Genomic DNA, 61246 nt, shown 5'->3' on the forward strand with positions numbered 1-61246 from the left:
AAACAAAGAACTCTATGGGAGCGGTGTGCCGTGGTGGTTGCCCTTACGCCCTTTTCGGGGATCAAGCCATCGTAGTTCTTCTAAAATATAGCACATCAACGTTATAACTCAACAAACCCACGAACAAATCAACAGGTTTTGTATTATATCTTAACAGATTCGATATAATAACTTCGAATATCGAAACTTCGACAGATAAACCATCTTTCATAAAATGAATTACAACTCATATTGCACAGCACTCACAATAACATTCAGTGACTGAATACCAAATCATTTAGGTTAAGACATTATTGTTTAAAAGGACGATACCGAGACCAAACTGGTACGTATTAATCGGCTAATTTGCACAGTTATTTACTTTACTAAAGAGAATACTTGTTACCTTTTGAAAGCCGATAGAGTTTGGGGAAGAGTTTCTGGCCCATAAATGAGAGACCGAGCGAAATAATCACTCCCAAATCCAAGCTTATTTCATAATCACTCTCAAGGACAGGGACGGGGAAAGTTCAAGTTTGCCCTTGAATACGTGTACACAAGCAAAAACCCCCGCAATAAGAGAACAAATTTGTCGACAGACGTGTAAAATATGTCCACAAGACAGCAGCACCCAATTGGTTCACCTCAGTAACTTAGACAACTTAGCTTTGTGTCCCACTCAAACTAAAACTAGTATACTGCTATGCAGTGGGGGCGTGAGCGGAGAGAGAGATGGAGGAGTGGAAAGGGAGAGATTGAGAGGGCGTGGACTCGTAGAGGCACGAAGAGAAGAGAAGAGATGAGGAATGTGGACAGACAGAAACCAACAAAATGACTTTTTGTCCACATACCTGTCACACCCCGAATTTCGACAGAATTCGGAAAAACAATATTTGTTCCCAACTCTTCGATTTTCGAGGTGTGATGCACTCTCTACTCCCAAAAACCCATAATCAGTTTAAATACGCGGATAATTAAAAACCAATAAAAATTTCAAATAACAAAAGTCCTCTTCAGTACAAAAATTCACAAAACTGATTAAGTTATAAATCTCTTTTCAATAACTCTTTATTTAAAATTACAAATGAAAATACAAATAACATTGTCTCAACTGAAAATTCTATAGCACCTCAAGGGAAAACAAAACCTATCTTGAAATGCGACGCTAACGCAAACCACAAGCAGTAACCAACCTTCTTCAACACTAAACCTGTCAAGACTTATCAACTATGTTCAATTAATGAACACACCCGATAAGCAAACATGCAAATCGGGTCAGCATTATAAAAATGCTGGTGTGAGTAGCTCTAAAATACAAATTATACTTATACATATATATACACAATCCATAAGGCAGTTAGTTCCTCCACCGAGGCGCCTTAACTTCCAACAACTAATACGACATTCTGAAGTACCCTAATTAAGGCAGGTAGTTCCTCCACTGAGGCGCCTTAGCTTCCCAATAATAATACAAAGGCATTTAGTTCCTCCACCGAGGCGCCTTAGGTTCTAACTAAACTAATAACCAGCCAAGCATATTATATACTTACCGCATTTCATGCTCAATTACAGAGTGGGTCGTCTCTGCCCAAGTAATTAGTTTGACCCACACTTCTGCAAAACCATATACAATCATCTATCTAAAGATACATCATTAACCAACACATTACCATAATTATATTAATTAAGGCTTTCTTTGTGTGTCCCTAAAATCATGTCGTAACTATGTCTTACCTAGTTTCCCTGGCTACCACAATCGCTTCCCAACGCCGAACATGTACATCCACATGCCTCCCCTTACATAATGAACCACTCCGTGCGTAACTACCCTGAGCGGGATGCTGCATACCAGGTAACCTTCACACGAAAGCCATTATGTAAGTACTGCCACTATTCGGTATAAATATCGCGCGTCTCGTTCTAATTTTGCGAACGGAATAATCAAGCCACTATTTGGCTACGCTAGAAGGGCCATTCAGATTCACTAAAACGCCAGAAGGGCCAATCAAATTACTTACGCCTATAGGGCCATTCAGATTCACTGAAACGCCAGAAGGGCCAATCATATCACATACGCCCATCACAAGGGCTAAATCACATGAGTTGTGGTAGCTAGGTTCTAGGATTTTCGTTACGAAATTTATTCAAGTGTCATACATACATATCTCAGAATAATTCTTATTCTATCCCATGCCAGTATACTTAATTGTACTGAAGCTCAACGTTTCTTGTTATAATACAATCCACATTATCACTATATCACGTGCATGTCAAATATATTATTGCACTAAGCCAAATATATGTAGAATTATTTCAATACATCTCATAACAGCTTTCATTTTTTCACGTGCCAATATATTATTGCACTAAGCCACAATCCCGTGGGAAATTTCCACAAATACTATACTACCTCCTAGTAGCATCTCACAGATAAAATAATGGAGCGTTTATACATTTATTTCTCCAAAAATTGCATTTAATATATATATATATCCCAACATATTATATAGTGTCACAATTGCTTCAAACATATCGCATAACATTTTTATAGCGTTTTAGGAATATTATATCTCCTAAAGTTTCTATCTCGTCACGTGTCAAAAATACACAACCTTAACGTCAAATCTTTCTTAGATAATGACTAACCAATTATGCAGGCTTTCGCACCATTTTAACATTTGATTTGTCCATACAATTTAATATATAAAAATGTAGCATAATTATACAGTCAAAAGTCCATAATCAAAGCTCGAAACCAAAACCCAAAAGTCTAAATATTTAAAGACCCCATTAGATCTATTTTAAGTTATATGGACTAGCCCAAAGCCAAATTAGAAACTGGCTTAAAACACAAATGGGTTCGGCCCAAAGAATTAAACTGAAACCGGCCCAAAACTTAAACTAAAACTGGTCCAAAACAAAAGATTTAATCCGGCCCAACAACTAACTAGTGTTTAGGCCCAAAACTTAAATCAAAACCGGCCCAACCAATACAAAATAAAATCGTCCCAACCAAAACAAAACCAAAAAGGCTTTGGGCCCAAAGCCCAAGCCCAGCCGGTCATCTTCTCCCTCCAGCAGCCACCAAATCGGCCACCACCAGTTCCGATCGCCACCATCCAAAAACCAACCGAAATTAACCAGATTCAAAACCCCTACAACTTTAATAAAAGCTAAAACCTCAAATCCTTAAATCCAAACTTCACCAAAACTAGATCTGGAAATAATTCCCGCCGCTATTAACGCTTATACAACCTCCGACAGCCCCCCACCAAATTCCAACATTCAAACATACATCAACAACCAACAATTTAACATCACAGTATAAAAAAAAGAGTTCAAACAAATCCATCAGGACGATTCGTTCGTGGCTTGGCTTAATTTCATTAACGCCTTTCCAAAGCTTCAAAGCTTCGTCACCGCCAACCTCCAATACTTAACCCCCCGACCTCCATCAACCAAATTATATCCGACTAATCCACCATATATATAACCCAATACAAGTTTAAAAGGAAACAGAGACGATCTCTCTATCTTTGCGCCGCCATCAACGCTCATCGAAGCTTCGACAGTTTAATAATGAAGCAAACACTATACTAACATTAGCCCATGTAACACTTCGACATTATAGCAGAATAACTACAGAAAATGAACGAGACCTTAGACTCGACATTATAACAGAATAACTACAGAAAAAATGAATGAAACCTTAGTAAAATTTGTCTGTATACCCGGAAAACTATAAATCCGGTGAAATAGCAAAAATAGCTACTCACTTGTATTAATGCTCCCTCTTAATTCCTCCTAGTCCGAAGTCGCCGCAAGGCTCAAACACTCGAGCAAACAAGCCGCCTCCATTTTTATTATTTCATTATCTCCGAACCTTATTCTCCAGAACAATACGAATATATACTTGGGTTTGAAACCCAAGCCCAACACAGACTCGGGCTCAGAAACCAGGCCCACATATCCTAAATCCAAATCCAACAAATTTTAAATAAATAAATAAATAAATTAATAAATAGATAAATACGTATTTTAAATATGGGCGTTACAATACCCCCCTCGGCCCATAACGTATGCTCCGCTCACTTAATCAAGAAATACTTACTAACAAAAACATCAAACAATCCATTGTATGAGCAGTTAAGTAGAAGATGGACGGACTACCGATAGAAATCATCACTGACATCCTTGCAAGGCTCCCAATTAGTTCTCTATCTCCATGCAGGTACGTTTGCCAAACATAGTGAAACATAATCTCTAATCCTTTATTAATAGATAACAACAAAGCCCAATACTTTATTCTTGTGCTGCACTGGTCATACACATGTGGAGAAAGACTTTGTTTATTGCAATTATGCTACCAATTAGAAGAGCATGTTCAGATTAGTAGAAGACAATGTGGATGAGGTATGCGTATATCCCATCACCGGGGTAAAAAAATTTGAATCTCTATTTTTAAGCATGGATTCTTCAAACACAGATGTTCTTGTGGGATCGTGCAATGGTCCTGTGTGTTTATCATTAACGCTTGCTTTTTTTCAACAACGACCGCCCTTCATTTATTCAATAGATATAATAGGATTACAACTACTGACAAATGATGGGATGAGCTCCTCCAAGTGGTTTGTAGCCCACTTAGCAAGTTGATGTGCCTGAGTGTTTTTATCTCTCTTAATCCAAACAAAGTTACATGAAACTAATCCTGAAACACAATTTATAACAAAATCTCTAAGATTGGATAAGTGCCAACTTAAGCTTGAAGTGAACTCTGCTAGTGCATTCATAACAGCTTGATTATCTCCTATGACTTCCACTTTTCTCACTCCCATTCTCCTTATGAGTATTACTGCAACTTCAGCAGCTTTGAGCTTTGCCTCCTCCACATCTCTAGCTTTAGATCTTCTATGAGCTGCTCCTATAATTTCTCTTTCATGATTCCAAAAGATTGCACCTGCTGCCCCTTGTCCTGTAGACCTGTCAAATGTAGCATTAAAGCATACATAAGCACCTCCAAAATCATTAACATTTGCTGCTCCCATGGATAATGGTTTTCGGGAACCTGTTTACATACTTAACCCCTTAGCAGGAGAACACAAAGGACTTCTGTAAATGTTCATTCTACGATAGTTTTTTCTGGATTTGGTTTCAATATCTATACACAAGAATTCAAGATTATGTTTGTGGAATTTTATGGTAGTGTGAAAAATAAAGTGGTAGTTCACACACCTGGTAGTAATACATGAGAAAAAATGCCCAAAATATTCTAATTACCGCGTTTGAAGAGGTCTTGTTGGCATTCATCAATGATTCCTTTCATTGGATAACAAGGGAACCAATAAAACACACTAGTCATCAATCTTCCAGTTTCAAGCTGCTCATTTTAGCATGGCATTTGGGGGCCGAAGAGTTCAAAGAATATTCCAAGACTGAAATAATCGCTATCTTGAATACTAATTTTAGATGTTGTTCAAATACTACATACTCTGGGTGCTTGAGGGGCTCTGCCATTGGTAAACTGCTATTCTGAACAAGTTGTTGACATATGGTTGATTAAAAATTATAAAGTAAAGGAGTCTTGGGCTAACCAGTTTACTATATTGAAAGAACAAATATTGCAGTCATGTTACACGATTTCACCTATGATAATTCGAACGAACAGAGAGATCATACTACTATGTGATGACAGGTATCTGGTTTCATATAACACCGAAACTGACAAGCAAACTATGAAAGTTATTTCCAACAAAAAAAGCAGGAACCAAGTTCATGTATTTCCAATTGATGGTAACTTTTTATCAATAATATCAGCTTATGGAGCAGAGAATAACATCGAGAAGAACTTTTAGAGGAAGATTAAAAGAAAGCCGGCTTATGGAGCAGAGAATAAAACTGAGAAGAACTTTTTTTGGAAGATAAAAAGAAAATGACTGCCATAACAAAGTTCTGTTTAATATTAGCAAGTGATATCCTCTACTGATGACTAACCTATACAGGTTTGTCATGACTTTTTCCTTGGCTACCGGCCTTGCATATGGGTTTTGGGGAAGTCCGGAAGACCTATGTGGGTAACCTTTTGGGTGATGGAATAGTGATGCTTGATTAACCTTTGTATTCATCGTCATTCCCCATTTAACTAGGTGCACTACATTTTCAAAAGCTTCCTGTCGAACCGGCTCTTATTTCAATCCGTGCTGGACCGATCTTGGTGGTCTTCTTTGTTAAGGAAATGGCTTTAAGTGTTTCATGCTTTCATCTATGCAGATACTTCAGGATTAGTAAGACTTCTGTTCACGTGATTGGGCTGATGGAATTCTTGAAGTCTCTAGGAGACTTTAATTGGACCGTCCCAAAAACAAAACTAGACGCCTACAATGAGAAAAATATCTACATAGATCAAACACCTTACCTGAGTAGTATTAGTGCACTGACGGACGAGAGTATAAAATAAACCTTTTCTTTTTCCTTTGGTCAAAATCCAGAGGGTTAATATAGTGTCAAAGAAGTAATCAGTTTTACATAACAAACTCTTTTTAGCTCCCCGCCCCCCACGACCCCACCCCAAATAATAATAATAATAATAATAATAGTAAATATATAAATAAAACAATAAAGAAAAAATACAGAAAAAAATTCAACCTACTTTAAGGTAGGAACTTACAGAATATAATTCTATTTAGACTCCTCAGTCTTGGACAATATAATTTATTACCAATTTCTAATGGAAAATCATTTCTAGAAGGCAACTTTCGCTAATTAAGAGGTTATCTTAGATTTGAACTTGTGAGAGACTAGGAAGAGTAGGTACCACACTGTTCACTACTCATCAATTTTTATCTTCTAACATTTGCCCCAAACTGCATTTGCTCATTTGTTCGCCATATATTTGAGAACACTACCCTCTTGTAATGCACATAGCCAATCATTTGAGATGGCTTAGGTAGGTTTTTAAACCAATTCAATCTTGCTTCCACTTTCACAAACGCCAGTCCCTCCTAAAGTTCCAGTTCTTACGAAAAATTCATATCATATTCAAAAACAGCATTCAAATTTTACACTTTAAAGGATAATGTTCTAAATAATATAATTTGTAAGAAAATAACATGAAAGGTTTTTCTTGTCTTTTAATGTAGAAAACTGTACAAGCAGTTCACTGGAAGACGGAAAAGCAGAGAATGAACAAAATGAGTCCAAGAAAGATACGATAGTCTACTTGAAACAACATTACCAGGTAATACTTGTTGAGATTATGAAGCCTTGCCATCAAATATATAAAGAAATCTACTAATCATAGAAAACCTATAAGCATACCTAGTGTTTTGAGATCAGCCACTCTTGATATGAGATAATTAATCAGAGCACCGTCTTCAAATTTAGCAATATGGTAACCTTTGAAAATGCTTTTTGCAGTAACTGTATCTTCTTATTAAGTTCGTCCAGCTCTTTCTCCTTGCCACTCAGTTTAATAGTCAAGGTAATGCCAACTTTCTTCAACACCAAAGCACTTTTTAGTAAAAACTCGAGAAACTTGAATTCATTTTCAGACCCTTCAAAATTTTGCATCTCAATACACTTTAGTTGAATTTAAGCTTGCAAGTAAATGATAACTCTGCATCCCAATCTCCTCTCTCATCTTCAGGATCGATAATTCTTTGATATAAAACAATTGGTAAAGCAACAGTAAAATTTGTGTTTCTACAATTTGTTTCTTTTAATTTTCTACTGTTACTACTTTTTCCCCTTGTTCCAATAATTAGCAACATATACAAAAGAGGCAAACAGAACAGATGTAATAGGCATTCCTAGTGAGACTTTTATTTATTTTTTTATATTTTAAGTAGAAATGTTGGCATGTATAATAAAACCCCAGTTAGAGTGGTTTAGAGTTCTAGTTATTAAGTGGTAGAGTTATTATACATAGGTTTTGTAGCCTTCTTTGTCAATGGGTTATTAGAAAAAAAATTATTATTTTTGAAAGATCATGATAGTGAATATTAAATTAAGTTGAAACCCTAGTTGTTAATTTTTATATATATTATTCCGCTGCGTTTGATGAACTTAGTAGTTGGTAACTTTAAGCTGTAACTGTATAACTACAAGATAAGAGTTGAAAAAACCTGAAATATGATATAGTAATCAACCAATACCTTGGTTCTTTCCAAGACAAGAGTTTCTAAAAGTGGGAAAACCTCTAACAGTTTTGCCAATGAATAGATGTAAGATTTGTCACACCATTCTGTAAGCTTCAGATACTTCAAACTTTGGACTGAAACTGGCACCTGACATTTGCTCCTTTTGTGTATGTAGATGGTATATGGATGATGTAGATAGATGATGGTCATTGAACAAAATAGAAGTGTATCAAAACCTAATTATCCCTCAATAAGTAAAAGATGAGTAGGGTATTGTTCCACTTTTAAGTGTATGTTTATATAAAAGACAGGACTGGAAAAGGGGTTTGAGGGATTAAAAACTATGATTATAGATATTGTAGATTCTAATGCTAAACTAAACTAAACTAACTAAACTATTGAGAATTTATAAGATAGGGAATTCAAGAGATTAGAATCCACCAATACTTTTGATCTGTGACCTTATGCTTCATGGTTGTTCTCACAAGTAGACTACAATTAGGCAATCGAGCGAGTGCCGATGCCCTCTTGGACGAAACATCGTTAACGAATAACTATACTCAAGGTTGTTCCTAAGTTTATGTTACTAGTATCTTCTTTTCTTTTATGCGAGCTTGGGCAGCTATTCAATGAATCACCATCTAAGGTAAACACAAGGAATACTTCCCTTACTCTAAAACACTACACAACTAGAAGAAAAGTAGAGAATAATAGTGTAATATTCAATTACAATAAATAAAACCCTATTCTAGCATTATATTCAATTGCAATAAATAAAAGCATGTCACTAGCAAATATTAAATTGCAATAAATAAAACCCTAAACTAGCATGATATTCGATTGCAATAAATAAAAACCTTAATCTATACTTCCATCCCTTGGTCTGGGCAATGGAACTAATAACTAAAAACATGAAGAACTAACCTGATTGAAGAACACCATGAACCAGAAAAATCAACGAACCCTAAGCACCGGCTTCATCTTCTCTCTTGAAGGAAAAGATTAGCCTTCCATAAAGAAGGAAGAACACGAAGAACAAGAAGAAGAAGGGTCGAAGAACATAAGACTAGAAAGACTAACTTATTAAGACTCAGCTAGTTAAAACCGAATATTTTATTATTAATCTCTCTCTGCCTCAAGTTCTGGAGACAAGAGTATAAGTGAATTGGCAAATTACATGAAGCACTTAGGTCCTCTATTTATAGGGGTTACAATGAGTTCTAGAAGCATTCCAAACCGCCATTTGTTTCCTAATACAAATCAACTTCTTTCAGAGTCCAACTCCGTCTCTCCAAAACTGAGAAGGAAGTAGCTACAGTGTCGTTTCATGCATCTAGACGCACGATCCATGCATCCCAGACGCGGAAGTCTATTTTCCCTTTTTTGCTCTATCCTTCTATCCTCTTTTGCGAGCTTTGGTCCAAGCAACGAATCCTTTTGCCTTGGGCTTCCAAATAGGCTTTAAAATAGGTCCAAGTCGCATCTTTAATAACTTCAATTCCTTGGCCTTCTCTATGATTGTTCACGGGATTCCCATGTGATCTTTAATGCTCCGAATTGCTCTGTTTTACCCCTTTTTCTCTAATATTCCACAACACTCTCTTTTTCACCTGTAGAATCATAAAACATAACTTACAAACATTATTAGTCCACTAAAATGGCTAAACAAGAGGCATAATCGTGGGTTAAATTGCACTTTTTGAGCACTTATCAGCACCCCTTCCAACATATTCGGCAATTCTTCGAAAGCCTGACAATGAAAAAGAGAGCAATCTAGAAACAACTACTTCACAGGTAAAATTTTGACAGTGAGGAAGTGCTTGACAAAAGGTGTTTTTCCCATAAGCTACAACTGAATTATTCGAGGAGAGCATCTATATATCAACCATTTACAACCTAGCAAAGTTACAAACCATTGGAATTCGATACCATAGCTTTAATCAGTAGAGGGGTATTCCTCGGAGAAAGGTACCTTAGAGTATAGAGATTGTCTAAATTAGCATTTAAGTTTGTAGTCAACAAATCTGTTATGTCACCCGACATACTTATTTAAAACAGTGTTAGTTCAAATTAATGTGTTCCAAACTTCTTGACCAAAAATAGAAAAGAAAAGAAACCGTAAAGCACATTTGTTTTCCCAATGTTCTGAAAGCTTTATACAATTGAAATAATTAAGTTCTCACTAATAAAAAAAACGTACACAATGCTAGCTGAAGCCATTTTCACAATAGAGAAATATGAAAGAAAACATACTTGAAAGCCATGTCCTGATAGAGTATGCGACTTTGCATTAGTGATTCCTTTTAGGATGCTACTCAAACATCTACCAAATGAAATATTGAGGGTTGCCACGTAATACACATATGTCTCAATCTCAGCAATAACTAGAGCTGAAAGATTCTCTAAGGTGTAGTCTTCATAGGTATAGCCAATGAATTTGAGTGATGCGAGACTGGGCATTGCAGATATCTTAATCGAGGTTTTATAATTAATTCCTGGAAAAATATTCTCCAGCTGCAAGTACTTAAGTTTAGGACCAGATATTGCAAGCCTTCTAACCGCAATATGGTGACAATAATCAATAATAAAACTTTCCACAATTGGCAAGTCCAAAACTAAATCCCCATGACCATTGCTTTGAAGACAGATCCCAAATAATTCCAAAGCTTTAACGTTGCCAGATAAACAGACTGTTTTAAATGACAAAATAGATACACCAAGTCTAAGCACTTGAACTCGTCATTTTTTAGCATAAGTAACCCATCTATCAATCTGTCTAGAATCATCATATGCGGCAGAGAGGAAATACAGATCGAACTTGTCTATATTAGATCCATCTCGGAGAAATAAAACCGTGTCTACAAAAAGCTTGAACTTGCTTTTCTTCAGTTTGAGATTACGTCGAGTCGTCTAGGAATCTTCATGAAACTTAGGAGTTCGGACTGATCACCATAGGTTTGTCCATCTTTTGGAAAGAAAGCTTGTTTGGAGAACTTCTTTCATGTCCATGAAAGAGGGGATGTGATGAATAAGTGGTTCATTTAAGCCACTGATTCTGTCTTCATTGTTCATATTCATTAACTTCTTGTTGGCAGCAGTGGAACTTGATGAAGATGAATTCTTTTTAGCTTTCATCTCAATATTTTCAAACCAAATCCTCCAAAGGTAGATGAACTCTGAAACAAAACACATTACCATATTACACTAGATAACTGCAAGCAGTGGGGGCATGAGCAGAGGTGGAGAAGAGAGAGGGAGAGGAAAGGAGAAATATATTTTGAAAAGATTTAGTATACCTCGTCAAACTTAATGGTGCCCCTAAATAAAATAGGACGCAAATGACATACCTCACCAACCATAGCAAGTTAGTGAAAAAGAAAAGAAAAGAAAAATAAAAGTAGGAGAAAGTAGCCATTAGAGTGAATCATACCTAATAGAGAGAGAGAGAGAGGCAGCAGATCTGATCTCAGTGGAGAATGAAGGAAATTTCTCTCTTTATCCTAAACTAGGGAAAAGAGATACAATGTAACCATTTGCAACGTAGAGATGCAGCACACTACTTTAGCTCACTTTAAAATGCCATGTCACAACTTGAGAAATGATATATGAGCCGCAAGATGAAGGCCCTACTGGCCCACACCATTCCTTTTTACTATAATCACTGCATAGCAGTGGGGAAGTGAGAGTAGCAAGGGTAGGAAATGAGAGGAGCAAGGAGATGAAGAGAAGGGCGGAGAACAAAGAGAGTGAGAAGAGGAAGATGAATTAGGTATTTCCGTATAGATGTATAGGAAGCAAACAGTAAAAAATTTAAAAAACAGCAATAGGTATTTCTGTATTTGTAATATTCGCATTGACACGAGGATAAATTTTAGTTGTCACTGTAACAACGAATTTTTGGAAGTTCGACAAGATGAATGAATGCAAAACTGTTTACATGTCACCAAACAGTATGTAATCAAAAGTTCAGGAACATAGGATGGTAAATAGAATTCACCTCTTAGGCTTATAATCAAACATGTCCTAGGGAGCTTCTAAAAATGCTCTAACTAATATACAATTTTCTAACACACAAAGAAAAAAAATTCATCGGAAACAGATTGGAAATAACATATAACAATGCTTCAAACATCAAACTTATGAATAAGACATGACCCACAATATAAAACAAATACGTATAGAAAAATAAAATAGATGGAACAAATCATTCAATATACAACAGTGATTACACATTTAGAACCTAAGACTATCTCAAATAGTGGTGAAATAAAAAAAAAATCATGGCCCACTTCTTTGCAAGGGAAAATTTTCATTCTAAAATTCCCATACAAATAATGAGAGTGAAAAAAAATTCATTGGAAAATCTGCAATTAATTGGCGAAACTTTAGTATTAATTGATGATAACCATAAAGTTGAAGGGAAATTAAAACCATATAGGACATCACAAACTTAGAATTTTGAAGAGGAGTAAAAGAAAGGATTGTACCTTCGATTGTTGCTTTTAATCACCGTTGGCTCTAAAATCGCACTGTGTCTGGTGACGGTTATATCAAAATTACCAAGGGTATGTAGGAGATGGGAAGAGGAAAAAGACGAAGGAGGGAGATGAAGAGAAGGGCGGAGAATAAAGAGAGTGAGAAGAGGAAGATGAAAATAAAATAGAATGAGAATAAGAGAGAAACTATAAGGGGGGCAGAAAGACAGCAGACAAAAGACATTTTAGACCCTCTCACCAAACCCAACTCAAGAACGTTCGCATACGCTCACTTGATAATAATAATAATAATAAAATTAAAAAAGGAAAGGAAATAAAATGAAGAAAATATAAGATAAAATCCCCATTCTAACCTTCTTCTTCACAAAAGAACAGAATAACGCTGGTTGTTCACCAAACCCATCTTTTTTTAGACTCCAACACAAATTCCGGCATGAACTCCGATGGTATTCTGTTAAATGGGGTAGATCTATAACTGAAGTTTCAATAATTGGTTACAAATGCAAGCCCAAACTCTTGCAAATATGTACATAAAGTCATTTTTATTTCTTCTTATTTTCAATTTCAATCTCAAATCACTATGATTCAACAACTTTAGCCCAACATATTAGAACCGCTTAGAAATTAGAGTGAAATTTCGAAACCAACAACCGGATTTTTAAACTTACATTCATTAAAATGGAGTTAGAGGAAGTTTATGTGGGTATTTGTTACTGATATAAATTTGGAAGCTCAAAGACAATTGAAGAAAGATGAGATGGAATCTGAAAAACTTCAGTTGAAGAAAAATGCGATGGATTGGAAGCTCGAAATCCAAAAAGAAAAACTTCAATTGAAGAAAGATGCGCTCTGAGTTCGAGAAGATGAAAATAATGCTAAAATACTAGGAATGAAATTAGAAGGATTACTCGAAGATGAGCGCGAAATTGGCAACTCAAAAAGGCAGAAATTTTACAAAAAATGAAGAATCGAGTTGGCAATATCACTGGTAGTACTCAAAGTAATGCATTTTATAGGGTGATTTAGCTTTAGGTCCTCCTAAAAATAGGGCTTTTTGCATTGGGTCCAACTTTTATCGTTTATTAGCTTTAGGTTCTCCCTACCGTCAGTTGACCGCATTGACCGTCATTAACCATGTCTGGCCGTCCATCGTTGTGTGTCTGACATTGTGAATTTTCATAATGGCCAAAGTACCCCTCGCACGCTTCGCACATGCCCACACCAAAAACCTCGAAATCGAATTTGAAATTTCATCGACACGAGTTCGAATCATAGCTCCCCAATCCAACGGCTTATCCAGATGTTAATTACTCGACACGTGTTGACATCCTGGCTACCCAATCCAATGGCTACTGTAAGATAGCCATTGAGCACCCATTCCCAATGGTCATATGCTGCTTCTATAAAAATGCATTCGATTTCTCCATTTATACACACAAGTTTTGTTAAATTTATTTCTTTTGAGCATCAACATGGGTGGAAGTGAAACTCTTATCGTTACTGCACCAAAGGTGTTGTTTATGAAGTTTTCATATTTCTTTCATTAATGGCAGTAGAAGGACCTATTGCAAAACTAATGCGTATATGGAAGGACCATATGCTAATTTCTTTCAATTATATTTGGTTTTGTTTTTCAGATTTGATTTGGTTTTGACCTTTTGTTTTTCTTTCATTAATTACAGGTTTGTCAACTTTGCTACGACGAAGATCACTATGCTTCAACATGTCCATATCTTGGCGTGCACTGCCCTCGTTCTTGGTGTTGTGGATTTATGAGAGTAGTACTAGGTCATATGAAAGGTGGCACTTTGTAGTTCAAGTTCCTTAAGTGTTCTAGGGAAGGTTGTAGTGCAGTGGAATGGATTTACTTTGACAAGAAGGTTGACTCAGAAGTGTGTAACCTGTGTAAGGAAGAAGATGAACTTTGTGAAGTCTGCAAGTTATGTAAGGGTTGTCATGTCCTTAATTCTTGTATTTCTTGTATAAAGAGCAACTGAGGTGCTATGTATGGAGTTTAGTATGGAGTGCTATGTATGGAGTGCTATGTATGGAGTTTAGTTCTCTAATGTCAGTTATCTAGTGATGAATAAAATGTTATGGATAAACAATAAACAAGGGTAAACAACATGTGCACTTTCACTGACCAAACTAACATATTCATGGTTCAAATTAGAGTCATACCTACATAGTCATTCCCATTGTCAACTACACAGCACAAAATAGAAAAGTAACCTAACACAAAATGGTAAACAAAACACAGAATGACATCTGACATCCCAGAAGATCTCTGACATCCCATAACAATACAAAAACATAGCACTCGTTCTCAGAGTACATCCTAGAAGATCTCTGACATCCCATAACAACACAAAAACATAGCACTCATTCTCAGAGTACATCCCAGAAGATCTCTGTCATCCCATAGCAACACAAAACATAGCAAAAGCAGCATACATAAAGAAGACAGATACATCCCAGCAAAAATAGCATCCTAAAAGATCTCTGTCACAGGTTCATTGCTGAAACAAGCAAAATTATGACATTAATTGATAGGAACTTAGCAAGATAAATGAAGACAAATACATAAAGAAAAGAAAATCCAAAGAAATAAGACCAACATCATTTTTTTTCTTATTCATTGAATTCTTGAAATCTTCATATCTCTGAGGACACATCAAAGCTTGCACCACCAGTCTAGGTTGAGTTGAACATTGGTTTCCCTCCCCCCTTTCCTGACCAACATAAGCTCTTTCCCTAGCTAACCTAGCTTGTTCAAATTCCCAACACTCCTGCATAAGCTGCTCCTCTTCAATTTCTTCTGGATATGTAGTAGGAAGTCCCCTAGCCACCAAAGAAGCATCTTTTGCATCTCTCCACTTCATCACATGAGTAAGTACTTCATCATGTGAATTTTCATCACCATGCTCATCAACATAGGCTCTAGCAGCCATCACTTCTTCCCAAGCCATATTGTTATATCCAAATCTCATACAAGACATTAGATGATTTGGATATTCCTCACCCCTTCTAGAATCACTTATAGAATTCTCACCTTTGTTCACTTGCTTCTTACCATTACCTTTGTTCTTCCCCATTTGAGATTGTGAGAGAGAGAGAGATGTCAAAAAGACCCTTTTATAATAGGGTATAATAAGTCAGTTTCTTGAAAAGGTAAATTTTGATATGCCAAATTGTGTCCCAATACATTCTGTACGTATTGGGAAGGGAAGTTCATACCTAACTTTGACCAGTTACAGAAGACTCATTTATGGCTCTTGAAGTAGGCTGATGTGTATATGAAGTTGGATTCTCAAAATAGCTGTACATGCGTCCTCTGCTTTGACCACCTCTAGAGCCTCTACTACCTCTACCCCTTGTAGGTGGTCTTGCAGATGCTTGACTTTCATTCAATGGTCCTTGAGTTGCTGGACTTGCATTGACTTGTTGAGAAGCTCGGCTTTCACTCATTTCTGCTGATCCACCTCTACTGCCCCTGCCACCTCTACTACCCCTTCCACCTTCACTAGCAGCTTGAGGTGACACTTGGCCTTCAGGTACGTGCTTGAGGTGGTTGCACTTGGCCTTCAGCCATTTGACCTTCATTCTCAGCTACATCCCTTACAATACAACAATTAAGATAATAAAATTAAATTCATTAAACATGACTAAAACAATAAATAGTACCTGTATTTCTTGATTTTGATTTCCTTTTCCTCTTCTTGCTCTGTTTGTTAGGTCTCTCAGGGCAAGTTATCTAATTATGTCCTAGGTTATTACACAATTTGCATTTCCTTGTGCTACTAGCTCTCTCCTCATCTTTATCTCTGATTCTCTGTTTTTTTGGTCTCCTAGCTTTTCTTTCAACAGGTGGTGGTAGATATTGGTCTTCATAATTTAACTATAACAAAAAAACATGATCACATAAGTGTCACACTAAAATATAATCCAACAGAACATAATACAATATCATTAACCTTTCCCCAGTCTTCCTCATTATCAAAGGGATAGATACTACCAGCATAAGTGCCTTTGAATGCCTCAACATGAAAGTAAGGGCTGCACCATCTATATACCCAAACATATATTGCAAAATGAGTTAAATACACATCTATAAACCCAAACATATAAACTTAAGTATTAAAGTTGTACTTACTTGCTCCAAGATTCTCTACTTGGCCTCAGAGGTCTGATGACTGCAATAGCATGAACACATGGTATGCCACCCAACTGCCATACCATACAAGAGCATGTCTTGGCAATTAAATCAACTACAAAATGTTTCCCAGATTTTGGATCGGTTGCACAATATTTGTCATTATCAAAGCCATCAACCTTATATCTATTATGCTTCTTCTCTAGCTTGGTAATAATCTCTATATCAGATGTTACAAGGTCACCCTCTTTCATCTCCTTGAAAAGTAACCTTCTCTCATGTATAAGAGACATCACAGCTTTGATATACTTATCTATAAAGTGTAAGAGTGGCTTGTCTCTAATTTTCAATATCCATGCATTGAATGATTCACTGAAGTTGTTAGTAACTACATCACACTTTGAAGTGAGGTCAAAATGTGACCTTGCCAAAGTTCTCCTAGGCTATCTCTAACTAGTCCACAACATCCTTCTCAACAGTTAACAATGCCTCCATGAATTGCTCATGCTCACTAACTTTGTATGCTTTTGAAGCCCCCCCAACTAAGCTGCATCAAGTGCTTACCCTTAAATTCCTTAAAATTCTTGTACATATGTCTAAAATAAAACCTATGAAAAACACAAACAATACATGTCAATATAAAGTAAATTAGGGAAATTAGAGAAATTAGTTAATACACAAACAACTTATACCTGTGGTTGGCATCTGGAAATCTAGTCTCCACAGCATGAATAAGTCCTTTTTGTCTATCAGATATGAAAGTGAGTTGTTCTGGGTGCTTGTTAAGGTATGGTTGAAGCAGTCCTAACATCATGCACCAAGTTTTTGTGTTCTCACCCCTGCACACATAGATTGCAAGTGGAAACAGTCCATTCATTGCATCTAATCCCACAACACTTAAAACACAACCACCATACTTACCCTTCAGAAAATCCCCATCTAAACCCACAACAGGCCTACACCCATTAACAAAACCATGTAAAGAAGCTTTATAAGCAAGGAAGAATCCTTTGAATTGAAACTTTTTGTCCCCAACACATTTGACTATACTCCCTTCATTTCTTTTCAAAATTTGTCTTTTTAACTCCTTCACAATGTTGTAGTTATGCTTATAATTGCCATTAATTCTCTCTAACAGCCTCATCTTTGATTTCCAAGCAGTGATAAATCTCATTGTAGATATCAACAGGCTTGATGTTTAGATGATCTCTAACATATTCTTCCAGCTCATCAACAACCCAAGGAGCTCTAGCCTGCCTATACTTATCATCTTTGTCAGCTTCACAAGTGTGAGTGTCATTGAACTTCCTCAACTTCACAGTGTGCTGATCATTTGTAGCATTACACTAAGCATGCCAACCACATGTACCAAACCGACACTCCTCTCCTATTGTTCCTTCATTACAACAACAAATTATGTACCTCTTTTTGTCATTCTTGTTATGCTTAAAACTGAATGTATTATCAATTCCATATGATTTGAAGAACTTCCTACACTCTTCCATGGTTCTCCACTCCATTCCTTTCACCAGCTGCCCAACTTTGGGAATATTAACTCTCTCTTGATTTTGTTCCTTTTGAAACAAATTTGAACCTATTTTCCCCAAACTCTCCGCAGTAGATTGGACAATTGGATTGGGGTTATCATGTTTATTGGACATGGCTTGAACAGGTACATTGGATATGGGCTCAACATGTACATTGGATATGAACTCAACATGTACATTGGAAGTGGACTCAGTAGGTATATTGGACTTGTACTGAACACCCAAAATTGACCTAAAGGAGGGCTCATATTTTCTTTGGTTTACCCCTATCACACTTGGGTTCTCCTCCCAGTTTTGAGTTAGGCCCACAACATCATCATAAGCTACAAACAAATGATATTTGTAGTCATTTTCTACCATGATGCTTTCCCACATATGCATGAGTTGTTTGTCAGTCCCAAGTGGGCACAAAAATCCTGCCAAGATACAAGTCACAGATGACACTTTCTTCCTTCTAGGCATGAAGTCCTGAATATTCTTCATAAAATCCATATACATCAACTTATCTCCATCTAATGTTAAATTTCTCCTCCTACCACCACTATGATCATTCGCAGTTATTGCACCAGGATTGACCTCACCCCAAACACCACCCAAATGAACTATAAATGTTCTTTTGCCCCACCACATGACTGTATATTTCACATAAACCAACCAACTAAACAAACAAAACACCATATGAATGACACATCATTTTCAGCACTTAAACATGAGTACAATTAAAGTACATCACAAAAATCCAACAAACAATGGCCCATATGATCAAAGTGATAAGAGCCCAAAACTATAGTTTTAACCCCTTAACAATAATACTTTTAGACCAATTATGCGAGTAATAAATAAGAGTTAATGCTGATTACGTGCTTTTATGTATTTCAGGTATTGAAGTCAATTATGTGCAGAAATGTGCCACTTTGGCGAGATAAAGGAGTAAGGGTTGGTTGCTAAGAAGTTCTATGATTAAAGGCCAAGATTCAAGGAGAAAAAGCCTTTGTAAAACCCGGTCAAAAGCAGAAAAGTCAAAATCAACGCGGGCAGAAACAACACACAAAAGTTAGCAGAATTTTTGAAGACCGTATCTTTGGACCCAGGCCTCGGAATTGAGCCTACCTTATGTCAAAACGACCGGATTGGAAAGAGCTTTCCAATGGTCTAAACTTTGACCCAATCAGAGAAGCAGAAGTAGACGAAAAATCTGTTGAAGTCAAAGCCAGCTGAAAAAGGCTCTGTGGACTGAAGAAATTGGGCTTTGGGCTCGATTTTCTGGCCCAAAACATGGCTCCTCAGCCCATGCACAAAAATGTGGATCTGGTCTCCTCCATTTCCACACACAAGACTTAACTCCTAAGAATCAATTAGGTTAGGTAGCAAGTAGCCATTAGAGATAGGATTCTAGATCTAGTTTTGAGTTTTGATTTCCATTAATTAGTTTTCATACCTTATTTTAATCTAGGCTATTGAATCATTGTTATTCCTTGTTAGAGTAATAAAATAATTAGTTTCATACCTTGTTTTAATTTAGTATTTTGAATCAATTGTTATTTATTCATTAGATCAATAAAGTAATTTAGTTATTGATAATACAGTTTCATTTCATTAATCATTGTAGTTTCGATTCCTAAATTTAGTTATTATCATTGTTAGTTTCAATCGATTCTTGCATAATTAGATTTCCATTTGAATTGAAATAAGTAAATTTACAATCTTTTATTGATGTCTTGTTTAATTTCATTGGGAAATGATAGCATAATGATTCTAGGCTAAACCTCCATTAGAGGGGGTTGAAGAAGCCTTGATGAAGCTTGATCTTTGTTTACTTAGAAATCGTCATGATAATCTATTCAATTCTAGAAAGTAATTAGTTCACCATAAGAATGGGTTTGGTTGTTTCACATACTAGTTATTAATTGGTAGAGATTACCATGTATAATTAGGGATTAGAAATACCATTTTGATATGTGAAAGCATTGAAATTTGGATCACAACGAATCTTTGTTAGTTGATTAAGTCGAGTTAAGGTGAAATCAATCCCCCCTAATTCTTTATCATATAGTAAATTTAGAAATTCCATAGTTTGAATTAGCGCATCTTGTTATTTGAATTCACATCGTAGTATAATTACACACCATTACTCTTATTAACTTTGGATAGACCGATAGTCGTAGAAAACTTTGGATGCTAAAGAACTAGGAGTCGAATGAATCTTGTACTCCACTATATTTCGATAAATTCGAGAGTAGAAATCTTTGATAACATAAATTAGTCTTCGTAAAGTTTTAGTTTTACTTATGAATCTAATATTCATCATTTATTCGTGAGTAAACTATCATTTTTACGTTTATCAAATGGCGCCGCTGCCATCTTAGTTCCCTTTAGTATTGTGTTTCTTTAGAATTGTTAGTCTTCCAAAGTCCTAAAACCCACCCACCCTTGTTTGATTCTAACTGTGGTTGTCCGTTTCAACATTGAAATTTTCCCTTGAGAATTACACGGAGGCCGACCGGCGCCACCATGAGCCTAAATTGAGCCGCCACCCGCCTTAAACGCGCTGGAACTCCAGCTTTTAGCTGAGCACGACCCGCGCCTTGCGAAGGCAAAACTCGAGCGCCCCCCGCACCCAAACGCCTGGAACTCTAGCTTGACCTGAGTGCGACCCATGCCCTACCTAGGCCTATTATGAGCGCGACCCGCGCCCTCTACTGAAACTGCCCGATTTCCACAGGTTTGTTTAAAACTTCCATTTCTTCAAGGTTTTCAGTGTTCTAACTTGTTATATACAATGAGCACGCGTATACAAGACGATATTCATAAGCGAAGCAAGGAGGCATTCAGGTACTTCTTTTTGCAAACACCTCACATCTCCTGTTAGAGGTTCATACTAGCATATCAGGATTGTTTGGAGTGTTGTCATGTTTAGTTAAGATTGGTTTTAGCCTTGCAAGAGATTAAGGTCAGGCCGAAGAAAAATGCCTAACGTAATCAACCGGTAACGTTAACAAACACGCCTTTCTAGTATACCACTCACTACACCTCTAGCTAATATACCACACACCACACCTGAAACAATGGCTGAAGAAAGAGAGTCTCATCTCTCTGACTTCTACAAAGCCTTGAACGATAGCCCCAAATCTTGCATCGTTCTATCAAACCCAGTGGGGGATTTCCAAATCCCCCCAAATATATTTAATTTGTTACCCGTTTTTCATGGGTTAGACCATGAAAAGCCTTATCAGCACATGCGTAGGATTGACCAAGTCCTTACTACATTCCATCATCCTACGGTTGGTGCTGAACAAATTAAACAGAGGGTATTTCCCTTCACTTTAGCCGACAAGGCGGCGTCTTGGTTAACTGCCCAAGCGCCTAATTCTGTGGACTCGTGGGCCAAACTTGTTCAACTATTTATGGAACATTTTTACCCACAACTGAAGACCGATGAAATGCTTTTCAAGATTAATTTCTTTTGATAGAATCCTCATGAATCATTTTTAGAGGCTTGGAATCGTTTCACCGATCTTCTTATAGAGTGTCCACACCATAACCTTGCGAAAGACATGTTAGTTCGTGCCTTTTTCAAAGGACTTCTACATCACCATAAATAAGTCCTTGACATAATAAATGGGGGTAGTTTCCTAAGTAAGGGAGCCTTAGAGGCTTATAAATTTTTAGAAGATCAAACTAAGCGTAATAATAACTGGGGGGTAGTGATGATATCTCCTGTTCTGCTAGTTGTTCTACAACAGTTAAAGCCGCTGGTATGTTTGAGATAAAACCCAATCCTGAACTTAAAAATTTAATCGAATCTCTCACTAAAAAGGTAGAGGCTATTTCTGTTCAACAAAAGCCTATTCCCATCATGAATGTCAACACCAATCCATATAATTTCTGTTTGAGTCCAGAGCATCCCGACTCCTATTGTCCTCTCGCTTATGAACAACAATAATCATAACAAGTTAATATTTGTTCCATTAATAGCGAACCTAACGCAGCTTGGTAACAAAACCCCAACTTCGGTTGGCGAAATAATCAACAACCTCCAAGGTTGTTTAACCCAAATGTTAGGCCAACAAACAATTACAACCAAGCTCCACCAAGGCAAGGACAATGTCAGGGAAATTATAATTATAACAACCAAGCTCAACCACGACAAGGACAAGGTCAGGGTAATTATAATAATTATAACAATAATAATTATAATATTAATAGAGGTATCGTTCCGGTAAATAATAACTATCAAAATCCACCCATTAATAATCAACGTGACATAGTTCCTGTCACACAACCTATAACTAACACTCCTCCACAATCGGATCGTTTTGACGCCTTTATGCAAACCCAACAACAGATTTTACAAGCCATCCAACTTTCCTTATAGCAGTTAGCACAAGAGAAAGTACAACCCAAAGGTGTGTTTCTAGGACAAGCGATACTTAATCCTAAAACACCAAACACAGCCTTTGAGGTAAACGATAATACTAGTAACGAAAATGCAAACGTAGGGGGGATAAATTCCATCACCACTCTCCGTTCGGGCAGAGTAGTTGATAACAAAGTACCTATGTCTATAGTTACCCCACCAGTAGTCCCTACACCAGATATTACACTAGATACCGATATTACACCAGATATTACAATGCAACTTAGGGGATACTCATACGACCACTGCTTTATTAGACCTGGGGGCGAGTGTTAACTTACTTCCTTATTATTTATATAAACAAATAGGTCTACAAGAAATGTAACCTACAACAATGACGTTGTAATTAGCTGATAGGTCTATCAAGTATCTTAAGGGTGTAGTGGAAAACCTGTTGGTTAAGGTTCAGGATTTCTACTATCCTACGGATTTTCCTATCCTTGATACAGAAGTCGCTAACGACTCTGTTCCGATCATTTTAGGGCGCTCTTTCTTGGCAACTGCCAACACGCTTATAAACTGCCGTGAAGGTTCGATGTCCTTGTCCTTTGGCCATCTTTCCGTTGAGGTCAATGTTTTTAAAACAATCAAATAGTTTCCTGATACGAATATCGATGGAGAGGTTAGCATGATCGAGAGCTTAGCTCATGATTATTTCAAAACCACGTTTCCGGATGACCAGATGCACAAATTCCTTTTCTTTGTAAGCTCCAACTTTGACAAGGACTCCTTGGAAGTAGATGAAATTGAGGAAGATTTCCTTCAAATCTTTTGCAACTCTTCCCTGCCACCTCGCGAGTCCCACCCTACCAACATCCATTTATCCCTTGACACTATGACGGAAGATGAATTTTTCACCCTCTATCCCAGTGATTCTTTTGACCCACCTATTGAGAAATGTCTGGCATATCTTAAAGCTTCTAATGATCTAGACTTGAGAGCTCTAGCTGACACTCATTTATCTTCTATCACCAATTTTCCCCACCTTCCACCTTTTCAAAGGAACCTGGAGTTTACGCTTGACCCTCTTGTTTCTTCTGTGCTTAACGATTTTCTAAATCCTCTTAATACAGAAATAATTCCCAAGGGAAAGGCACTTGACACCTTCATTTTCAGAATTGAGACAGTACCCACATTCTCATTTTTTCCATTCGTTCTTTCTAAAACTTATCCATATCCAACATATCTTCCATAAACATCAATTTTCTCCCCAATCATTCACTTGGACACCCTCTCGCTCAAATGATGAAAAAGAAGGTGCATGTCTAAGTTTATTCAAGATCTATCCAACTTTGCTTTCATTTTAATAAGTTGTGTCGAGAGAATCTTGGTGCTTGATTCTATTTGGGGTGCATTCCATGTTATTTATTTATGGAAAGACCCACAACTCTTTAGGTTGTTGATATATATATATATATATATATCCAGTATTTGTTAAAGTCTCGAGTATCCACTATAAACGGCTCATTTTGTTGTTTGGTGTACTTCCTTACAATTTCATATATTGGTAAGTGCACCATTCAGGTAACCGGGCCCTCCCTATGGAGTGTGTGACGTGGCTGTAAGTACCGGATCCTAAGTCCATGTTAAATATAATTCACGTTTTCCACTATTGCATATTTTCTTGTATTTTGAGTCATGTTCCTCTATGGTGTGAATTATGCATTTATTGCTTTTTGTTTTTCTTATATTAAATCTTATTCATAAAAAAAAATAAAAAAATTGTTAAAATCACAAACATAATAATTTAGGAAGTCTCGGGAATCTGACTTTAAAAGACCCACTTTTAAAAACAAATTTTCTAAACGCTGTTGTCTAAAATTTGTTTAGGGGTGGGGTGTTCGTTTTCTGTCTTGGATTGTTCAACTTTCCATTTGTGTTGCTTAGGCTGTTTAATCGTATTTCGATTCGGGTTGACATTATCTATGTAATGAGAGTTCATTCGTTCGCATAACTTACGTCATGCACGCACTTTGAGGCATTTTCTATCTTTTATATGTCATCCATAGTCGAATAGAGTGTTTTATGAATCATTGATTGGAAATTCTCTCCCCGATCATTTCCATAGCTCATTCGCAAAAATTTGGATCGGTAACGGGAAGCGAAAAATTTAGTTTGAAGTTGCGTAAAAATCGAAAAAAATTCAAAATCAAATTGGGCTTGGGCCCAACTCTCGGCGCGACGCGCATACACGCAAGGCCCCTTTCCTTCAAACTAACAGTTCGCGATTTCCATCTTCCACCACCGCCATTAACAAGCTTTAAACCCTAACCAAATAAAAAAAAAAAAAAAAACCTAAACACACCCACGCCCAAAGTTCAAATCAATTTCAAATTTTCTCCAAACCTCTCCCATACCAATTTCAAACAATTTAAACCACCAAAAACCACCAAAAATCCAAGAAATTTGAACTGCCGTGCCACCACTATTGTTTTGTTAGTGAGGGAGTCCCAAACTCCATCCCCACATTCCAATTAAACCCCCAAATCGTTCCAAACTTCCAATGGCTCAAAGACGGAGGATTTTGCCAGAGCACGCGTTTATTGCCGACCACTTTGCGCCATTTTATGGTGACGAGATGGTTAGGAGAGATTGGAGTGGTTTGTGGTACTCAACAGACGATTTTTACCACGAAGATTTGGTCTGACAGTTTTATAGGACGAGGGAGTTGGATGGGAATAGAATTTTTGTTAAGGTGGCCGGGAGAAGGAGAGAAATATCTACTGGGTTGTTGGCTGAGATTTTAGGCATTCCGCCTAGACGCCATCTCGATGCCACATTATAGGAATCCTAATTTACTGGGATCGAGCCTTTGATGAACACGACTGTTTTGGAAGGGAACTACATTGCGAGCTCGCATTGTGTTTTCCAGTCGTCTCTGCGAACCAACCAGCTGGTTGTAGCTCAGTGGATTGGTAGGAATGTAATCGGGAAGGAGAAGGTCAGCGATATCAGTCTGAACTGCCTTCACGTTCTATGGATACTCTAGGAGCAGAAGTATGAATTCTGTATTCTGGAGTTTTTGAGTAATATGATTAGGGGAGTTGGGAAGAGTATTGCACCTCTCCCTATTTTGATAACGAAGATCATGATGACCTTGAGAGCGACTCCGACGTCTGATAGGATTTGGCTGAAAGAGCACATAAATTCTACTATTTATACGGAGTGTATCCAAAAGGTTTAGAGGTTGCCTAAAGAGAGGGTAGTTGAAGAGGATGACTCGAAGGATGAGGAGGACACGACATGTCTTGATGGCGATGCCTTGGAGAGGTGTAGGTCGGATGCAGAACGCGATGTCGCTGCTTCATCGCGGGTACGCGCCTCAATACCATTTGCGAAGATCTCCGGACTCGGCAGGCTACCATGCATCATAACTTTGAGACTCGTGCCCGGTGTGAGGATGAGCGTTGGGAACAGATGAAGGCCGAGATGGAAGCTCAACAAGCAAGTTTCGAAAGATATGCTTGACGCTTCCCCCCTGCCCGTTCTTCTTCTTCCGAGGAGGTTTCGTACACCACTACTAGCAAATGAAAGTGGTTTAGGGCTCTTATGGATTAGATGTTGTTTATATTGTTCCTTTTATGTTTTATGTATTTCTTTTATTAGTTCGATGTTAAACTTTGAATTCGGTTAAATGTGAATTTGGTAGTTAAAATGTTGTTTGAATTTCAAATTTTAATATAATATGGTTCTTTTCAAATTGTGCATTGTTTTTATTGTTAATCCCACCTTCCCGAATTGTTTGGGGGTGGTATTATTTACTCTAGCATGATTTATTATATGATCCTCCATTTTATAAGTTGTTTTGGAGTGATGGTTGAGAATATATTGCCAATATGGGCATACCTATGATTAGATGTTGTGATAGGATGAAATCTAAAAGAGTTTAGAAGTTACTATTCTAAATTCAATCTAAAAGATATTCAGGTTGTTTTAGAATCAAGAATACGGGTTGTTTCCGTTTTCGGTATTGGAAATTTTTTGTTTCCGGCAATTGCCTTAAAGCTTTTTGGCGACTTCCCAATTCGTTTGGGAAACTTAAAACCAATATAAACTTCTTTCATTCTACACTCACAACCTACACTACACCTCACATTCATCTCTCACCTTTCACTCCCAACTTTTCTTTTTTTTTTTCCTTCTCACTTCTGCATTTCAAAGACCTCCTGAGCGCACTCTGCGCTCTAGGCAATCGCCAATCAAAATTTCTTTAGAGCGCGACGCGTCTCCTACCAAGCCCAAACTCGAGCCACTTGCAAAACACTGAATTCCAGTTTTCATCCCTGAATCGCGACTCAGTACCATCCCAGCAAAAGTGAGCGCATGATAAAACACTCTTAATTGTACGTTATTTGTTTTTAGTTACTTATGTTTCTTAAGTCTGAGGTCCACAGTCCGAAGTCCGAAGTCCAAAGACCAAAATCCAAAGTCCAAAGTCTGAACCGTGATAGTAACGCGTTTTAGTCAAGTTACCTTTACTCACGGGTTTGGTAGGATAGGTCGAAAAAGGGATCGCCCAAACCTTTAGGGGCTCGGAAAAAGTTCACAACCGAATTACAACTTTTGGTGAGTAGGATTTTAGGTTTTTAGTTGGTTTTAATTAAATTAACGGTAATGCAAATAATGTAAATTACTACGTGATTTATATGTAGGTAAACAAAGATAGAGAAACAGGGAGAGAGTTAGTTATACTCATGCAAGAAACATTTTTCAACAGGTTTATATTACCACATCACTACATCTCTAATTCGCCTCCGCGTTTGGAGACGACGCCGCGAGTATTGATCCTAGCGCATGCCCACATCTCTCGAAAGCCGCGATCGCACTAGCATAAGGAGTTGAACTAATATTTCATCTCCTCGAATATCATTTCAGCCCCGCTCGATTCCACATCAGCCGGACAAATTGGAGAGTTGTCCGACACCATGAAGTCGCCTACGCCACGACATTTTGGGTCGCCAAGACGAAGACCGTTTCGAGCATCAAGATCCAAATTTGTACGCCTCCGATCATTTTGGGACCGGATGTCTAATCTATGCCTAATTCCTAAGTAGTGATTCTAGAATATTAAAGAGTCAATCCGATTCACACATGCAAAGATAACCCCCCTCGGGGGGGCGGATTAGCCTCATGGTCATTGAAGGAATAATAAAACTTGTCAGTATACATTAAGTAAATAAATGCAGACAAGAATTAAACTAGAAAAGAAATAATCAAGTATTAAGGGTAAAATGACTTACGCGATTTAAGCCTTTGGAATGAAAATGACGAGTTTAAGTCCGGAATGAAACTACTGACGTTAAAGTAAAACTAATGTATAGCTAAAGCATAGAATGCTGAAGGAAGAATATCAAAGGCTACCCCCTCATATATATAGGCTGATGTCTCGTGAAGGATTTAATTGGCTTTTGTTTGTTTGCTAATTGAAACGTTCAAAACTTTGAGAATCAAAGTTTTGTTTTTACCTGTTTTAAATTTTAGCTTTTGTCTTTTTGCTTATTAAGGTTTTGTTTTTTAGCCAATTTTAATTCAAACCACCTGGTTTGAATTGGTATGTGTCTTCTATATTGCGAGGTGGCACCAAATTAAAACCATCACTTGCCACCTGCCTATGCTGACTCGTCATGCCTTCTGGGCCCGCATAGTGGGTCCACTTAGTATGTCCAGTGGCGGCGCCGATTTTGGCGTTTTTACAACTTTCTATCTTTGCGTAGAGTTTGTCATCCTAGTCACTCTGGCGGTTCGCTAGCCAACGTCGGCACCCAGATTTATCAGATGTGAGCTTCGGAAGTTTGCTGCTTCTTTATATGTGGACCCGCTTCTCGACCGTTTTGTTCTTTTGGAAAATTCATCTAGTCGCTTTGTTGGGCTTTACTTGGGGTTGAGTGGGAAACTTCAAATATTCCAAAGATTCTCAGATTCTCCGATGTTTGTTTTTATCATTTTTATTCATTTTAAATTATATTCATTTTTAAATAAAAAAGTACGAAAATATAATTATTACATAATTATTAAACACATAATCGACCAAAATGCTATGTCTCTCAGGGTTTAATATTACAGTTTTGGGTGTTTATCACACCACCCCCAAACAGCATTTTGCTTGTCCTCAAGCAAAGAGGAGACATTAAAATGATAAGTGGTAAAAAATGTGTTGTCCTAAGCTAAATCTCATTTCGCAGAGTGTGGTTGCATTGACCGTATACAACAAGGCTTTGAATATTCATAGTGGACGAGTTATAGCCTCGTGAGAGTTTTCCGTAGAAGATACTCACAAACTTCGCTTTATACTACAACGACTCAAGAACAAAGGCTTGTTTCCTTTAATTAATCTCGTATCTAGACATCTCACTAGCGAAACAAGGATTTAATTCTTTCAATTTCAAGTTAATATACATACAATAATCAAAACATCTACGTATGAGCATGCATGCGCAGTTGATCTTATAATGAAATGTACGAAAGCAGGACCATTTCTGATCCTTTGATAGCGCTTTAAATAGGTTCTCATAGGTATGTGTCGAAAACACAATTTCTCTTATTTTTTCACCAAGTTCTCATATCTCCAAAGTAGCACAAGTACACATTTCCTCACATACTCAATGACAGCTTAGGGAGCCGAGGCCGGTGTCACAACTACTACTTATTATCGCGACTATCCTACTCCTAATTGAGCTAGAGGTCTTTATTAGGTGTTATGGGGCTTAGGAGGTAGTGTGGAAGAAATTGGAATGAAAAATTCAAAATGATAAGTATGAGAGAATAAGGTCTTCTAGATATTTATACTAGAGAATCCTTATTTTCTTTTCTTTTCTAACATGGGTTTCCATATTTGGATTTTTCAAGCTTTTGTATTCCCTTTTTGATTTGATTTTTTGGGGAATTCTAACCTTGATATTTCTTTGATTTTTGGAAAACTATTTCTATATATATTTTTTTTTCTTCCAAACAAATGTAACTCATTTTGATTTTGTGACAAGGTTTTTTCTTCATTTTTCTCGCACTTCATCCTATTTCTCATACTCATCATCTAGGTAGGCTTATTTATTTGTGGTTAATATATGGGTAATGATTTTTTTGTGAAGTAGAAAGGATTAATGAAAGGTTCAAGAGAGCCATTGATTATTTTTTTTTTTTTTTTGAATTTTTCGCTATATCGATCCAAAGAATGCCTAAATTCTCGCCTAGGATTCGTAGTGATCAAGTAAGTAGACGTGTGAACTTCTATTCTAAGAACTACCTCCTCTCCGTCATTACTCATATATCACACATTTTGGTGCTTTTGGTTAGATTCTTACAGATATGGAAACTAAGTTGTTTTAACCGGGGTCCTGTAAACTTATCATTGTACATTTAATGATAATCGAAGCATGAATTCTCATGAAAAGATGTAAAACTATTGCATAATGATAAATTAAGTTTCTAAGAACAAGTCCTAATTCTAATGCTAGGGTGAGATTTCTAAATATTTTTCATCATAGAAAGGGAAACGAATTTGTCACTAAATACGCTTATTTAGACATCAAATAAACTATATACAACTATGCATGCCTAATTTTTGCAAAGGGTTCTCACCACCCCCAAACAAATGTCCGGATTAATCGTGGTCCTCAAAGTGTTAAGAGGAAGAAAGAGTATACCTAAGAGGCTTTGAGCAAAAAATATAGCCGACATCTTCCACGTAAATTTATTGTAACACACTATATATTATACATCATAAAAGTAGAAGCACAATCGCTTAGAGTAGCACACCATTAGGTTATTTATTTATTTCACATCAAAATGTAAAACAAATATGTACATGCATCAACTCACATTGCCCCAACCTTGAACCGGGATAGTCCATCCTTGCCCAATCCCCTGTAGAAATGCCATTCCTTTGCATCACCCAATCTATCATAGCTTTCCCAGACTTCGCTCCACTTCCTCTTCTTTGCATTGTCCGGATGAGCCATCATTTTATCATCATTAGGGAAAGAACGAACTTTCTTTAGATACATTGCAGGGCTGCCGCCATGTCCCAAAATCGCAAAAAGAACTAATTATCTTGTTTGTTTGACACATAGAGTCGACCTTTAACCAATCCCTCGAAGGTGGCGCGAATCCGGGAAGTACGTCCTCACTATCTTGCATGTTGTAACTGGCAGGGTGATATAGTGCTGCCGAAAAGACCGAGCCTTCTTAAGATTCTCAATTACTAGGTCTATAATGTCAAAGGCGGTATGTTGCTGGGCCAATGCATGGAATGTCTTACACGCTGACTTTGATGCAGTGGAAAAATGCCAATCCCCCATGATGTTCAGAAGAATAAATAACATTGCAGTTCCAACATTCATGGTCATACTGGCTAGTAGAATAGTGAAGTCTGGTGTTACCAATACGGATTGTAAATCCATTTAAAGGGAAACCCCAGATACCGGTAGATCTTCCATGTGATCATAAAAATAAGTTGCCAAACCCGGGGAGTATGTCCGCCTCCGCGTAGAATAAGAGAGTTCCAACCAACTTGGAAGTGATGTAGTCTCTAAAAAGATGTCCATATGCGGGAGAATTCAGAACGAATGGAAAGATTGTTCCGGAATCATATTTGGAGCTTCCATTTGTAGAAGATGTGTGAAAAAATGTGACCTGTTTAGACAAGGATAAACAAATATTAGAGTATGATGAGAATAATTAAGTAAAAAGCAAATTACCATGGGAAAATTTCACTATAATAAAACAAATAAATATAAAATTGCAAAATTTAAATGGTGTCATGGGCCCAAGTAATGGCGAGGATCCTTTTGTGGGAGGGATCCATTTATAAGATTTTCTATCCCGGCCAATCCGCTGATAATATTTTTTCATGCGGGTAAATCTCTGCGTGGTTCTCCATTATGAGAGTGTGGTTTTGCCAAGAACCGGCTTGTATCGGCAAGAATTGTGCTTTGTTCCTCTTTGTTTATTGTCCGCAGTCCCGAAATTCAAGAAGACCGGGTGATGATAATGTTCTGACGCTTGAATAATGTCATCGACCCTTGTTGAATTAAACCGGAAGCCTTCCATGGGATTAAATAGGTTGCATAATGCATTTTCGAAGATGTTGTCGGCTGAAACAATCTTCGCCGGTTTCGCGACCGACATGGTTCTTTGCAACGCCGGGGTTCCGAATCCGTTTTACATACCGAAAGTGAATGGTAAGAATGTTAGCTGCTCAAGAGGTGTATGAAGAGAAGTACTAGAAAGACCCCTAACGATCATGATAAGTGTCACAAATGGTTGGTAAAAGGAGTCGCCTTTTTCTTGGCAATACGCGATCGCATTACGAGAGAAATTTAATAATGCAAAAATTATTGCGCTTACTTGCGTAAGACCCGTGAGTAGATGGAGGAGGGTTTGGTTATTTCGAAGTCTTAGACGTCGGAAGCACATTATGAGCTACCCATTGATCACGTGATAATTGGTTCTTTGCAAAGATCACCGATAAACAATACGGTTTTTCCGCGGTTTGTATTCGGGCCGTGAAGGATAGTTGCAAACATCGATGCCCGATATTGTTGAAAGGTGAATCTCGAAGGTGTAATCCTTGGTTTGTAATAGGAATTTGAAGTACCTCGAGATGATTTTTCGGTAATATTGACCAATTCATCGCCGCATTTAGCACGCATGTTGAATTGCCCGCTTTGGAAATAATCGCTTTTATAGAACAACAAGACCAATTCTCCGAATAAAATAAACAATGATGATGTAAAGGGGGTACCATCCTCAACGTAATATTTCGTCAAAAAAGGGATGAAAAGACCATTTTGGAAATTTTTCATAAAATTTTGCTCGGGTACTAAACTTCGAAAGGAGGTCCATTAAAGATGGAGGGTGAAGATTTTTTTTTTTTTTGGAAAAAGGCAAGTTAGATTTTTGAGGTTTCTATCCTTGTTATAAATAGGCACTAATCCAAAATGTAAAAAAGATAATGGATCGAGGTGTCACAGTAGTTAGACCACGGTATCTTCTAAGATATGCAAAAGTGGGATGTAGTGTGGATGAGAAGAATGGGGCATGTGACAAGGAGTGCCTTTTTTTTTTTACTTAAATAGCCGTATAAGGACAAGGAAAATGTAGATATACTATCACAATAAGATGTAAGACGGCATAACGGTATGGAAATACAACATAATGATAATGGAGAATGAAATACAAACCTAAATATTAGATAGAACTATATGCCACATTAACAACATTACTATAATGAAACAAACAAGCATGAAGACTTGAGTAGCATATTCAATTTGCCGCTGCTCAAACTTTTCTAGTGCATCTATGAAGCTTGAAATTTGGAGCGGACTAAAAACTATTTTTTAGAATAAGAAGTGTAGAGGGAAGAATATGAAATGAGTGAATGTGGAAGAAGTGTTGAACTTATTTATAGAAAGAAAATTGCCGTTTTCTGACCGTTTTTAGATGCGATTTCATGACCGTTTTCTGACCGTTTTTTGTGTGTTTTCATGACCATTTTTTTTGTGCGTTTTCATGACCGTTTAATAAAACGTTAGTTTTCGATAAAGTTTGCTGGTAAGTGTGACATCTAAAATATATATGTATATATATTTATATATATGTATATAAATTATTATTATTAATATTATTATATATGTTCCTACTTATATAATATAATATTAGACATAACTAATATATCCAGGCAGCAAAATTTTAGGAAATAACCTATTATTAAGCTGGAAATGCAAACACGTAAATCAAATATCCGACATAAATATTATACAAGATCGAAAATAAACTAGCTACCGATGATCCTCGAGTTGCGTGCGTAAGAATCCCTGGGTCAGCAGAAGAAGAACCAAGAGTCCCGCGACGCCGCGGCAAGAAGAGCTCCCGCGGAGGCTAACTGCCCCTCGATATCACCCGCAGTATCCATCACCCGAGCCCTAAACCACGCCGGCTTGCCATAAACATTCGCTAGAACTGGTTCGCGCGGTAAGCATATAGTCCCAAATGCGCAGTCATGGAAGCTCTAATTTCCTCAATTGAATTCACATGTCATGCCGTCATCGACTCGCGGGCGAAGTGGTTATATCGTTCCTTAACTCGCCTAAGGTACGCCCCATCGACACCGGCGAAAGTGTACATGTCTCAAACCACCGCTCTCACAAAGACGTAAGGCATCTATGGGTGGGTCATCTTACTCATGGCAGCCTCATCAAAGGAAAGGGTGAGATGAGCCTACGCTTAGCGTAGGCAATGCAGCCCTTGGTGCCGTGGGTTCCCAAGGGTCTAGTATGCATTTCTTGAAGACAAGCATATTCTCATATTGTGGTATAGAGTAGCGGGTGGCGGGACAGAAAACCCAAGGTAATCATAACTTGTGTTACCGCAATGTTAATGTGGGTCGATCTAAGAGTGGCATGTAATAATATCAAAAAGAAAGGTAACGACGCCAAGTTACCTTTCGCACTGAGGATCCGTAGAAGGTGGAGGAAGGTCTTGTTGATGTCCGGTGGCTTTGAGGTGCCAATGACGCTCAGCCCCAGCCATCGAGTCACAAACCTAACCGGGTTCGGTTCACCAAATCGCCGATAAGACGCCGCGATTTTCCGCTTATGTTGTTGTCCCTCGACAGCGCGGTCGAGCATTAGGTCGTAAGTCCGCGGGTACAAGGACCGCTTGTCGAGTCAAGACGCGGTCGCACTGCAGGGAATGCCCGCGGATCTCGAGAGCAAAACAAAGTGTGACTTCGTATGACACCCTCGACGGTAACTCCAAAAATGGTCGCCATTAAAGCTCCCATTGTCGAGAATTTCATCACCAAATCCTTGGAATAAAGCCCTCCATTAGCATATAACAAGTACTCCCATCCTCTAGAGTGAATTTCATTATCAAAGAAATGAGAAGCAAACGCCCCGCTTTCAAATAAATTTCCAAATTTTTCTCAAAGACAAATACGCCGGCACCGCCATCACCGGGTCTTAGGGAGAGGCTGGCTATTGATTAATGATGAGGGGAGAAATGGGACTTGCTGACGGAAGGAATTGTGGTCGGAGTTGTAAAGAGTCTCGCGACCTCGGATTTAGCGTGCGGCCTCCCTCGCGCGGCGACTTAAATGAGAGGGGGGCAAGATCTAGAATTTAGGGGAAGAAAATGAGTGATGGTGATGCGTGTGGTCGGGTTTGTCGGGTTTAAAGGGCCCGAGATTTTGATATTTTGGTTGGGCCAAAAAATTTCCAAAGCCCAAATCAAGCCTAAAGCCCGATTTAAGTCTAAAAAATCTAAACGCTTACCCACGACTCGTTTGGACTCCGAATTTGATGAATGAGATATCGAAACGATCGGCATGAAAAATGCTATCCAATTGTATGAGTCATTCTCAAAGGTCACAAGAGTTTTTGAAAAGAAGGAGAGTGTTTTATTTATAAATAAGGGTTTTATTTTTATACAAGGGAGATATATGAAGAACACCGATGTCCGTAAGAGTCACCATCTTTAATCATAGATAACTTCATGCCGGTTCTGTGAGTTTAACCCAATCCAGCCGACCGCGGGTTTTACCTTTATGTATTATGGGTTAGGGGCAGGACGGCATTATCCCTCGACCGCGGCGCGGCTACTTCGGCCTAATAAAATGCCCTTATTACATAATGGCTATCCTCAAACCGCCAAGCAGTGGATCTCAAAGTAACCAATTCTGGGTCAGTCCGTGGAATCCATTGCCCGCCAGGTTCCAAGTACGCGACATCTGAGGTTGGACATGAATCTCATGTACAAAACTTAATGCAAAGCGGAAAAGCAACAATATAAACATATCTAAAGGCGAAGTCTTTTAACGCCGATCCTCAAGACGAAATCCCAACGCTGAGGAATGGCTGCGGATTTAAGATTATCCCGCTGCACCGGTGTCGACAAAAGTATACCTTTAAACCGGCTAGTATCGGATAGGAAGTCAAGACCTAGATAGAAGCGGGGTGTTTGATAAATGCATACACCAGCCCATCTTTCGCGACATGTCGCTTTTAGCAAAAGTACTACGACTATTCCCTATTCGTGATGAGCCAGACTTACACCAAAATGATTACCGGAAGTTCGCGGGAGGTAGAAAGTAGAAAAGGGAAGAGAAGGTAGAGGTGAAATTTTAGGTACCCATCAAGCATCGAAAAACACGCTTGCTCGTGGTAAGACATTTATACCAAATAAATGGAGTTTTCACGACTAAGGTTCCTACAACCAAACACACTTCAAAAGAACTTTGAGATCATAAGAGAAGATGGCCCTACTAAAAAAAAATGGCGACCTCTATAGAAACAAGATTGAGTACCAAAATGAAACATCTAGTATGTGTAGACCGGATCCCTAAGAAGAGTCTATTCAACATCCGGTGAAATTAATTGCGGTAATGTTTTAGGCTTTTGTCCATCGAACTTGAAATTCACCGTTATCTTGCGGATTAAGCAAGAGATTGCCCCATAATGTTTCACAAACCGACACAAATGAAAGGACTGCACTATCATGGTTTTCAATTTTACCGTGAAAAATGTAACTGAGTTGTACAAGAAAAACTTTTGACCAATTTTTAAATCCTTACGAAAATGTGCTTGTCGCACTCTTTTCATATTAGCTTTGTAGATTTCGGAGATCATAAGCATCACTTCTCAATCTCCTCAAGCTCCATTTAATTGCAGTTTTCTCTTCTACCGCCTTCGATGATATTGTAATGAAGGCTTTGATGGCCCAAAGGGCACGATGCTCAAGTTCAACCGCATGACAAGGTTTTCCAAAAACAATGCGTAAGGAGACATACCCCATGATGTCTTAATGTCAGTTTCAGATGCCCACAAGGCATCCGGATAAACCGAGACCAAATTTTCTTGACGGGTTGACAGCTTTCTCCGCATTAGACTTTATCTCCTCATTGAGACTTCCACTTTGGGCCACTGCCATGGGGTGATATGGAGTAGCAACCCTGTGAGTAACTCCATATTTCTTCATTAAAACCTAAAAATTTTATTTTTCATAAAAATGTACCCCCAAGGATGATAGCTTGGGGACACCAAAATGAGAGAAAATGTTTTCTTTAACAAATTTCACGATAAATCTTGTGGTCATTTGAGTTTACGCGAAAGTGCCTCAATCCATTTGGACACATAGTCTACATCGAATTAAAAATATATATAGAAAACCTTTGAAAATAGGTAAGGTCCCATAAAAATCAATGCCCCAAACATAAAAAAATTCCACAATCAAGATAGGATTTTAGGGCATCATATTTCGCTTGGTATTCGGACTTAGGTGCCGACAACGAATGCAAGCTATGCAATGTTCGCGGTGCATCACAAAAAGGGTAGGCCAAAAACCACATTGTAATACCTTGTCGCCAGCTTTCTTTCCATCGAACGACTCCGCAAGATTGTTCATGGCAAAGGATAATATCGCTCTGTGCTCCCAAATGAATGCATGCAATTTAATGAGTTAGTCTCGTGAACAATACTTAAAGAGGTAGGGTCATCCCAAAATAATATTTTGCTGGATAAGAACTTTTATGATCGATTTTGACCAAGAGGAAGCCGAACTTCCTCAAAGAATTCAGGTAGTTAACGATATCCGCCAGCATTCATGTAGACGTGGAAAATAGAGTACAAATATTCGTCTGAAGGAATCACAGATGGCTTCAATCACTATCAATGTCACCAACTAGCCTTGATAAATGGTCGCCATGACATTTTCGCTCCTTTCTTGTCTTTGATTTCCAGGTGAATTTTGCAAGAGAAGGATCTAGCGGAACAATCGCTGCCAGCGGGCCCTTAACAATGTATTAGTAATGGATACCAAATTTTTAGTTCTCCATCGCGAACGGATATAAGTGTCGCTATGATTTTATAGTGGGATTTTGTCCGTTAGTGTTAGAATGTTTCTAACGGTTTTGTATCCGTTACTAATGATTCATTGTTTTTAAAAAAAAAATATTGTGCTGTATTTTGCTATTATACCACCTACAGTATTGTTCCTAGGTTACCTGCTCCTAGGGATGTCCATCTTGCGCAACACCCGAAACCGGCCCAAAACCCGAAAAAAATACTCACACCAAACCCTGCCCGAACCCGACAAAACCCAAACCCCAACCCAAACCGAAATACATAGGGTAGGGTTTGGTCACACTCTCTAAACCTGCACCAATTCGAGGTCAACCCGATAATTTAGCCCTAAACCCATTAAAAGGGCTAAAACCTAAACTAATCCGACCAAATCAACCCCAAATTCAACTGGTTTCAATTGATAGTACTAATCATATAAAAGAACGAGTTAGATAAATATTTGGATTATGATCTCATTCATGTTTACAATGATGAATTATTTAATATATTGATTATGAAAAATTTATGCTCGGATTTTCAATTTTTCAAGAATTACACGGATCATGTGTTTATAGTTCATTCCGAGTCCATCTATTTTTAAATCATATCAAATAATTATGTCCGAAAGTATAGCTGATAATTACTTCCAAGTTCATTAAAAGTTTTATTTTGTTTGAAGGATTGGTGGATAGTCAAGAAAGAATAAAATGTAGATATATATTTCAAATAAATTTTTCTCGCTTATTGTCATCTTTATTCATTTATACCGCTTTATCTTACCTCAAACCTAAACCCGAGCCCGATGGGTACCCAAATATGATTAGTGGTTTGGTCACACTTCTCAACAAAATACTCTGACTCAAACCCACCCACAAAACCGGTTCCGGGTTGGGTAACCCGACACCGCTCAAAACTCAAAAGTCGTCCGGCGGGTCAGTAATTCCACTTGGACATCCCTACCTGATGCACCTACTTTATACCATACATTCCAAATATATATACAACCCGGTCCATAGCATTAGACATCAATAATTGATCGTGGTTATGGCACTAATAACCTCAAAGACACCTTTGGCGCTTATGGTAAAACCAAAGATTAGTACATACTAAACTCCTGAGGTAAAAGCTTAGATCACCTCGAGGTACCCTAGTGAGATACATATACTTAGAGCCACTAATTCGATGATCTTATCTTCTAATTACATGTGTCATCTCCTCCAGACGTGGACAAAATTACAAAGATTGGACAAAATTATAGCAAATTTAAAATTTAAACAATATCAAATAAAATTTCATAAGAATCTACCCACTTACCTAGCATTTGAATAACTATATAATTTTGATTAACCGAGAAGTAACATAAAAGAAAAGAAGTCACATTAACCTAAAAGTGTGCTCATATAGGTTCTACTATAGGCAATAACTGGTTTGCCTACAAATTGAAGCAACAAAATAACCCACAATTCAACAAAGTCAAATAATTACAACACTGCTGAATTGCATCATGAAAACTATATATTCAATTCGATTTCATACCACATTTTCAAGTGAGGCAATAAACTTGAACACATTTCGAGCAAATATGGTTGAATAACTATTTAGCTACAATATGCATGAGATTTCCATTAAATCTCGGATGCTGAACCTATTGCTAATAAATAGAAAGCATGAATAAGTTGGCAAATAAAAGAGATGAGTAAGCTAGGAAGATCCAACCTAGGATTAAATAATTATTCAATTGCAAAGCATCGTTCGACACTCTCAAAAGAGAACACCATCATCTAACCGAGATTGAAAACCCATAATGACGAGAATAGCTAACATGCAACAAATATCTAACCACAATCAACCTCTTTGACTTTTACTATAATCGAGTACATGAGAGTGAAGTTAAAAATGAGACTCGATCCAATATAGTAACTGTTAAACTAAAATTTGATATTAACCAATCAAATTGGTTAAATAGTTTTAGCTTTAGGATTCTATTAATCCACTAACACAAAAACTTGTACCCAATAAACAAAAACTAAAGTATAAAAGTATAGCTAAAATGACAATTGATCTTTCGAGACAATGGGTGGAGCATTCAAATTGACAATTGTCATATCCTTTGTCATCAATGCCACATCTCGACAACAACATACTAAGAATTACTAAACAAATCAAACTAATTGAAAATCATTTAATTGCTTAAAGAAGAAAGAGGACAACAACAACAACATATATAAGAGTCTTTATAATGAGATCCATGGCTATATAAGAGTAAGACCGAGCATAACTCGACTATCATAGCCAAATGCAACAAAAGAAGATTCACTAGAAAACAAGACATAAAATACTATCTTTTATGTAGGCTCCTCAAACCTAAATTTGATTCAAACTATGTCGAAAGGTTACATAAATCAATCCAAATGGATCAAGTACTACAACACTATGTAAAAGCTACCTAGCTAGAAAACAAGTAAGCAAACTATTCTATGAATAAATTAGAGTAAGTACTTATTTTGTTATTTAGAGATTGGTCCTACTTATTTAGGGTATTTAGGATAGGTCCTAAAATTATCGATTATTAGGCTTTAGTCCTACTTCTATCGATTGACTTGAGTCGCCTCAATGATCGTGGTCAACCCATTTTATAATAATATATTTTTCATTTTTATCAAAATGGCCAAACTAACCCTTCCCCAACACCTTCTCCTAATGATCTCTACATTCTCTCCATGTCCTACATGAAGCTCGGACCAAGTAGTACATCATGGGTACTAACATACCTATAATGCTTCATGTCGCAATCGCTTTTTACCTTATCGAGATTGCATCATTCAATGCCTCCACTCAACATTCCAAGGATTAATCCTAATATAATTACTAGTGAAGGAGAATACCAATGAATGCAGATACTATTAACATACTCTTTTGGGAAGATTCAATCTGAACTAGATTCGTAACCGTGATACACCCCGCCGACACACAATGTATTCTTAAGGAGTAAGATTCATCCCTTTCCTTACAACCAGAACAACAACACATTCAAAGAATGGCGTAGAAAGCCATTCTTTCACTTAAGAGCCCGAAGACTATCTTCTCAAACCGTGTTGTTCAAATTGTTCGCTGATCCTCTCGCACTGGCTTCATCTCACCAGACAGATAACTTCCTACAGATTTGCAATCAACCAATAGCTCCCCGCCAGCTTGGGCACTTAAGCATATGCTCCATTGCATATTAATTCCTTTGAAGATAATGCAACAAAAGTTTCCTTCAAATTGTTGCCAGTTTCTTCTACCCTCCATTTACTAGACTTAAAACAATCTGACATGAACCAAAATACTTGATCCCAACCATCTTTTATGATATACCCTTTGATCGATACTCAAACCCAACATTCTCGCGCAAACAAGAAAGGAAATTTGTAATCAAAAGTGTGGAAACCAATCAAACTATGTCGAAAGGTGCTAGAAATCTCTCTCGACAGAAATCCGATATATCTCGACGAAGGAAACCGGTCAGGAAGAAATTCTCAATCAGAAACCAAGTAAAGCAAACTATTCTATGAATAAATTAAAGTAGGACTAATTATTATTAAATATGTTGACACAAATTACACGACTTGGCTGCCATCCCAAGATTAAAATCTATAAGCCTCATCTTGACCTCAGAATTATCTTTTTTTATAATGAATTAAATTATAATCACCATTGCAACTCCATTGTTTCTCCTCTCATCTTTTTCCCTATTACACTGTCTCACCTTAATGTTATCTCAAAATGACTTAAAAAAATAAACACATAAAGACATAATTCAAAGCCTCATTGTCAACTTCAAGATACCCCTTAATTTGTCATCCTTCCTTCATCTAAAACTTCGTGAAGTCGAAAAGTATCCTCATCCTTATACACGAAAAATTGTCATCCTAAGAAAAAGGAATTTCATATCACTTACTTTATGTAAATAATTAGTAATCCTACATTCTACTCTTCCCAAATCATTTTCCCAAAAGAGGATCCCTTTCCTTATAGGTAGAAGTCACTTATAATGAATATACAACAAGTCTCCTATTACATGAATACCCTTCCCCAGATAAACCAAAGTTACCTAGGTAGTCCCCAAAAACTCCTCAATCTAGCACTCAAATATTTAAGTCATGAAAGACTTCATACCAAGAGCTTTAGCAGGAAAAATACATGTATATTTGTTGAAAAGTCTTTTGAGCGACAAAATTAATGGAGTTTAGAAAGTGTGTGCTCGAGTAAATGACATTGATTCACATTTCACAAATACATGTCGTGCATTTTGGGAGATCTCTCATCTCAATATCTTACCAATCTTCAAAATTGTACGCCTTCAAAAATCTAAGAGACCAAGGCGAGTTCGAAAGGTTATTAAAGCGTAAACTCAATGTCCAAAAATAGCACACTATAAAACTCCGAGGAAACTATAAGTAAACTAATAACTTTTGCAAAAACAACATGTAACCTAAAATATTTATATAGCGGTTTAGCCTCGGTGCACTTTCCTAATGTGAGTGTGTCGACGAGTAAGGCAAGCCTCGAACCGTGAGCTCTCATGTGTTTTTTCCAAGGTCTCGCCTACTCTCTCATCATTAGAGGTCAGTTGAGCAAGGCTAGTCTTTCTTAAAATAGCAATTCCAAGTATGGGACAGATGGAATAATTGTTTTGACTGCTGGCATTGTCTACCACTAAACTGCTTTCAATGTCCATAAAAGTGCACTTTAAGAATCCAGACAATAAATAAATAGATAAATTAATGACTTAAAAGTATGGGATTTATATGAGTAAAAGTAAACACAATCCAAGAAGTTATCCCTCTTGCACTGTATGTGAGGCTATACCGCTATAGCCTCAGTCCAGTTTTATGTGTGCAGCCTCGAAGAGTAAGCCTTAATTCACTTTTTTCTATTAAAAACAATGACTACTTTCTCATCATTACAGGTCATTCGAGCAAATGGTCGCTCTCTTAAAACCACCAGTTCCAAATATGGAACAAATAAAAGTTTGTTTTGATCAAAGTGCTTGCTTTGTCTCCAATATCTTGACAATATTTCCTCCCTCCCATAAATTAGTGGTTCAATTATAATAAAGCTAGTTTCATGGTCGTGACCACATGTTTTTAACACCATTCTATGTAACTCTAGGAATCAAATGAGACATGAAACTTTTAGCAGAATTTATCACAACTTCTATAACTTTATAACATTGGTTTTACGCTAACTATGGCAAAAAGTGAACTAACGATAAATTAACTAAATTAACTAAAGATCATATTTTTATTCATATTTAAGATAATATAAACAAAGGAACCTTTATATTATTACCATCTGACTTAACCATGGTTAAAACTTCTTCTTTGAGTTGGACTTTCTCAATGTCAGGGATATCTAGGTGTGTTAAAAGGAAGAGCTTGTTTGCTAGTACTAGATGGGGTTGTGGTTTTTTGGGTTTCCGGTTTTTTGTGTGCAAATCAACCAAAAACAATTCTATTTCATGAGTTATGAGATTAGTAACTAAACAACAGCTATAACAAATCCCCATCCACTTAATATGGAATTAATTAGTAACTAAACAATGTGGTTTTCTGATAATATAGCATACTCAATGCAGATTGAAGTGTGAAACTTACTAGAGCATCAAAAGTAATTGATAAAAGTGAAATACGTTCTCTAAAAGTTGTGAAGCTGAATTGGCACCTAGAAGGAGCTGAAAAGGAGGAGGCGAAAACTTAAAATAACTTAATACGGACCTGCACAAAATTCAAAAACATACAATGAGCTGAAAAATAAATAAAACAATTTACTACATTCAACAACAAAACAGTTTTAAAATCTAATCGTGTGAAATATAGACTGTAAGTCTATGACTAATAGTAAGGAAAAGCAATCTTCTCCCTACATCAAACAGAAAACAACTCCTACAGTATAACTGGGGTATCCACAAAAAAAGATGATGAAAACCAGATTCCCAAACCCTAACCCTAAAAGCATGAGGCGGGTGAAGGAAAGATGGTGGATTTGAGACGAGGGCCAGCGAACTTGGTTTTAAAAGCTCCAATCGCCTTCAAGTATTCTTTTTTTTTTTTTTTTTTTTTTTTATCGGTAAAATGTGATGTGTATATATAATCATAAAGTCAAAATTAAGTAGGATGAGATATCCCACTTAGATACAAATAAAGGAAAAGACAAATACTAAATCACTACTAGAAAAAGAAACTACGACTATTAGAAAAATTCAAACAAAGGGATGCAATCATGCATGGCCGAGCAAGGACTCCCAACCGAACATAAGGTCCCCCGAACGATGTATCTATCCACTCTTCCCGAACTTTGACCATAGAAAGATTTAATCCCTTGATTGCTACAATCACCGCTCCCTAGTCATCGCACATCCATCAAAGTGTCTCCCCTGTTCCTTGTCCAAATGCACAAAGCCCACATGATAGCAAAAGGTAAGATGTTCCACACTCTACATCTCTTTGGGGAATAGACATTAAGCACCCAAGAGCTCAACAGATCTTTCACTGATCGAGGAACAACCCAATACACCCCAGAGTGGCCCACAAAGTAACTCCATATCTCCCAAAAGAAAGCACAATGAATGAGAGTGTGACTCACTGACTCCCCATTAGCCATACACAAGGGACAAAAGTTAATGATTATTTTCTTTCTCCTAATAAGATTGTCTATGGTCAAAATCTTATTATGGGTCACACACCAAATGAAAAAAGAAACAAAACAAGGAATCTTTGCTAACCAAATAAAAGAACTAGGAAAGTCCTGAATCATGACCCCTGTTGTTAACCGATAGATGAGAACACAAAGAAAAGTAGAAAGACTTGGCTGAGAATTTCCTATTCTTTTTCTATAGTCCGGTCTTAGACGATCCCTATCCATCTCTCACAAAGAGAATCGCCTCTAACATAAGCTGCGTGAGGGTGGCAATGCTCGTTATATCCTGGTCAGTCAAGTGAACATGAATCCCTAAATCTTACCCAAGATTACCATTATTTAGACACATGAAATCACAAATGGTGCGATTTTTAAAAACTGAGATGGCATAAAGTCTCGGGAAAGACAAGAATAACGGTCTCTATGCTACCCATCTATCCTCCCAAAACCTAATTCTACCCCCGTCACCTAATACATATGTGATCTCTCTCTGAAACTCCACGAGACCTCTCTGAATACTCTTCAAAACCCCACACCCGTAGGGACTAGAATTCCCCCCGCTATACCACCCAAGATTGGACTCACCAAATCTGGATTTGACCACACGCCTCCAAAGCCTCTCATTTTCTTCCCCAAATCTCCAAAGCCATCTGCCCATAAGGGCAGAATTAAACTCACAAATCCTTCGCAATCCCAGACCCCAGTTCTTCTTCGACATACAGACAATCTTCCAGTTAACAAGATGATACCTATGATTCTCCTCCTTGTCATCCCATAAAAAATTTATAATGATCCTTTCAACCTTTTTGACCACGCTTTGTGGCATCCTAAAAAAAGACATAACATAAACCGGAAGGCTCGAAAGAGACCCCTTAATCAAAATCACTCTCGCCCCTCTCGATAGGTACCGCCCATGCCACCCTTCAAGTTTCTGACTGAGGTTCTACTCTACAAGTTCCCACATAGTAGCAGACTTATATCGAGCACCAAGAGGAAGCCCAAGATACCTCGAGGGCAAAGATCCAGCAGAGCACCCAATGGCTCCAGCCATCCTATCAATATCGTGCATGTCAACCACCCCATACAATTGACTCTTAGCCATATTCACCCTAAGCCCTGAGATCACCTCAAAGCAACAAAGAATCCCACGAAGAAATCTAAGCTGTGAGAGGTCCCTATGCAAGGACACCATGATATCATCTGCATATTGCAAATGAGAGACGAGAACTCGGTCTTAGCCCACCCTAAAACCCTCAATAAACCCGAGCTCATTAGCTCTACTAATCATTCTACCCAAAACCTCCACTACTAACAAAAAAAGAGGTGGAGACAGGGGGTCACCCTGTCTAATGCCTCTATAACTCCTAAAGAAACCTGCTGGCACGACCCATTAATAAGGATCGAGAAGGACCACAATGAGATACATCGCCTAATCCATTTACGCCACTTCCAAACAAACCCCCATAATGCCTCATCACATAGTCCAAAAACTCCCAACTCACATGGTCATAAGCTTTTGGTAAGATCAATCTTACAAACCAGACCTGGTATCCCACTAACGTTCCTATCCTCAATCGCCTCATTAGCGACCAACACCGCATCAAAGATTTGACGACCACTCACAAAAGACCCTTGCTCCTCCACAATGAGGTTAGAAATCACCCCTTTCAATCTCATCGAAAGCATCTTGGATATGACCTTATATACACTACCAACCAAGCTGATAGGACGCAAATCACTACTCTTTTTTTAGGGATGAGCTTGATGAAGGTGTTATTCATGCTATTCGAAAGAAAAGATGTCTCCCAAAACTCCTGAACGGTCTCCATGACATCATCTCTCACTGTATCCCAAAACTTCTGAAAAAACTCAGTATTTAACCCAACCGGTCCCGGAGACTTATCGTTCTCCAGATCGACAATTGCCCTCCAAACCTTCTCCTCCTCAAACTCTCTTTCTATGTCCACACTCTCCTCTCGAAATGCTAGGAAGAAAGAGATCATCTACAAGAGGGCTGCCTACCCTGACAGCTCGGTGTAAAGCCTAGAGTAGAAAGAAACCACCTCCTTTCTCAAGCTATCCTCTCCCCAAATAACCTCACCATCAATCCTTTTGATCTCTAACATATTCTCTCTATTTCTAGCCCTGGCTCTTTGATGAAGTTTTTTTGTATTAGAGTGCCCCTCCCTGATATCTTTGACCGTAGCCTTTTGTCTCCAGGACATCTCCTCCAAATAAACCACCCTCTTAAACTCCACCCTCCAATCCTGGCGTTGTATCCTCTCATCCAACTCGAGGTTTCCTTCTTCCTCTTTGAGATCGACTTTCCTAATATCCTCTAAAAGTTTCTCTTTTTTCCTGTCCATGTGCCCAAAAACATTCTTGTTCCACTCCTTAATTTTATTTTTCACAATTTGAAGCTTTTTTGCGAATCTAATACTCACTTTATCTCCATCAGTCTCGCAATTCCACCACTACTTCACATTCTTCACAAATTGGTTGTCCTTTAGCCACATGTTCTCAAAACGAAAAGGAGTCGGGCGTCTCCTCCCAACCTCACTAGTTAACAAGATAGGGTGATGATCAGAAGCTGAGCTAGCGACAACCGACTAGGCAAGAGAAGGCCAACTCTCTTCCCACTCTGTACTCACTAGAAACCGATCCAAACGAGATAGAATTGGCTAAACCTTTCTATCGACCACCGTGGTACCCCCCCTAAGAGGTAAATCCACCAACTCACATCTCATAATAAAATCATCAAATCTCCTACTGATAGTGGGACTAGGAGCTCCTTTTTTCCGCTCGTGGAAAAACCTAACCACGTTAAAATTGCCACCCACACACCAAGAACCTCCTCTACTAAAAGCATAAACGTCGTCAAGTTCAGCCCAGAAACTCGGAAAACCGACCCCCTTAGAAGGACCATAAACGCAAGTTACAAGCTTATAGGTTTCCTCACCATCATACAAGAAATGGACACGGAAGAGGATCCAATGAGTTGGTCCACTGCCTCAACCCTCTCTTTATCCCATATAACACAAATCCCTCCGGCTGACTCAACTGCCGGTATGTCTATCCACTCCATCTCATTGATTCCCCAAATATCTCGGGCGACCTTAAGATCAAAACAATCTAACTTAGTCTCTTGGAGCAGCACAACTGAAGGCTTCTCCTTCCTAATGACCTCTTTAACAACAAATCTCTTCTTATTGCTACCTAACCCCCTAACATTCCACGACATGATTTTATGCCCCATGTATAACAATTTGGTTTCTTCCCCCTCTCCTAGAACTCCCTTCCACAATCTCCTCACCAAAGTTGATATTGGATACCAGCCTCGATAGTTCCCTATTACCTTTTTTATTAGCTTCATGCCCTTGCATTGCGTTTTTCCCAACCGATTTTCCATTCTTAACTCCTAACAAAGTATTCTCAATGAACACTGGTTTATGATGAAGATAGGAGTGGGAGAATGGAGCTTGTATTAGGTTTTTTCTTTCTGTTGGTGGCAAATCTCTATTAGATGTCGTGGCAAATTCCTTTGTTATTTTGAGTGGCAAAATTTTCTTAGATCCCCCCAATGTAAATTTTGCCAGGATTTTGGTGGCAAATCAAAGAATGGGGCAAATCTTAAGAAAATTTGCCATCGGGTGGAAAATGTATCAAACAATTAACAAATTTATGTGTTTTTTCATTATATTACGATTTGGCATGGAAAATAGGGCTATCAAACACAACCTAAGTATGGTATTCAATCTTGAAAAAGTGGTTAAGTGACTTGCTCTAGTCTAATTTTTTGTTTTGCACGATATAGATAATAATACTTGCATCAACGCAACCATTATTTAAATAATATTTAACTCCTATATAGTTTCACTATATATTAAAAAAAAAAACATCACTTGCTTATTTTATCTTTAAAGCAATAACTTATTCTAAGGAAATCGATGAAACACATATATATTAAAATTTCAAGAAGAACGCGTTGCTTTACTAACTTGATTTTCACATCGGGGGTAGCTTCAAACCACGACCTACAAAATTAAGGAAAGAAAAGATAGAAGAGTTAGAGGACTAAAGAAAGAATCATTAATCACAAAAAAGAATTCATCCGCAACAAACAAACAAAAAACGTACCAATCAAGTCTTTTGGTAGGCTACTGCATGAACGATGGTGAGAGTAGGTTTCCAACATAACTAAATATATCGTGAAATACAAACTCAGATTTTAGTTTACATTCTGTACCTGAGTTTTGTTTCGGGTCATACAACAGTAGTTGGCCTTCGTCTTTCCTAATTATAATCTCTCCACTCTTTGACAAACCTATTGGATGCAAGAATTCAAACAGCACAGACATCTCGTTTTGTCCAACTTTAAACAGCTTTGTCCAAGTACCGGCAACACCATATTCTCCCATAACCCAAATATTAACTTCCTTTGCCTGGAACATATAGAACAAAGAAAGTAATCCACCCAATTCTCCAAGACTCACTCTGGCCTCACCCGGATGAGACAGATAATTAACATCCAAATCTGGCAATTGCATCTCATAAAAATGCTCGTCCTTGATATCAAAACAAATAGTAACACCCTTCGATTCACAACCTAACCAATGTGTCACTCCATTAACAAGTACATAATATGTTTGATCAAAACCCGACACCTCGTGTTTTTCTCGCCTCTCCATGTCTCTTCTATTGCATTGAGGTTAACATTTTCTTACGCCCAAATACCGACTTTAATAGTTAACACACTTACAACACAACATGTTTTACGACGGATCAATCTTATAATCTTGTACTTGTTACTACTTTCACAATAACCAAATGCAAAATTAACATTGTGATTCGAATGCCAAAGTTTTCTAAATTGAGGTAACTTGCATTTAATAGTAATGTAATCTTTTGTAAGAGGATTTAACACATATAAGTTGAATGAATAGTTAGCTAAGCAACGACTTAAACATATTAAACCATTGCAAATGCCAACAACCATTGAAGCAGAAACTGGAATTTCTATTTTTATGGGATTGGAATTGGAGGTAACCTCTAAGTGGTAGAATTGGGATTTTATGTGGTTGGGTCTAGTGACAAAGATGACGCTGGAACTGTGGACTGGATTGAACAGTTGAGATGTAAATTGATAAACCTCAAATCGAATTTGAGTAAGTTAAGCCATTGTTTGCAAATGTAGTAGAATTTTATTAAGTGTATGGCTTCTACTTTTGAGAGTATTTAAAATCGAAAATGATGTCTTCGAGGGATTGTGTGTTTTAGGTATTAACAGTCGATCTAATCGCTTCATTATTCTCTTGAGGGACATGGAGAGATTATAAAAGGGGGGGAAATCACAAAATGATAAGAGTCCAAAACTGTAGTTTTAACCCCTTAACAATAATACTTTTAGACCAATTATGCGAGTAATAAATAAAAGTTAATGCCGATTCGATGTTTTTTATGTATTTCGAGGGCATTAGAGTTCGATTATGTGTAGAAATGTGTCACTTTTATTGAGATAAAGGAGCAAGGGTTGGTTGCTAAAAAGTTCTGTGATTAAAGGCCAAGATTCAAGGAGAAAAAGACTTTTTAAAGCCCGGTCAATGTTGAAAAGTCAAAGTCAACGCGGGTAGAAACAGCGCACAAAAGTCAGCAGAACTTCCAATGACTGTATCTTTGGACTCATACCTCGGAATTGGGTCTACCTTATGTCAAACCAACCGTCTTGGAAAGAGCTTTCCAATGGTCTAAACCTTGACCCAATCAGAGGAGCAAAAGTTGACGAAAGGTCTGTTGAAGTCAAATCAACCTGAAGGCTTTTGTGGACTGAAGAAATTAGGTTTTGGGCTCGATTTTCCGGCCCAAAATATGGCTCCAGGCCCATGCAAGAAATTGGGGATCTCTTTCTCTTTGTGAAAAGAAGAAAAATTAGACTCATTAGTTAGACCTGGATTAGAAAATAAATTAGCTTAGACTCCATTAATTAGTTTTAATTACTTTGTTTTAAATTCAGCTTTGAATCAATATTGTTATTATTCATTAGATCAATGAAAGTAGTTAGTTATTCATAAATTTAGATTTAGTTTATTAAATCACTTAGATCTAAATTCAATTCTTTAGTTATTAATCATTTCTTAGTTGTTAATTCAATTTTGAATTCTTGAGTAGATCAATATAGCAAATTTATAATCTTTATATCATGTCTTGTTTTAATTCCTATAGAAATGATAGTTTTATGAATCAAGGCTAAACCTCCATTAGAGGGGTTTGAGGAAGCCTTGATGAAAACTTGATTGTGTAGTGTAGAAATAGTTGAAAGATTCTATTCCACTCTAGAAGGTAGTTGATTCGCCATGAGAATGGGTTGAACTTTCTCACATGCTAGTCATTATTTGGTGTAGTCACTAGCATCACACATGAGTTCGAAAGGTTTAGACCAATCGGGAGGCTGTATAATTGGTGTAGAGGTTAGGGCGGCTTTTAAAGTTTCAAAAGCCTGCATACAGTTAAAATTAAAATCAAAGATTGCATCTTTCAAAAGCAGATTAGTTAACGGCCTAGCTATTTTCGAGAAGTCTTTAATAAACCGCCTATAAAAACATGCATGGCCTAGAAAGGCTCTAATATCCTGGACAGTCCGTGGTTTAGGTAGAGTCGCTATCTTATCTAGTTTGGCCTTATCTACTTCGATGTCATCACTAGATACAATGTGACCTAGTACTATGCCCTTTTTCACCATGAAATGACACTTTTCCCCAGTTTTAAAACGAGGCTCTTTTCTTCAAGACCGTCAAAACCTTAGGCGGGTTAGACAAACAGATCATGAAGGAGTCTCCATAGATAGAAAAAATCATCCATGAAAACTTCCATAAAGCGCTTCTACCATGTCACTAAATATATGAAGCATACAATCACTGGAAGGTTCGGGAGCATTACAAAGGCCAAAAGGCATTCGCTTATAGGCATACGTTCCAAAGGGACATGTGAAGGTAGTCTTTTCTTGGTCATCAATATCAATAATAATCTGAAAATAGCCCGAGTAGCCATCCGTAAAATAATAAAAGCATGACCAAATAGGCGCTCGAGCATTTGATCTATAAAAGGTAAAGGAAAGTGATCCTTTCGTGTGTCATAGCATTTAAACGCGTCATGTCAATACTGAGATCCTCCATTTCATAGGACCTTGTGTGACAACATAGTCACCCTTTCCGTTGTGTACCATGGTAACTCCCCGATTTCTTAGGAACTACATGAATGGGGCTTACCCATTCGCCATCGAGATTGGGTATATGATACCTGCATCGAAGTAATCGTGGAAGACTTCTTCCCCTAACCACCTCTTTCATGGCTGGGTTCAAGCGGCCGAGGTTCGCGAGAAGTCTTCGCGTTATCCTCCAAATGGATACGATGAGAGTGCAAATATTAGGGTCAATTCCCTTAATGTCGGCTAGGGACCAACCAATCGCGAAACCGATGTTCCCTAATCACCCGGATTAAACGTGTCTCTTCATTCTTAGATAAGAGAAGATATAATTACCGGATGACTACCATCCGGATCCAGTTGAATATATTTTAACTCCCCGGGAGAGGTTTAAGAAGCGGGTGGAAGGAAAATCAATAGATGTTTAAGTTCGGTCCTCATTTTGTATAATGACTACTTGCTTAGGTAGCAAGTCTTCATACTCAATATGTGGAGCAACCGGAAGGGTCTACAATTGGTGTGGACTCAAGGATGGTGTTGACTTCCTCTAAGTAGGAGTCATTTACAAAAATCTGAAGTTCCAAAAGAAAGGAATTTGTACATATTGTTTTCAGGAAATGTGTTGTTAAAATAATCTTGAGCTAAGCTCGATCATGCTAACCTCCCCATCTATAGAAGAATCTCCGTAATTGTTTCATCATTTTAAAACATTTACCTCAACTGTAAGATGGCCAAAAGATAAGGACATCTTACCATCGCGGCAATTTATAAGAGCGTTGGCAGTTGCCAAGAAGGGGCGCCCTAAGATGATCGGTATAGAGTCGTTGGCGACTTCTGTATCGAGGATAACAAAATCAGCAGGATAGTAAAAATCCTGAACCTTAACAAGCACGTTTTCCACTACACCCTTAGGATACTTAATTGACCTGTCCGCTAATTGCAACGTTATTTTTGTAGGATGCATTTTCTGTAGACCTATTTGTTTATATAAGTAATACGGGAGTAAGTTAACACTCACCCCCAGGTCTAATAAAGCGGTCGTCGTATGGGAATCTCCTAAGGTGTATTTTACAGTAGGACGACCAGGGTCCTTTTACTTAACAATTCCATTATTTTCGGATAAAGTTGGAAATTGTTCAGTTAGAAAGGCGTCTTTAGGTATGTTGGTCTTACGCCTAGTAGTGCACAACTCTTTAAGAAACTTAGCGTGATTAGGTAGCTTTTTAATAGCTTCTAGAAAAGGAAGGTTTATCGTTAGATTTTTGAAAACGTTCCTAATTTCCTCAAAGTTTGTATCCCTGGTTAGCATGGCTAATTTTTTAGGGAATGGTGGTTTCTCTCTATATTTAGCGTATGGCTCGACTTGATGTGTTACCTTGGCTTTCTGTTTCTTAGTTTGTTGTTTAACTGGTACCTCTACAGTGGTAGGCTCTTCAGTTTCGACTTCGGTATCTAGTTCGATATCCGGTGTAGGGACTACTGATGGGGTAACTATAAGCATAGTTACTTTGTTATCAACCACTCTTCCAAAACGGAGAGTGGTGATGGCATTCAGGTCACCTACTATTGCCGTTTCCGTACTAGTATTACCGTTTACGTCAAAAGCTGTGTTTGCTGTTTTAGGGTTTGGTATAGCTTGTGCTGGAAACACGCCTTTTGGTTGGGCTTTCTCTTGGGCTAACTGTTGTATGCCCTGATTTATGGATTGTAAGATCTGTTGGTTTGATTGAGTCATTGATTGGAAAAGTTGTTGGGTAACCTGTATAAAGGCGTCTATACGATCCGGATGTGATTGTGTAGTAGTCACAGGTGGTGCAACTGGAACTATCTCACGTTGATTATTTATGGGTGGGTTGTGATAATTACTATTGTTAACCTAACGATACCTCTATTGGTATTATAACTATTATAATTACCACCTGACCTTGTGCTAAACCTTGTCGGATTATTGCTTGGTTGTTATAATTATTATAATTTTCCCCGACTTAGTCCCCGGCCTTGCCTAGGTGGAGCTTGATTATAGTTGTTCGCTTGCCTAACATTTTGGTTATTAGACCCTGGAGGTGAAACTTGTTGATTGTTTCACCAACTAAAGTTGGGATGTTGTCTCCATGGGGCATTAGGAATAGGATAGTTATTAATGGAGTAAACATTATCTTGCTCTAATTGTTGTTATTCATAGGCTGAGAGGACAATAGAGTCGGGTGCTCAGGACTCAAACAGACATTACATGGGTTGGAGTTAACATTCATGACGGGGATAGGCTTTTGTTGCATAGAAATAGCCTCAACCTTTTTAGTTAGAGATTCGATTAAATTTTTTAGTTCTAGATCGGGTTTCATCTCAAACATACCGGCGGCCTTAACTGTTGAAGAAGAACTAACTGGCGGGGGATATCATCACTACCCAATTTTTATTACGCTTTAGTTTGATCTTCTAAAATTTGTAAGCCTCCGAGGGCTCCTTTACTTAGGAAACTACCCCCATTCATTATGTCAAGGACTTCTTTATGGTGATGTTGAAGTCCTTTGAAAAAGGCACGAACTAACGTGTCTTTTGCTAGGTTTTGGTGTGGACACTCAATAAGCAGATCGGTGAAACGATTCCAAGCCTCAGAAAATGATTCATGAAGATTTTGTCGGAAAAAATGAATCTTGGAAAGCATCTCATCCGTCTTTAGGGGTGGGTAAAAATGTTCCATAAACAGCTGAACAAGTTTAGCCCACGAGTCCACAGAGTTAGGCGCTTGGGCAGTTAACCAAGACGTTGCCTTATCGGCTAAGGTGAAGGGAAATACCCTCAGTTTAATTTGTTCCCTACCAACCGTAGGATGATGGAATGTTGTAAGGACTTGTTCAATCCTACGCATGTGTTGATAAGGTTTTTCATGGTCTAAACCATGGAAAACGGGTAACAAATTAAATATGTTCGGGGGGATTCGGAAATCCCCCACTGGGTCTGCTAGAACGATGTAAGATTTGGGGCTATCGCTCAAGGCTTTGTAGAAGTCAGAGAGAGGAGTCTCTTCTTCGTCGGGCATTGTGTCAGGTGATGTGTGTGAATTAGTAGCTAGAGTTGTAGTGGGTGGTATACTAGATAGACTTGTTTGTTGACGCTTGTTGGGTAATTACGTTCTCGTGTTTTGTTCGCCGCACCTTTAATCTCATACAAGGCTAAAACCAAACTTAGCTAAACACATCAACACTCCAAACAATTTTGATATACTAGTATAAACCTCTAACAGGAGATGCGAGGTGTGGAAGAAAAGAATACCTGATTGCGTCCTTGCTTCGCTTATGAATAGCGTCTTGTTTATGCGTGTTCAGTGTATATAACAAGTTAGAACACTGAAAAACTTGAAAAATCAAAGTTCGAGTCAAAACTGTTGAATTCCGGAAAAATTAGCAAAGGGCGCGGGTGCGCTCGTGTTCCAGGCTATAGGGCGCAGGTGCGCTCCTTATAGGCGCGGTCGCGCTAAGTGTATTTTTGTCCGGAACTTTTCAACGATGAAACGGAAAACCACAGTATGAATCAAACAAGGGTGGGTGGGTGAAATGGGACTTTAAGAAAAGTACTTACTCTACGAAAACAATGCAAAAATGAAACTCTGATGGCAGCGGCGCCATTTGATAAACATAAAAATGAATAGTCTACCTACGAAATGAATGATAAACTCATAACGTAAGTAAACTACAACTAACTTACGTGTCTATATTTATCAAAGTTTCTACTCTCAATTCTATCGAGATAAAGTGGAGTAACAAATTTGTTCCACTCCTAGTGCTCTAGCATGGAATGTTTTCTAATCTAATTAGTTGGTCTTAAGTCTAATGAGAGCTTTACGAAGGGTGTTATACTACGATACCTATATGAAATTGATTATGTTAAAGTTAACTACGAATGTTATGGAAATATGATTGTTTTTTAATCTAGATAAAGGATTAGAGGGGAATTGAATCCACCTCGAATCCAACTTAATAACCTAGCATAGATTCTTGTATCTCGATTCTTACGTTCTTACGGCAAGAAATTCGAGTTCTAATCCCTAGTGTTCATGGCATTTCTACCGAATACTAACTAGCATGTGAGGTCGTCCACCCATTCTCATGGCGAATTACGACCTTCTAGATTGGAATAGATTTTACAATGCTTCTACACTATACCACTAAGTTTTAATCAAGGCTTCATCAACCCCTCTAATGGAGGTTTTAGCCTTGAGTCATCAAACCATCATTTCCCATTGAATTATAACTACACATCATATTAAAATTCTAACTTAACTAAATTGACTAACAATGTTTCAATCTGCTTAAACTACGAAATGATAATCAACAAGAATTAAAGCTAGATCTATAAATTGAGATGACAAAATTGAAATTAACAAAATAACTATTTTATTTATCTAATCAATCAAGAACAATGATTCAAAGACTTAATCTAAAACAAGAATTGAAAATGGAACTAAAACTTAATTAAAATACTGGAAACTAGATCTAGAATTATCTATATTGTTTTAGGTCTAACTAGCTACCATTAACAAAGAGCTAAGCTTTGGTTTTATACTTTCAGATCCAAAAATCGTGCATGGGCTTGGAACCATGTTTTGGGCCGAGAATCGCCCCAAAACCAATTCTTTTCAAATCAAAAAGGCCTCTTCAGCTGCAGTTGGCTTCAACAGACTTTTCATCCACTTTTGCTCCTCTGATTGGGTCAAGGCTTAGACCATTGGAAAGCTCTTTCCGAGCCGGTCGTTTTGACATAAGGTAGGCCCCATTCCGATGTCTGAGTCCAAAGATACGGCCTTTGGAAGTTCTGCTGACTTGTGTGCTGTTTCTGCCCGTGTCGACTTTTCAGCTTTTGACCGGGCTTTAGGAAGGCTTTGTCTTCTTGAATCTTGGCCTTTAATCACGGAACTCCTTAGTAACCGACCTTTGCTCCTTTATCTCGCTAAAGTGGCACATTTCTGCACATAATGGACTTTGAAACCTGAAATGCATAAAAACACGTGATCAGTGTTAACTCTTAATTATTACTCACATAATTGGTCTAAAAGTATGACTGTTACAGGGTTAAAACTACAGTTTTGGGCTCTTATCACTATTCGTCCTACTGTACAATGCACCTTAGGAGATTCCCACACGACGATTGCGCTATTAGACCTGGGGGCGGGTGTTAACTTACTCCCTTATCATCTCTATAAACCAATAGGTCTACAGGATATCCAACCTACTAAAATGACGTTGCAATTAGTTGATCGGTTGATTAAGTATCCAAAAGTGTGGTTGAAAACATGTTTGTTAATGTTCAAGATTTCTACTATCATGCTGATTTCGTTATCCTTGATACAGAAATCACCAACGACTCTGTTCCGATCATTTTAGGGCATCCTTTCTTGGCTACTGCCAATGCGCTCATAAACTGCCGCGATGGTTCGATGTCCTTGTCCTTTGGCCATATTTCTGTTGAGGTAAATGTTTTTAAAATGACAAAATAGTTCCCATATATGATTTTTGATGGAGAGGTTAGCATGATCGAGAGTTTAGCTCAAGATTATTTCAAAACCACATTTCTGGATGATCAGATGCACAAATTCCTTTCCTTTGGAATTTCCAACTTCGACGAGAACTCCCTGGAGGTCGAGGAAGATTTCCTTCGACTCTTTTGCAACTCTTCCTTGCCACCTCACGAGTCCCTCCCTGTCAACATCCATTCATCTCTTGATGCAATAACGGAAGATGAATTTTTCACCTTCTATCCTAGTGATTCTTTTGACCCACCTATTGAGGAATGTCTTGTATATCTCAAGACTTCTAATAATCTAGACCTGAGAGCTCTAGTTGACACTCATTCATTTTCTATCAACAATATTCCCCACCTTCCACCTTTTCAAAGGAACCTAGAGTTTGCACTTGACCTTCTTCCTTCTTCTGTGCTTAATGATTTTCTAAATCCTCCTAATACGGAAATAATTCTCAAAGGAAAGGCACTTGACACCTTCATTTTTAGAATTGAGACAATTCCTACCTACACCATGAATGAGTTTTGTGCTAAACCCACATTCTCATTTTTTTTTTCCATTATTTCCTTCCAAACCTTATACATATCCAACATATCTTCCACAAACATCCATTTTCTCATAATCATTCACTTGGACACCCTCTCTTTCAACGATGAAGAAGAAGGTGCATGCTCATTTACGTTCTAGATCTATCAAACTTGCTTTCATTTCACTAAGTTGCGTAGTAGAAAATCTTGGTGCTTGATTATGTTTGGGGGTGCATTCCATGGTAATTATTTATGAAATGATCCACAACTATTTCGGTTGTTGATATATGGTAAACTGCATGTTCATTATATACATATGTTTTAAATATAGTCTTGAGTATTTGACTATAAAAGACTCATTTTTTGTTTGGTGTACTTCCTTTCACTTCCATATATTGGTAAGTGCACCATTTAGGTAACCGGGCCCTCCCTATGGAGTGTGTAGCTGTAAGTACCGGATCCTAAGTCCACGTTTAACATAATTCACGTTTTCCACTCTTGCATGTTTTCTCGGTTTTTTAGTCATGTTCCTCTATGGTGTGAATTATGTCTTTATTGCTTTTCATTTTTCCTATAGTAAATATCATGCATAAAAAGTAAAAAAATTTAAAATCATAAAAATAGTAATCTAGTAAGTCTCGGGAATCTGACTTTAAAAGACCCACGTTTAAAACAAATTTTCTAAACTCTGTTGTCTAAAATTTGTTTGGGGGTGGGGTGTCGGTCTTTCCATCCGTGATTGCTAAACTTTCCATTTGTGTTGCTTATGCCATTTAATCGTATTTTGATTCGGGTTGACATTATCTATGAATTTAGATTTCATTCGTTCGCATAACTTATGTCACGCACGCACTCTGAGGCGTTCTCCATCTTCTTATATGTTACCCACAGTTTGAATAGAGTGTTTTATGGATCATTGGATTGGAAATTCTCTCCTGGTGGTTTTCATATCTCATTTGCAAAAATCGGACCTGTAACGAATCAGCAATTTTAGTTTGAAGTTGCGCGAAAAAATCGGAAAATTTCGAAATCGAATTGGGCTTGGGCCCAAGTAACCAGTACAACCCAAGACCGCATCGCGTCCTTCTTCTTCCTCATGCATCCAAGTATCCAACTCCATTAACGACCAAACCCTAAGAAAAAATAAAAAAGAAAAAACACCACCGATTCTCCCACTCAATTCAAACAAACCCACTCCAAATTCAATCCCCTTACACCAATTCACCTACTCCACACCCATTAAACCGCCCAAACATAAACTTAAAACAAATTTGTTTCTAAAATTCACACCAACCAACCAATCAAACCAAAATTCGATTCCCTTTTTCAAATACCTCTCCTCCAACTTTCCCTAACCCTCTTACGAAATCAAAAACCGAAAAATGAAACAAAAACGCAAAATCCTTCCAGAACAAGTTTTCAAGTCGGACCATTTTGCACCGTTTTACGATGTCAAGATGAAACATAGGGATTGGCAATGGTTGTGGTATACGGAGGATGATTTTTGCCATGAGGATTTGGTTTTAAATTTTTATAAGAAGCGGGAAATCGAGGGGAGGAAGATTTTTGTGAAGTCGCATGGGGCGAGGAAAGAAGTGCGTGCTTCAAAGATGACTCATATTCTAGGCATTATGCCAAAAAGCCAGCTAGTAGCCACCGTGCATGAATCACACTATGGCGGGGTAGAGCCATTGATGAATGATACTGGGTTAGAAGGGAAGTACAATACGAAGTCGCATTGCATCCGACAACGGTCATTGAGGACCAACCAGCTGGCTGTAGCTCAGTGGGTTGGTAAGAATGTGATTGGGAAAGAGAAGTTCAACGACATCGGTCTGAACTGTCTGCACGTACTCACGGTATTACAGGAACGGAGGTATGATTTTTGTATCGTCGACTTCGTTTTAAATATGATTAGAAGAGTTGAAGTAAGTGTCGTACCATTTCCTACTTTAATTACGAAGATAATTTTGTCTTTGGGTGAAAAACCAAGAACTGAGTGGACTATATTGAAGTTGCATTCAAATGCAATTGCTTATAATGACTGTATTGAGAAGGTTTGGAAGTTACCTGGAGAGAGGGTAGTGGAAGAGGTTGAGTCGGACGATGAGGAGGACACGAAATGTTTTGATGCCGATGCCTTGGAGAGGTGTACTTCTGATGCAGAATGATAATCGTAAAAAAGATAGTTTTACTAACAAATAGAGCGATGAAACTCCAAATGAAAGTAAAACTATTAACTAATATTTATACTAGACTTATCAAAGATATTTGTTTTCTACTCTCGAATCTATTGACGTGGAGTTGGAATAGAAGATTCGTTCCACTCCTAGTCCTTTAGCATTAAAGTTTTCTACAATTGATGGTCTATCCAAGGTCAATGAGAGATTTACGAAGGGAATTTATACTACGATGTGAATTCAAATAACAAGATACAAATAATAGAATGACATAATGATAAAAGTTGAATCTAGATAAAGAATTAGGGGAATTTGATTCCACCTTGAATCCAACTTAATAAACTAGCATAGATTTGTTGTAAACCAATTCTTACGTTCTTACGGTAAGAATTGGTCGTTCTAATCCCTAATTATACATGGCATTTCTACCAATTCATAACTAGCATGTGAGGTCATCCACCCATTCTCATGGCGAATCAACGACCTTCTAGAGTGGAATAGATTCTTACAACGATTCTATACTACACAATCAAGTTTTCATCAAGGCTTCATCAAACCCCTCTAATAGAGGTTTAGCCTTGATTCATCAAACTATCATTTCCAATTGAATTAAACCTAGACATAATATAAAGATTTGAACTTTACTAATTTAACTACTCAAGAATTCAATTCGAAATTAAACAACTGAGGAATGAATAACAACTAAGAATTGAAATGAGATCTAAACAAATGTAAATGACAAAATCGAATTGATCAAGAATAAACTATTTTATTTATCTAATGAAGGATAATGATTCAAATAATTACTCTAAAACAAGGAATGAAACCAATTAATTAACTAATTCCAATTCAAAAACTAGATCTACAAGCTATTCTAATGGCTACTTTCTATTCTAAGCTATCTAACTATCCCTTTCTTAAGAGCTAAGTCTTGTTTTTTGTAAAGGAGGAGACCAGATCCACAATTTCGTGCATGGGCTGAGGAGCCATGTTTTGGGCCGGAAAATCGAGCCCAAAGCCCAATTTCTTTAGTCCACAGAGCCCGTTTCAGCTAGCTTTGATTTTAGCAGACTTTTCGTTCACTTCTACTCCTCTGATTGGGTCAAGACTTAGACCATTGGAAAGCTCTTTCCGAGCCGGTCGTTTTGACATAAGGTAGGCCCAAATCAGAGGCATAAGTCAAAAGATATGGTCTTCGAAAGTTCTGCTGACTTGTGCACTATTTCTGCCCGTGTTGACTTTTCAGTTTTTGACTGGGCTTTATAAAGGCTTTGTCTCCTTAAATCTTGGCCTTTATCACAGAACTTCTTAGCAACCATCCATTTGCTCATTTATATCGCCAAAGTGGCACATTTCTACACATAATTGAGTTCCATGCCTGAAATACATAAAAGCACGTAATTAGCATTAACTCTTATTTGTTACTAATATAATTGGTCTAAAAGTAATATTATTAAGGGGTTAAAACTACAGTTTTGGGATCTTATCAAACCACCCCCAAACAGCATTTTGCTTGTCCTCAAGCAAATATGAGAAATTAGCATAAGTGACTAAAAATGGAGTTCTAACTAATCTCGAATT

General features: G+C 37.7%; 2 protein-coding genes across 2 annotated transcripts; both read right to left on the minus strand.

Moving 5' to 3' along the window:
* Positions 1 to 15847: 15847 nt before the first annotated feature.
* On the minus strand, positions 15848 to 17937 carry LOC147525169 (uncharacterized). Its single transcript, XM_086578469.1, has 5 exons — positions 17456 to 17937; positions 17328 to 17371; positions 16764 to 17076; positions 16585 to 16675; positions 15848 to 16219 (listed from the first exon to the last, which is right to left on the minus strand). Exons 1-5 carry the CDS (start codon positions 17935 to 17937, stop codon positions 15848 to 15850), a joined length of 1302 nt encoding a protein of 433 aa, XP_086434595.1.
* Positions 17938 to 48399: 30462 nt separating this feature from the next.
* Positions 48400 to 48930, minus strand: LOC147525170 (F-box/kelch-repeat protein At3g06240-like). Its single transcript, XM_086578474.1, has one exon. It carries the CDS (start codon positions 48928 to 48930, stop codon positions 48400 to 48402), a length of 531 nt encoding a protein of 176 aa, XP_086434600.1.
* Between the last annotated feature and the right edge of the window lie 12316 nt (positions 48931 to 61246).

The sequence above is a fragment of the Coptis chinensis genome, chromosome 1 (assembly GCF_015680905.1).
Source record: "Coptis chinensis isolate HL-2020 chromosome 1, ASM1568090v1, whole genome shotgun sequence".
Classification (NCBI taxonomy): domain Eukaryota; kingdom Viridiplantae; phylum Streptophyta; class Magnoliopsida; order Ranunculales; family Ranunculaceae; genus Coptis; species Coptis chinensis.

Coding starts and splice junctions, on each gene's coding strand:
- LOC147525169 (XM_086578469.1), bottom strand. CDS start 17,937: ATGAGATTTATCACTGCTTGGAAATCAAAGATGAGGCTGTTAGAGAGA. Junction 17,372..17,455: donor TTTCCAGATGCCAACCACAG/GTATAAGTTGTT, acceptor TGTTTTTCATAG/GTTTTATTTTAGACATATGT. Junction 16,676..16,763: donor AGTAGAGAATCTTGGAGCAA/GTAAGTACAACT, acceptor TTGGGTATATAG/ATGGTGCAGCCCTTACTTTC.
- LOC147525170 (XM_086578474.1), bottom strand. CDS start 48,930: ATGGAGAGGCGAGAAAAACACGAGGTGTCGGGTTTTGATCAAACATAT.